This window comes from Pan paniscus, chromosome 12, assembly GCF_029289425.2.
Source record: "Pan paniscus chromosome 12, NHGRI_mPanPan1-v2.0_pri, whole genome shotgun sequence".
Classification (NCBI taxonomy): Eukaryota; Metazoa; Chordata; class Mammalia; order Primates; family Hominidae; genus Pan; species Pan paniscus.
The window spans coordinates 30,016,218-30,088,306 of record NC_073261.2 but is presented as its reverse complement, the minus strand read 5'-3'; the positions used below and the strand labels follow the sequence as shown (position 1 = coordinate 30,088,306).

At 44.6% G+C, this 72,089-nt stretch overlaps 1 protein-coding gene across 2 annotated transcripts; it reads left to right on the top strand.

The window, feature by feature from the left end:
• Window positions 1–13,396: 13,396 nt before the first annotated feature.
• On the top strand, window positions 13,397–44,902 carry CNGA3 (cyclic nucleotide gated channel subunit alpha 3). 2 transcript variants are annotated; one of them, XM_003806131.4, is made up of 6 exons: window positions 13,397–13,534; window positions 21,152–21,265; window positions 23,649–23,828; window positions 33,120–33,236; window positions 35,329–35,435; window positions 39,304–44,902. In XM_003806131.4, exons 1-6 carry the CDS (start codon window positions 13,434–13,436, stop codon window positions 40,713–40,715), a joined length of 2,031 nt encoding a protein of 676 aa, XP_003806179.1. In that variant the 5' UTR covers window positions 13,397–13,433; the 3' UTR covers window positions 40,716–44,902. The 2 variants fall into 2 exon arrangements, with proteins under 2 accessions (XP_003806179.1, XP_054963601.1); XM_055107626.1 differs by lacking the exons at window positions 13,397–13,534; window positions 21,152–21,265; window positions 23,649–23,828 and adding an exon at window positions 31,224–31,677.
• Window positions 44,903–72,089: the final 27,187 nt, after the last annotated feature.

Sequence of the window (72,089 nt, the reverse complement as noted above, 5' to 3'; positions counted from 1 at the left end):
TTAATGGATTTGCCTATTCTGGACATTTCATGTACATGAAATCATATATTATGTGACTCTTTTTGTCTGGCTTCTTCCACTTAGCATAATATTTTCAGGGTTCACCCACGTTGTAGCATGTATCACTGTTTTATTCTTTCCTATCGCCAAATAAGATTCCATCTGAATAACATTCCATTATGTGGACATACTACATTTTGTTTATCCATTTATCGGTGGATAGGCCCTAATAAATGATTGTCGTTTCCACTTAGGGCTACTGTAAATAATGCTGCTATGAACATTCATGTACAAGTTGTTGTGTGGACATGTTTTTATTTCTCTTAGGTATAAGCTTAGCAGTGGAATTCCTGGATCACATGGTAACTCATGTTTAACATTTTGAGGAACTGCCCAGCTGTTCTCCAAAGTGGCTACATCATTTACATTCCCACCAGCAATGAATGAGGCTTCCAGTTTTTCCACATCACATTGTGGAAAATGGTTAATTTTATGTATCATCTTGCCTGGGATACAGGGTGCCCAGATAAAACATTATTTCTGGGGGTGTATGTGCCGGGTGTTTGAAGAATAAAATGTTTTTTAGGTAAAAGGAGGCAGTTCTTGCCTTTAAGGCTTTTGGAGTCAGTAAAGGAACAAGAAAAGTACAAGAATAACTGGAATACAGTGAGCTGCGTTAAATGCCTGGCTACTCAGGCGTCCGGGCCAATGACAGTGGAGAGAGCCCAGAATGAGCACTAGAGTGCAAAAGTCACAGCTGAATACTTGAAGGTACACAGCAAAATGTGATTGTAAGTGGTACATGCAACACTGTAATGGTAAATGTTGAATAGTGCTAAGTAAATGTGATGGCTTCTCACCTGGGAAGCCTCCTTAATGGTCCCTAAGGCAGAATTAAGGATTTCCTCCCCATCCTGCATTGCACCCATCATGCCTCTACCTGTATTTCAACACCATTTGCACTACCTTACCCTCACTGTTTAACACGCCTGTTTTCCCCGTGCAAATGTTGTGCTCTCAATGGCAGAGATCTGTCTTCCTCATCTTCACAATTCTCAGGACCAGGTACAGTGCCTGGGACATCACTGGCAAGGAGTCAGTAAGGGGGCTGGTGGCAGGGGGACATGCTAGATTTAGTCATGTTGTAAAGAAAATGGAAATTGCCTGAAATGGCATGTTCTTAGCTCTCCAGTTAAGTCCTAGAAAATACACATTCATTTGGGAGATGCTCAAAAACCACTCCTAGACTCACGCCTGGGATCCACTTCAAGGTCACCTTCACAGTTGCAGAATGCATCTTCTTGCTAGTTTTGAAAATTAAAATTCCATTTGTACATTTCCAATCTCCTGCAGTGCCTGTGATAAACAGAACAAGCCATAATGTGGATTTCAGAGTGAGACAGGCCCAGGGGTCCATTTCCTTATCTGCAAGATGAGCATCACTATTCCCTCTTGGGGTTACTGGGGATTCACGCGTGATGGATATGGAAGTGCCTCGCACCCAGGGGGCCCTGGCTAGATGGCAGCTTTCATTGTCCACAGAGCCTCAGGATCACTGATTGTGGTTTCGTTATCTCATTGGTGAGTTCTACTCACAAAGAGTTTATCAAGGCAGGGCCAGATGTGAAAACACATGCAGTGGTTGGGTAATCTCTTAAGATGTCATGACTCAAAAACTGATAAATACAGGGAAATAATTGTTTATTCGGCCTTTCCTATAGGAATTGACCAATCAAATAATTAAGAGTAAAATTTTTTCTTTTAAAAATATTTCAGCTAATTGAGGAAGGAATGGTAGAATACCACCAACTTGCAACCTCTAATGAATTGATGGATCTAGCAAATGAACATCAACAGCTGCTAATGTCCCCCAGAGAAATATAAGATCTTATGTACCTTCTGATGGAAGAACAAAGAATCCCCTATGAAATTGTCATGCAAAAAAAAATTAATAAATTGACCAAGCTTCTGGGTACAGCTACCAGTAGTAGATAACATTTTAAAGTTGGAATTAGCAAAAATTCATACTGTAGTAAACTCCATTGGACAAATAATGAAATTTCTACACAAAGAGAAAAACTTTAGAGGTAAAAATACCAAGAAGATACATCAACCAATCAACAAGATTGGTTCCTTATTTGGTTCCTCCTGATTTTTTAATGTATTTTTTCAAAGACAACCATTTATGACACTTATGAGACAATAGGGAAAAAAGATCTTCTGAGTTATCTTAAACTTACATTTCCCTTTAGTGATGTACATTTTGCCCTGTCCTACTCCAACCATCGTTTTCCTGGATAAAGAACATAGAATTAAAAGGGAAACTTGGCTCACTCCTAAACCTTGAGGGACTTGGGTCAAGAGTACAAATGACCCACTTACTGTAGCCCAAATATCTAAAAGTTAAAGATTCTCTTAGCAGTGATACCCACTCCCCTCCAAAACAGAGCCTTGAACAGGGCATGCAGGCAGGCAGTTTATTTGGGGAGTGATTCCAAGGAACAGGAGTAGGGGTCTTGGAGAGGGCAAAAGGGAAGGAGGACAAGCCAACCCAGATGTCCATTATCAAACTGATCGCCACTCTGGGCAACCAGGGGTTCTCCAAGGAGCCAGGTAGAAAGTGTCTCAGAGCCACCTTCCTGAGGGATGGAAGAGTATATTCCCTCAGGCTCCTGCTTCTATTGGTCCAGGGTTGCCCCAAGGATGTCACCCCTTCAGCTTTTGCACATGTATCAGAATGGTGATGTGGTCTCAGCAAGTGTTTCCTGGGGGAAGTAAGGAAGCCCCCAAGGCAGAAGGCCCTAGAATCTGCAGTGTCGCTGAGGCAAAGTACATGGGTTACCCAGCATGCAGCTGGTTGCCATAGCAATGGCTGGACTGAAAGGTGGGCAGGAAGGACGCGAGGTAGAGGACCAGAAATGACCATTACATGGACCAAGATAGCACACTGTTAAATCAAATGTGCCCACCCTCCTAACCTGGCAAATACACTGCATCACCACCTGGAGGCCAGGTTCAAACCGAGAGTACTCAGGCCCCTTGGAGTTGAGCCTGAGAGCAGGAAGTCATGAGGAGAGCTGATCTCTGGTTCCCTGCCCGCAACCTGCCCCCTTCTGTCCCCAGCCCTAGGTCCACACCACATCAAAGGGGCCTTGCACAGGAGGTCCTGCACACCTGTCTGTGGACGCCCTGGCCACATCTCCAGGCTCTGTCTCCCCCACCCCCCACAAACAGCTGCTCCTTGGCCATCCTTGGGCCTAGGGGAGTGCAAGCTGGTGCACTCAGGGATATGGACCAGGGAAGAGTCCCAGGCAGGCTCTAGAACCAGTTGAAAGCCTCTTGGACAGAGAATCTGGGGGTTTGGGGCACTCAGACCATAGCTGGAGCAGGGGCAGGGTTCCCGGTGGGCATGGCCCCTTGATTCTATGGGCTTCTCGACCCTTTGGGAGGGATGTGGTTGGAGGAGGGCCAGCATGGGGTCCTTTAAAGCAGAGACCCCTCCTGCCCAGGCCTAAAGGCAATACCAGTTCCCTCAATGACTTTGCACTCTCAGGTTTTGGAGTCAGACAGATTTTTAGTCAATCCTGGCTCCGGCCTTCAGCAGCAACCTTAAGGAAATGACTCACCTGTCCAGTTTCTTCATTTGTAAGAGAAGGAGGGGGGCTGCTGTGAGGATTAAGTAAGGAAGTGTTGCACAGCACTCACCTGTGGCTGGCACCTAGTGGCCCTCAACAGGAGGCAGAGGTATGGGAGGACAGAGGTACTGCCTCCATGCAATGGCAGTGGGACCAGAGTTTGTGCCCAGGATAGAGAATGCAGCTGAGGGGGCTGAAGGAAGGGGCACAGGCTGGAGACAATGCACTTTATTTGGTGTAATTTGCCTGGAAATGTACAAAGAAGAGTAATTCGATAGTTTTTCCACAGAGTCCCAAACTTCTTTTAGACTTGCTCTGCACCCCACTTGACTGTCAGCTCCTGGAGGACAGAGCTGCATATAGCTCTCTAATAGGTCCCCAGCTTCTAGCATATTGCCTGGCACATAGTAAGTGCTCAATTAAAAAGTGTTGAATGGACAATTTTGAATTGGATTTATTGCTTTTTTATCTAAAAACATATAAACATTCCATTTTAAAGTATTGAAAATAATAAGGCCGGGGGGAGGTGGGAGACAAGGATTTGGCCAAAGTCTGCATATACTAAGTCAAATAGGGTTGAGTCCTAATGTGGCTTCTGGACCTCACACGTTCTTTGGAAAGTTACATAACCTGTTATAAGCCTCCATTTCCTCATCTATGCAATGAAGACACTAATAGCATCCACCTCAGAGACTCTCATGTTAGAATAAATAATGATGTAAAAAGCTTAGCACATTGACTGGAATATAATCAGATTTCAATATACTATAACTACTACTATTTGGATAACACACATGAATATGTGTGTTATTTTTATTTTTATTTTATTTTATTTTATTATTTTATTTTATTTTATTTTTAGTTCTGGGGTACATGTGCAGGACGTGCAGGTTTGTTACATAGGTAAATGTGTGCCACGGTGGTTTGCTGCATCTATCAACCCATCTCTAGGTATTAAGGCCAGCATGCATTAGCTATTTATCCAGTTGCTCTCCCTCCCTGCCACCCCTGGAGAGGCCCCAGTGTGTGTTGTTATTCCCCTCCCTGTGTCCACCTGTTCTCATTGTTCAACTCCCACTTATAAGTGAGAACATGCAGTGTTTGGTTTTCTGCTTCCGAGTTAGTTTGCTGAGGATAATGGCTTCCAGCTCCATCCATGTCCCTGCAAAGGACATGATCTCATTCCTTTTTATGGCTGTGTAGTATTCCATGGTGTACATGTACCACATTTTCTTTATCTAGTCTATCATTGATGGGCATTTGGGTTGATTCCATGTCTTTGCTATTGTGAATAGTGCCACAATGAACATATGCATGCCTGTATCTTTATAATAGAATAATTTATATTCTTTTGGGTATATAACCAGTAATGGGATTACTGGGTCAAACATTATTTCTGGTTCTGGGTCTTTGAGGAATTGCCATGCTGTCTTCCACGTGGTTGAACTAACTTACACTCCCACCAACAGTGTAAAAGCGTTCCTGTTTCTCCACAGCCCTACAAGCAACTGTCCTTTTCTTGACTTTTTTTTTTTTTTTTTTTTTTTTTTTTGAGACAGAGTCTTGCTCTGTCACCCAGGCTGGAGTGCAGTGGTGCGATCTCGGCTCTCTGCAAGCTCCGCCTCCCGAGCTCACACCATTCTCCTGCCTCAGCCTCCGGAGTAGCTGGGACAACAGGCGCTCGCCACCACCCCCAGAGAATTTTTTGTATTTTTAGTAGAGACGGGGTTTCACCGTGTTAGCCAGGATGGTCTCGATTTCCTGGCCTCGTGATCCACCTGCCTCGGCCTCCCAAAGTGCTGGGATTACAGGCGTGAGCCACCGCGCCCGGCCTTCTTGACTTTTTAATAATCACCATTCTGACTGGCATGAGATGGTATGTCATCGTGGTTTTGATTTGCATTTCCCTAATGATCAGTGACGTTAAGCTTTTTTTCATATGTTTATTAGCCACATAAATGTCTTCTTTTGAGAAGTGTCTTTTCATGTCCTTTGCCCACTGTTTTTTTTTTTTTTTTTTTTTTTTTTTTTGAGGCAGAGTTTTGCTCTTGTTGCCCAGGCTGGAGTGCAATGGCACTATCTCGGCTCACTGCAACCTCCGCCTCCCGGGTTCAAGTGATTCTCCTACCTCAGCCTCCCGACTAGCTAAGATTACAGGCGCCTGCCACCACGCCCAGCTAATTATTTGTATTTTTAGTAGAGACGGGGTTTCACCATGTTGGCCAGGCTGGTCTCGAACTCCTGACCTCAGGTGATCCACCTTCCTTGGCCTCCCAAAGTGCTGGGATTACAGATGTGAACCACTACACCCGGCCTGCCCACTTTTTAATGGGTTTTTTTTTTTTCTTGCAAATTCGTTTAATTTCCTTATAGATGCTGGATGTTAGACCTTTGTCAGATGGGTAGATTGCAAAAATTTTCTCCCATTCTGTAGGTTGTCTGTTCACTCTGATGATAGTTTCTTTTGCTGTGCAGAAGCACCTTAAATTAATTAGATCCTATTTGTCAATTTTTGCTTTTGTTGCAATTGCTTTTGATGTTTTTGTCATGAAGCCTTTGCCCGTGCCTGTCTTGAATGGTATTGCCTATATTTTCTTCTAGGGTTTTTACAGTTTGGGGTTTTACATTTAAGTCTCTAATCCATCTTGAGTTAATTTTTGTAAAAGGTGTAAGGAAGGGGTCCAGTTTCAATTTTCTGCATATGGCTAACCAGTTCTCCCAGCACCATTTATTAAATAGGGAATCCTTTCCCCATTACTTGCTTTGGTCAGATTTGTTAAAGATCAGATGGTTGTAGATGTGTGGTCTTATTTCTGAGTTCTCTAGTCTGTTCTATTGGTCTATATCCCTATTTTTGTATCAGTACCATGCTGTTTTGGTTACTGTAGTCTTACAGCATAGTTTGAAGTTAGGTACCATGATGCCTCCAGCTTTGTTCTTTTTGTTTAGGATTGTCTTGGCTATACAAGCTCTTTTTGGTTTCCATATGAATTTTAAAGTAGTTTTTTCTAAATCTGTGAAGAATGTCAATGGTAGTTTAATGGGAATAGCATTGAATCTATAAATTACTTCGGGAAGTATGGCCATTTTCATGATAATGATTTTTTTCCATCCATGAGCATAGAATGCTTTTCCATTTGTGTCCTCTCTGATTTCTTTGAGCAGTGGTTTGTAGTTCTCCTTGATAAGGTCCTTCACTTGCCTTACTAGCTATATTCCTAAGTATCTGACTCTCTTTGTAGAAATTTTGAGCAGAAATTCATTCATGATTTAGCTCTTTGCTTGTCTGTTGGTGTATAGGAATGCTTGTGACTTTTGTATCCTGACACTTTGCTGAGGTTGCTTATCAGCTTAAGAAGCTTTTGGGCCAAGATGATGGGGTTTTCTAGATATAGGATCTAGAAGGCATCCTTATCTTGTGTCAGTTTTCAAGGGGAATGCTTCCAGATTTTGCCCATTCAGTATGATATTGGATATGGGTTTGTCATAAATGGCTTTTATTATTTTGTTATTTGTTATTATTTTATTATTTTGAGGTATGTTCCATCAATACCTAGTACATTCCTATGTACATTCCTAGTACAATACCTATGTACATTCTGTTGTTTTGGGGTGGAGAGTTCTGTAGATATCTATCAGGTCCACTTGATCCAGAGCTGACTTCAAGTCCTGAATATCCTTGTTAATTTTCTGTCTCGATGATCTGTCTAATATTGACGGTGGGGTGTTAAAGTCTCCCACTGTTATTGTGTGGGAGTCTACGTCTCTTTGTAGGTCTCTAAGAACTTGTTTTATGAATCTAGGTGCTCCTTTATTGGGTACATATATATTTAAAATAGTTAGCTCTTTATGTTGAATTGATACTTTTACCATTATGTAATGCCCTTCTTTGTGTTTTTTGATCTTTGTTGCTTTAAAGTCTGTTTTGTCAGGCTGGGCGTGGTGGCTTATGCCTGTAATCCCAGCACTTTGGAAGGCCAAGGTGGGCAGATCACTTGAGATCAGAAGTTCAAGACTAGCCTGGCCAACATGGTGAAACCTCATCTCTACTAAAAATACAAAAATTAGCCAGGCATGGTGGCATGGGCATGTTATCCCAGCTACTAGGGAGACTGAGGTAGGAGAATCACTTGAACCCAGGAGGTAGAGGTTGCAGTGACCCAAGATTGCACCACTGCACTCCAGCCTGGGCAACAGAGCAAGACTCCATCTCAAAAATAAATAAATAAATAAATAAAGTCTGTTTTGTCAGATACTAGGATTGCAACCCCTGCTTTTTTCTCCTTTCCATTTGCTTCGTAAATTTTCCTCCATCGCTTTATGTTGAGCCCATTTGTGTCTTTGCACCTGAGATGGGTTTCTTGAATACAGCACACTGATGGGTCTTGACTCTTTATCGAGCTTGCCATTCTGTGTCTTTTAATCCGGACATTTAGCCCATTTACATTTAAGGTTAATATAGCTGTGTATGAATTTGACCCTGTCATCATGATGTCAGGTGGTTGTTTTGCAGGCTTGTTGAGGTTGTTGCTTCATAATATCGTTGGTCTTTGTATTTCAGTCTGTTTTTGTAGTGGCTGATAACAGTTTTTCCTTTCCATAGTTAGTGTTTCCTTCAGGAGCTCCTGCAAGGCCTGGTGCTGATGAATCCCCTCAGCATTTACTTGTCTGAAAAGGATTTTATTTCTCCTTTGCTTATGAAGTTTAGTTTGGCCAGATAGGAAATTCTGGGTTGCAAATTCTTTTCTTTAAGAGTATTGAATATTGGCCTCCAATCTCTTCTGGCTTGTAGGGTTTCTGGGGAGAGGTCCACTGTTAGTCTGATGGGCTTTCCTTTGTAGGTGACCTGGCCTTTCTCTCTGGCTGCCCTTAACATTTTTTTTTTTCAGTTGGGGTCCTGCTCTGTCACCCAGGCTGGAGTGCAGTGGTGCAATCTCAGCTCACTGCAACCTCCGCCTCCCGGGTTCAAGCGATTCTCCTGCCTCAGCCTACTGAGGTCCGGTGGCTCGCTCCTATAATCCCAACACTTTGGGAAGCCGAGGCAGGCAAATCACTTGAAGCTAGGAGTTTGAGACCAGCCTGGCCAACATGGTGAAACCCTGTCTCTACTAAAAATACAAAAATTAGCTGGGCATGGTGGCATAAGCCTGTAATCCCTGCCCTTAACATTTTTTCCTTCATTTCAACCTTGGAGAATCTGATGATTATGTGTCTTGAGGTTGATCTTCTCATGGAGTACCTTATTGGAGTTCTCTGGATTTCCTGAATTTGAATGTTGGCTTGTCTTGCTAGGTTGGGGAGGTTCTCCTGGTTGATATCCTGAAGTGTGTTTTCCAACTTGGTTCCATTCTACCCATCTCTTTCAGGTACCCCAATCAGTCATAGGTTCAGTCTTTTTACATAATCCTGTAGTTCTCAGAGGTTTTGTTCATTCTTTTTCATTTTTTTTCCTCTAATCTTGTCTGCCTGTCTTATTTCAGCAAGATAGTCTTCAAGCTCTGAAATTCTTTCCTCTGCTTGGTCTATTTGGCCATTGATACTTGTGAAGTTCTCGTGTTGTGTTTTTCAGAATCATCAGGTCATTTATGTGGCTCTCTAAACTGGTTACTCTGGTTAACAGCTCCTGTAATGTTTTATCATGGTTCTTAGCTTCTTTGCATTGGGTTAGAACGTGCTCCTTTAGCTCAGCAAAGTTTGTTATTACCCACTTTCTGAAGCCTACTTCTGTCAGTTAATCCATCTCGGCCTCAGCCCGGTTCTGTGCCCTTGGTGGAGATGTGTTGTGATCATTTGGAGGAAAAGAGGCACTCTGGTTTTTTGAGTTTTCAGCATTTTTGGCAGATTCTTTCTCATCTTCATGGGTTTATCTTGTTTTGGTCTTTGAGGCTGCTGACATTTGGATGGGATTTTTGTGGAAACTTTTTAGTTGATGCTGTTGCTGTTGTTGCTTTGTTTATTTTTCTTTTAATAGTCAGACCCTTCTTTTGTAGGGCTGCTGCAGTTTGCTGGGGATCCTCTCCAGACCCTATTCACCTGGATCCCTCCTGCCCCTGGAGGTGTTACCAGTGGAGGCTGCAGAACAGCAAAGATGGCTGTCTGCTCCTTCATCTGGGAGATCCGTCTCAAAGGGGCACTGACCTGATGCCAGCAAGAACGTGCCTGTTTAAGGTTTCTGCTGACCCCTGTTGAGGGGTCTCACCCAGTCAGGAAGCACAGGATCAGGGACCCACTTAACAAAGCACTCTGGCTGACTCTTAGCAGAGGGCATGCGCTGCACTTGCGGGGGATCCCACTCATCCAGACTGCCCGATTCCTTAAAGCCAGCCAGGGGAGAGACCAAGTCCACTATTCAGTGGATACCACAGCAGCCCCTCCCCGCAAGGGGCTCCATCCCAGGGACATCCAGCCCCTGGCCGGAGTTGCTGAAATTCCAGCGGGGAGGCCCTGCCTGGTGAGGAGGGATGGGTCTGGGTTTAGCCTGAAGAGGCAGTCTGGCCACGATCTGCCACAGCCGCTGTGGTGCACTGTGGGGAATTCCTCCTGGGCCCAAATTGCCCAGTCTCCACGACTCCAGCAGGGGAAAATGGCAGACTGGAACTCCAGTGATGGCGGCCACCCCTTTCCCCAGGAGCTCGGTAGTCTTAGGCAGTCTCCAGTGTAGAGGCCGCCAAGAATCTGCACAGCTCTGTGCTTGAGACCCAAGGCCCTGGTGGTGTGGGCTCACGAGGGAATCGCCTGATCTGTGGATAGCACAGATCCATGGAAAAAGCGTGGTTTCCTGGGTAGGGTAGCACAATCACTCACCGCCTCTTTTGGCTGAGAGTGAGAGGTCCCCTTGCCCTATGCCGCTCCCAGGTGGGCAGGCGCTCCACCCTGCTTTTCCTCACTCTCCTTGGGACTGCCTAGTCAGTCCCACTGAGAGAACCTGGACACCTCAGTTGCTGGTGCAGGATTCACTCACCATTTTCATTCTCCTTGGTGAGAACCTCTGACATCAGCTGTTTCTTTTCTTTTTTTTTTTTTTTATTGAGACAGAGTCTCGCTGTGTCCCCCAGGCTGGAGGGCAGGAGTGCCGTGGCGCGATCTCGGCTCACCGCAAGCTCCGCCTCCCGGGTTCAGGCCATTCTCCTGCCTCAGCCTCCCGAGTAGCTGGGACTACAGGCACCCACCACCACGCCCGGCTAATTTTTTGTGTTTTTAGTAGAGACAGGGTTTCACCATGTTAGCCAGGATGGTCTCAATCTCCTGACCTTGTGATCAGGACCGTAATCCGCCTCCCAAAGTGCGGATTACGGGCGTGAGTTACCCCGCCCGGCTGACCTCAGCTGTTTCTAGTCAGCCATCTTGGTCCCTCCCCGGATTTATTACTTTTAATGAGTACAATTTCTTATGTTGGTCCTAAAGTTTTGCAGGCATCTCAAACTGGAATCATTCTCTTTCTCTAACGTGCTTCCCCCCTAGTTCCCTGTCTCAATGGGCAGGCAGCACCCCCATCACCCCAGCTGTTGGGGCACTGTGTTCAGCACCTCTTCCTCCCCACCCCTTATACTTAAATTGCCATGTCCTGGCAACTCTACCCACTTGCTATCACTACCACAAAGCTAGTTCAGGCAGTTGTTCTCTCTCCCCTAAGAAACTGTGGCAACTTTTTAGCTGCTCACCTCACAGGAAACTCATGTTCCCTGAATACATCCTCCCTGGTCTAGCCAGAGTGGCCTGTGCACACCTGACCACATTCCTACTGGGCTTTAGGGTAAGGCCCAAGCTCCTGGGCACAACCTGCAAAGCCTGTTGTAGCACCTGCCCCACTGCACTGTCAGATCCTTGAGAACAGGCTTCGTTTTATTTCTCTTTATAGCTCCTATGATCAGCCAGAAACTCACTCATTGTTACATAAGTGAATAAAGTGTTTAAAAATCAAAACAATGTTTGATCTATTGAGAAAACCAGAATATTTAAACTCATAGACTTAAACTATCAAACATCAGAGACAAGTCAGGACCCTGCTGAGCCCATGGCTGCCCTTTTGTAACTGGCAGAGGGTTGGCCAAATGTGCATGGCCACACCAATGGCTCCTGTCTCTGACCTTCCTTTGAATTTGGAATTAACTGAGTCCTGGAGTGAGTCCCTGGGCTATTTCTAGAAATTGCCATCTTTCTCCGGAGTGGTCTCCACTGACATCTGACACACTTAAACCATGTGGCTGCTCAAGAGAGCCTGTGCTAATCTATTTTAGAGAAACCATCCTTAGAAATGCATCTTCCAGTGAAAGACTTATCCAAAAATCATGGAACTGGCCAATCACACCAGCCCTGCTCTCACATAGGCTTTCTTTTCAATCACAGGGGCACCTTCCAATGTTTGCCAAAGAGAAAATGTTCATAGCCTGATTTCTGGCACAAGTGTAACTGCCCAAGGGGTTCACATTCCCCACTGCCTAGACAGAGCCAACTTATCAAGACAGGGGAATTGCAACAGAGAAAAAGTAATTCACACAGAGCTGGCTGTGCAGGAGACCAGAGTTTTATTATTACTCAAATCACTCTTCCCAAAACTCAGGGATCAGGGTTTTTAAGGATAATTTGGTGGGTAGGGGGCCAGTGAATCGGAAGTGCTGATTGGCTGGCTTAGGGATGAAATCACAGGGAGTTGACTCTGTTCTCTTATGCTGAGTCAGTTACTGGGTGGAGGCCACAGAACTGGTTGGTAGGTCAAGGTGTGGCCATCCGGTTGTTAGAAATGTGAAAACCTGAAAAGACATCTCAAAAGGCCGATCTTAGGCTCACAATAGTGATGTTGCCTTTAACAGTAACTGGGGAAGTTGCGAATCTTACGACCTCTGGAATAATGGCTGATAATATTTAGAATTCCAGCCCCTCTCATTCTAACTTGGTGGCTGTTGGGCTTTCAGTTGTTTTACAAAAACAGTTTCGCTTTGGGAAAGGGCTTTAATTTAAATTATAAATTAAATTCCTTCCCAAGGCTAGTTCGGCCTACGCCCAGGAATGAATAAGGACAATTTAGAGGTTAGAAGCAAGATGGAATTGGTTAGGTCTTATGTCGTTCACTGACATAATTTCCTTAGTTACAATTTTTCAAGACGATTTCACAAGGATTGTGCCACATTGACAGGTGGATCTATCTTTCATTGGACAAGCTACTTAACATCTCTGACGCTCAGTTTATTCATCTTTAAATGGGAATAAAAATAATAAGTACCTCACAAAGTTATTGTAAGGATTAATGAGATGAATCGTGTATTGGGTTTAGCATTATATTGTAAAGGTTTTCTGAATGTCACATATGGTCCTTTTTTTACATGTTGTCTTAAAGCAAGATTTGAGGGAGCAGTGGAAACAGGTGCCAAATTATAAGATAAAAATAAGGAAACAAGAAAACCAGGGTCAAGAGGGACATTGCATCATCTCAAAGAATCATGAGGGCTTCACCTTCCTTATATCACATACCAACTTGGCCCTTCATTTATTTATTCATTCACTCATTCAGCACTTAACTCTGAGCATCTCTTCAGCATGGTAGCATAAACAAATGAGTTAAAGACTTTGTGCCTTATGCTAGAAAGAAGAGCCTGGAGATGTCCAACTAAAACTCACTGCAGCAGGAACTACAAGAGACAGCAGAGGGTGTGCCTGCCAGGGCTTGCAGGGGGGCCGCGTGCGGTAGCCCTTGCCCTTGATGAGCTGGGTTTGCAGTTACTTTCCCATCCTGATGACGTGTCTGCTTTGTGTTCACATTTTAGCAATCATCTGGGGGGCTAAATGTGACAAACCGAGAAGATGGCCAAGATCAACACCCAATACTCCCACCCCTCCAGGACCCACCTCAAGGTAAAGACCTCAGACCGAGATCTCAATCGCGCTGAAAATGGCCTCAGCAGGTAAGATGGGCTAAGATGGGCTTTTCATTTTATGCCTGGCTCTGGTCATTTCCACAGCTGATCTAGACTATGGGGGAAGAATGCCTTCAAGTTGGCCGACCACAGGTCGGAGGGCAGGGGAGGTATTCACAGCACTGCCAACTTCATTTTTCATCTCACTTAATCCTCACAACCCCCAGAAAGTAGTCTGTATTCTTGTTTTAGAGATGTGGAAAAGCAGGCTTAAATAGTCACTTAATTGCTATAAGGTAAGAAAATGAAGACTCAAATGCAGCAGACTAAATTTTACTGTAAGAACTTCCTCAAACTGACACACTCTCCCATGTATTCATCAAAAATGTGTTGGACTCTTGCTGTGCACCAGCCACTGAACTGGGTTTGCAGTCTGAGCTGGGCACCAAAGATGTAGCATGAATCAGATGCCCTGCCCTCGCTTCCAGGGGAAGATCTGGAGGCAGGCCATGCCCAGGGCCTGTATAGGGAGTGGGCAGTGCCGCTTGTCAGCCAAGCCATCAACCCCATCAATGACATCCTGACACAGGTAGGAAATGGAAATCTGGAGCCTTAAGCTCTACTTCTAACCCTCTTCCTAACTTACTAGTAGACCTGGGAAAACGCATTTAACCACTCCATGCCTCAATTTCTTCACCTGCACAATGAAACAGCATTTTTTCCAAGCTCCTGGTATAATAGTGAGGACACCCGAAGGGACCTATTTACTGTACATAGACCTAAACCCTTATGTTTCTTTGTTTTTAGTTTTTTCCTTTTTGATTTTCGAGACAGAGTCCCACCCTGTCACCCAGACTGGAGTGCAGTAGTGCAATTAGTGCAATCTCGGCTCACTGGGTTCAAGTGATTCTCCTGCCTCAGCCTCCCTAGTAGCTGGAATTACAGGCACCCACCACCACACCCTGCTAACTTTTGTATTTTTAGTAGAGACAGGGTTTTGCCATGTTGGCCAGGTTGGTCTCGAACTCCTGACCTCAGGTGATCCACCTGCCTCGGCCTCCCAAAGTGCTGGGATTACAGGTGTGAGCCACTGCACCCGGCCATGTTTCTTAAATTCTCAATGAGATGATTGAGTTGAAGCATGAGCAACTTTCTTTCCAGTATTTCTGTTATTTTTGCCCTATATATATAGAATTGAAAACTTCTCCCCACTATGCAGCTTAAATGCACACTGTCTGATGGCCCCAAAATGCAGTAACATCCCTCAGTCCCCACCTCCCTGCACTAGGCCCTCGTGCCTCATTTCTTCTCATTCATTTGTGTTCATCACTTCCTCTCCCAAATGCACATTTGGTTTTTTCTCTGTCTATGCTCTTGGTCCCAGCTCCTCAGCAAACCCTGCTAATAAGTGATGGTCAATAATTTTCAAAGAGATTGAGTCCCCGTTATGGCAAACCCACACAGCCCTTGAACCCCACCTTCTGAGATTTCGGCAAAGGAAGGAAGATCCCAGAGCATCCCAACAGATATTTATTTCCTCCAACCATTTTAACTCGGTGCTGGGGCCCCAGGAAGTGTGATATGGCTTCAGAAGCATCAGAAAGTTCCATCCTACTCAAATACCTTTCTCCTAACTAGCCCTTTGTCAATGCCTGTGTCGCACCACTGGAGACTTAGTCCTCTAAGTTAAGGCATTGCTCCTTATTTAAAAGAACAAAGAACACTATTAGGACCTTGAAACGTCTGTATGTTTTAATAGTTTATTTCCCATGTGTGAGCTAATAAAGCCCCTTGAAGGGGGTTTCAAAGAGAGGGTCAGGCATCAGGGAGAAGGAGCCCAAGAATGAGGCACAGCATAACATCACGATCCTGGGATCCTGGGCCCAAGACCTTGGGAGAAGGACCAGAGGCTGTCAGGATCAGGAAGATTTTGAAGCAGAATGGAACTTTTCCTCTTTGCACCCAACTTGCCTGGAGTTGGGCATGACCCAAGCATGTCATGGAGCTTCCAGATTCCCTAAAGGCAGAGAAGGCAGTAGTGGGATCTCAGTCCGGCTCCTCCCAGTGAGATACCCACTGGAGTAGGCACCCAGAAGAAGGCAGTCCTGGTCTGCAGGCTGCTGCGGCTCCTGCCCACAATGTCTGCCTGACTTGACAGCACTGTGGTCCTGCTGACTCACCCTGGTTCTGCTTTGGCCAGTGACCTCCAAGCCCAGCTTGACCTGTATCCTGTTGAAGCTTGCAAGGCCTCTTAGAAGATGACCATTTGCAAAATGAATTGCTAGCTTGTTAAGCCATGCTAATAGCAGCCACTGGCCTCTGGCTTCTGGCAGACTCCCTGCAGGCTCACTCTGGAATGCACGCTGTCAAGGGTCACAGCACCTCTAGGGATCAGCCATATGGTCAGGGGCTCTGAACTGACGTCTTTAGACAATGCTATTTGTCGTCTGCATGGGTGAGAAAAGGTCTTCCCTTCTCCTTCCTTTGCACTTTCTGTGACCAGAATGATGGTTTAACAGCACAAGCTTGGGGTCAGACTGCCTGGGATTGAACACTGGCTCTGCAACTGACCTGCTATGAAAAGTTGCTCAGTGGCTCCAAGCCTCAGTTTTCTCATCTGCAAAATGAATCAGTACTAGTATTGCCCTCCTAGGGTTGTGGTGAGGTTACTGCAGATGTGAATGCAGAGGTCCTGGCACAGTCCCTGCTGTGTGGTTAAGCGCCCAATTGACACCCACTCCTGGTCTTGGAAATGATTACTTCTTCCTGTGGGCCTTCTCTGGTCTCTTCTCCTTGACCTCAGATAGCCCCATTTCCTGCCTGTGTCCAAGTCCTGCTGTCTCAGCCTGACCACCAGCCGAGGCTTACTAAACTCCACTCAGGCCTCGGCCCCACCCTTCACATGGTAAATTGACAGATTAATACAGTATCCCATGGAAACACCACAGAGATTTCAAAATGAGAGACAGAAAGAGTGCTTCCTTTATGAAAGAGCTATGCTTTATCTTACAGAGGCAAGACTGGCTTTAACAGCCAGAAATTTTCAGAATGTTCCTTGGAGTCACCAAGGAATGAGAGTGTGTACTCAGGATGGGGTACAGCAGCCTCAGGGATGGAGGCTGGGCCCAGCCCCTCCCCTGCTTCCCAGCCCAGCCCAGCATCTGTCTATCCACCGATGAGGTCTCTATGTGAGACTGATTTGAACAAAGGACTCAGGCACATACCACGTAAAAATTTTTAAGTTTCAAATCACTATTTTGGAGCCAGGAGAAATAGTGTTTGGACAAGTCACACCTCTTTGTCTTGAAATTCCAGTCCTTTTAGAAAGCTTTATGAGACAAATGATTGAGAATTGGGGTACACGAACGTTAATCGCTCTTTATCTTCAGTGATATCAAGAAGCTTGCACTGGAAACCTGCGTGTGGGTGTGGCCCCTCGCTGAGTGCCCCCAAGAGGAAGGCATAGCCAAGTCTCTGTCCCCTGAGACTTCCCTGCCCCAAGGTCTTTTCACCAAATTGGAGGCCCAGTTTTTAAGTTATTGGAATTATTTTTATAGTGGAAAGTCATAGGGAAGAATGAAAACACTTCATTTGAATGAAAACATTTTACACCCTGAAAATACCAAAAATAAGTCTGAGTTTTTCATTTCTTCTTAGATCTTTTTAGTTGGCTCAATTATTTAAGAGCTGTCTGGCATATCTGTGAGGATAAGGCAATAGAAACAGGCTATTCTCTGCTGCAGAGAATTGCAGCTAGGACTGAGGGCACCTTAAATCCCAGATCCATCTCCTGGCGTAGCAATTTTGAATGAGCTTTGGGGCACAGGGGTTTGTGTCTGACAGAAGAGTGGTCTTCTTGCGTTACTCCCTGAGCAGAGCCCAAAGCAATTACCACCAAAGAAAACCATTTTCATCCCACTTCTCCAGGACCAAAGGCTTAAAAATGCATTGGCTTCAGTCCCCCACCACATGTGGCCAATAGCAGTGGGTTCCAATCATTCAAGTTCCTCAGGGCTTAAGAAGAGGAAATTAAAGTGTCATATTCCCTAGCCTTGTGCTGAAAGGTCACCTCTGTTTACTCTCATGTCCCCAAAACTATCTTGCTGGAAAACATCAGATGCTTCACCAAGTGCAAAGTTAATTTCCAGTTCCAGTTCTCATGGGAGCCCCTGTCCTCGCCCAGTCACAAGAAACCTTCACCTTACCAACGTTAATTCCTCTGTGCAAATAAACGTAGAACTTGAGCATTACAAGGTGAAAATTATGTTGTCTTTCAAAGCAGTCTCTCCACTCTACTAGTTGTTCTTGTTCTTGCCAACTACCAACATCATGGAGGCCTCTTCCTTGGAAGACATCGTCCCCACATGGGATCTTAGAATAGCAGCCCACACGTGGGAGGGAAGCTCCAGGGTTGTCCTGGCCTGGTCTGTTCATTTTACAGAGACTGAGGTCCTGTAAAGCCATTGCCCCAGGCCCTTCCACCAGCCACAGGCAGAACAGAGCCTGGCCCCACGACCCTCATTTTCCATTCCTGCATTAGTCGCCAAAAACATCTCCTTTTTTTCGGTACCTGTGTGTCCTTGGGGACTCCAAATGTCACCTCAGATATCAATTCCTCTCCTCTCTTCCCACCTCCCCTCCATCTGCCTGGTAAAATCAGTTTCTGGGAGAAGTAATTAATGAGGTTTACTATGTAAACACCCCCAGGCATTTAATATGGGTGAAGCTCTGGAGCTAAAAGAAAGACATTGATCTAACAGAATTTCAGGCATTGAGAAGGAAGTGGGGCAACGCATAGGGAAAAAATGGGCCCCCCCCCATCAGGCCCCTGGAACTTGCATCATGTAAGGATCTCCCTGTTCTTCACGGCCAGTTGTGCCTTTCTGGTAACTGAAATCCACATGAAATTGCCAACTTTTGCTTTATTTGCTTTGTGAAGATCAGGAAACTTAAGCCCAGAGAGGGTAAGTGACCAGCCCACAGAATACTCAGCCTGCAGGTGCTGGAGCAGGGACTCAAACCAGGACCTGCCACCTTTCCACTCTGCCTCCTCCCCCTGAGTGGGCATCATAGATCCCGTCCATACGCAACAGCTCTCGCTGCTGCTGGTTGCAGGCCTGCTTTGCAATCCTGGGTGGGTTTTGCCTTCCTCACCCACCCACCAGCTCTGATGTTATCTAATTCATTTGCCCCTAATGCAAATAAATCTGGTCTCAGGATGTGCCCTCATGCAATTAGCAGGAACCAGACTACGCTAAAACGCTGGGCCGACTGCTTGGTGCCTAGAGCTCCCTGAGGAGCTGCTGGTGGTGGCAGAACACCTCCATCCTTGGGATTGCCTCCAGATCTTCCAGGCACACAGGCTGTGACAGGGCCCCCGCCCAGCTGTCAGCTGCCATCACCACCACCCCCATGCCAGCTGCTCGAATCCAAGGACCTCTGCCACCTCCTCCTGCAACCAACCTAGGTGCATTGGAACATGCATCCCGCCTTTATAGTATACAGAATATGAAGCGGGCAAGGGAATTGTAGCTTCTGGACTGCAGCAGGGTCTCTGACAGGCTCTTTTACGTGTACACAAATGAGATGAGAGTGGGTTTCTTATGAGTATAAGGGGAGAATTCAATCAGATGGTTTGAAAATAAAGAGCCATGCCTATGGTACAGCCATATGGATTACAGCAATGTCTCTAGTGGCATGCCACAGGGCTCAGTCCTCAGCCATCCTATTAATTTCCTTTTCATCTGTGCCATATATGAAAATACAGGGCAGCTTCATGGAGTGGATGACAGCAAGTTTTGAAATGGGATGGAATAACATTGGAATCTCGGCTGTACCACCTGGCTGTGGGATCTCGGTGAAGTTGCTTAACCTTTCTGAACTCCCATTTCCTCTCTTACAGGGTTGTTGTGTGGATGAAATGATAAAATGTATGTGGCTGGCATATAGAAAAGAGCCACTGAATGGCATGTGGTTTGTGTATTTTGTTTGTGAGTAGGATGGTGTTGGGAGGAAAGGTGAGTGTGTTCTCTGCATACCAACGCTTCCAAAACATCGAGTTACTCAGATCAATGGGAAGGTCCAATACTTAATTCCAAAAAAAATCAATTGCGCATACACAAGCCGGGGTCCTCTGGCTGGCAGCAGCCTGTGTTACAGGACTGCTTTGGGTTTTCGCTGACGGTAGCTGGTGACCATCAAAAACCACCAAAAACACACAAAGCAATAAAGTCTTCCCAGAGTCTGCCCAGTCAAGCAAGACCCCAGGAACTTGCTCACAGGAGAAGGACCATGACAAGGAAGAGACTTGACCCCAAGGAGGAATTGCTGGGTGAGCTGGGGGTTCTGGCCTGGAAACGCAGAAGTCACACAGGTCCTGGTCATGGAAGGTAGAAGACGAAGCTACCTGACTCCCTGTGGTTCCAGCAGAAAACAGCCTCAATGTGGGGAGGCTGAGGGAGGGAAGAATCTGTGGGCAGGTGGCACAGTCAAGAGACAGCCCAGACAGACCGGGGCATGGGAGTGAGCTCCCTGTTGCTGGAAAAGGCAGGGAGGAATCTGTAGAAGAGGAGAAGCAAGCAGCCTGGCCACCATGATGCAAGGACTCTGACTTCTAATCAATCACCAGGGAGAGACTGAAGCTTTTCCCTGGTATTAATTCTTGCCTCCTTGTTAAGAAGGCTAATTAGGTTGGAACAGGTCATGTGATAGAATTAATTTGTCTTGCCTGGGCTCCTCAAGACTCATAGACTGAAGTGCAAATCCCTAGAGGCTAATGCCTGGCTGGCTTTTAATCAGGCTGATCAAACTTCAGCCCCAGGAGGTTTAAAAGAAAGGAAAATATTCCCAGACACATTCCTAGTCTTATTCCAGGCAATTCAACCAGACTCTGCTGGTGTGACTGGTGGTTGTATGGAGTTACGGGCACCTGTCCTTTCTGGGGTCACACTTTCCACAATGGGTGTGCACAAAGGGAGTCACCACACCTTACCTCTGCCTTGCAGGAGAGAGAGCCTAGAGTTTGGCAAAAGGGACGAGGGGAAGTGGAGTCTCATTTGAAAGCACTGTACAAATTATTTGAACTGCATGTGGAGAGCTAGGCCAGTTCTGTGCAATATTCCAGGGCCTCCGTGTTAACCAGTGGGTTCCCAGGAAGCCTGCCAGACAAGCCCACAAACAGCTGCCCAGGCAGTGTGGCTGCAGCACACGCAGTGGGAAGGGAGGCTCAGGAAGACCCCTAAGGAGCGGGTATTCAATCTAGCCTCAGAAGATGAAATTCAGTAGGCGAGAAGTGTTGGAACCAAAATCCTCGTTCTGGAGTCATTTTATGGAAGCAGCTGCTTTGGCTTGAAATGGCAAGCCCCGGGACCTCTCCCCACCCAGTGCTTTGATGAGGGCCAGGCCAGCATGTACTGCCACCTTCCCGTCCCTTCACCTAGCCCTGGACAGTAGCTACCTTCCTTGCTGTAAAGGAAAGGCCACGTTTATACCAAAATCCAGAATCTATCTGCAGGAGGCAAAGGGAAGTGGGGAGCCCCTGGGATGAGGATCTGTGAGGGTGGCTTTCCCTGCTAAGCAGAACATCTGACCGTCTCACTCCTGGCTGTGTCCAGGAGGTAGATGGGCTTGAAATCAATTCTGCTTGCTGCATATCTGATTTCCTAGAGCCCACTCGTCAAGTGAGGAGACATCGTCAGTGCTGCAGCCGGGGATCGCCATGGAGACCAGAGGACTGGCTGACTCTGGGCAGGGCTCCTTCACCGGCCAGGGGATCGCCAGGTAACTGACCAGCCTCAGTCCCTACCTTGGCCTGGGAGACACTGTGGCAGAAAGAAGGTAGTGACTTCTCAGGAAAAAGTGCTAGATGGGGGTGGAGTTGAAGATTTGGAAAAGAAAGGGTCAGGAGCAGAGCAGCCTGAAAACTATCAGTGAGTAATTTCCTCTTGGGTCAGATGTTCTGAGCTCAGAAAAGTCTAAGGAAAACTGCCTTTATCTGAAATTGCTTAATAAAAGCTGACATTGAGGTACTTGCTCAGGTTTGGAAGAATTCAGAAAAAAAGCCAACCGGAGAAGGTGGTAAGAGCAGCCAGCCGTGGGAGACCTTTGATTGGGTGGACACAGTGGTGTGCTGAGGATGGTGGTGATGAGGTCTGAAATAGCTCTGGCAGGGTCTCCCAGGTGCTTGTCTGGACCCCAGGGCAGGTGTCCTTGCAAAATCATTTGTTTGCAAGATTAGTGAGACTCCAAGCTCTGCTTCCCCCGATGACATCCGTACTCCAGCTTCAACAGCTGCCCCATCCTGAGGAAGTCATTTCACCTTTTCAAATCTCATCTAGAAATGCATCTAACAGTGCCTACCCCACAGGTGGCTTGAAAGCTGCTTCAGAGCCAAGCACCGACTCACGGCAGGTGCTCAACAAACACCAGGCTCATTATTTCCTTCCACCACGTGGTTTTTTTTCCAGTGCCAGAGTCTTACATAGTCATATGTTCTAAACTTTTTACTTAAGATTATCGCAAAAGAAATTCACATATCTATTTATTCTTCATGCTTTTCATTATGAAGGATGCTACTCCACCATTGTTTATTTAACTAGTCCATTGTAGCTGGGCATGTAAGTGATGTTCAGTGTTTGCATTTTACTAATAAAGAGCTGTCTTAAGGTTCTTTGATGATAAAGGAAGAAAGAGAACACCTTTAAATCAGCTCTGTAGGGCTGATACAGGGTGTGTTGTAAGCTTGCAACACAAGCTATCTCAGGGAAACAGAGCCAGTGGGGCTCGCAGGAGGGGACCTGGGGAGGTAGTCACCTTCCCCCTCCCATTTTCTCATGGAGTTTCATGGTCTTTGTGCTTCTTTCTGCATGTCCCCTCCATTCTGGCTCTCTCTGTTCCAATATCAGCTGGCACAAGGCTGAAAAGAGCCTTTGCCATGTGACCATGAGTTGAAACACCCAACCCTGTCTTCGAGTGGCTCTCAGTTCAGAGGCCTGAGTGGCTCTCTGTGCGTCAGTTGTCTGTCCTAGTCCCATTGTCTGAGGCTGGAGGAGGGAGTATGACCTTGGTTCCACCCTCTTGGCAGAGGAAGTGTGTGGTTACAGGAATTGTCTGCGGCAGAGAGACTGGGCTTGGCAGATACCTCCAAATATGTCTGCGGCAGCAGCTGTAAGCATCTGCCTACAGAGATATTTTCTTAGTCAATGTATTCCCTTAGGCTAAGGTCATAAGTGTGTGATTAGGGTCAAGGTATGTGACAATTCATAGCTTAGTTCCAGGTTGTTCAGTACTGACTCTGGCTCGGGACACCCCGTCCAGGGGAGGGCACTGCAGATGCCAAATCAGGGAAACCAGAAGCCGAGAAACAGAATGGAGTCTCTGGGCCTGTTCCCCACTGTTCCCCTCTGGCAGAGACACCAGCAACAGCAGGCAGGGTGGAGGGAAGGCCCCTCTCAGGCCCGTGTGTCTCAGATGAGCTCTAGGGACTGCCAGTGTGGTCGCAGGTGTTGGAGCTCACGGCAAGCTCCAGGCAGGGCCGGGCTCCGGGAGAGGGCCCAGGGCAAGTTGCAAAGGAACCTCCCAGGCCTGGGGAGAAAACTCTAGTTTGTACAAGAACACACCAATAAGATAAAAGCTGGGAAAAGACTCCAGGTTGTGCCTGGACGCCTGTTCCCTTAAGTCTTGCTGTATCAGATCTCAAGAACTTCTAAATAAATAAATAAATAAATAAATAAATAACCTTGCTCTCAATGTTGTCATCCTTTGAAACCCACATTGCTTTACTCTTCCTGCACTTGGCAGTCATAACAAAGAGCTCTCCATTGGGCAAAAGGAGTGAGCTAATCCCCCGTTTGAAGGATCATGCCTTAGGCAGAGTCCAAGTGCTTCAAGGACAAATGGTAATAAAGAGAGTGTCCCTTTCCGGGGAAGCCTGCCCCTGACTGCAGGGTGGAGGGAGAGGGGAAAAACGGTCCCCATGGGGCAGAGATGCAAACTTAGACCACAGGGCCCCCAGCACCCACGCCCTGCTGGTCATCATTGCTTCTGCCCCATCCCTTGAGACAGACAGAGAGGGAGGGAGAAAGAGAGAGAGGGAAAGACTGGGGGTTGGGGGTGTGGGGGGCTTTTCCTCTCCCTCTGGCTCAGTGCTTGTGTCGCCTTCCAGGCTGTCGCACCTCATCTTCTTGCTGCGCAGGTGGGCTGCCAGGCATGTGCACCACCAGGACCAGGGACTGGACTCTTTTCCTGATCGTTTCCGTGGAGCCAAGCTTAAGGAGGTGTCCAGCCAAGAAAGCAATGCCCAGGCAAATGTGGGCAGCCAGGAGCCAGCAGACAGAGGGAGAAGGTAAGGAATGGAAAAGAAGAAGGGGCCTCCGGTGCCTGCTGGGGCCAGGCAGGAAGCCTGTGCTTTGCTCCATCCTGTTTGGATGCAGCACAGGTGGCCTGGAACGTCATCCCCATGAGCTGTTCCTTGAAGAAAGTGTTTGCCCTTGGGGGAGCACTACATGCTCTAACAGCCTCTGCGGAGTCCAAGAGGCCTTGCAGGAGGGAGAAAACCCTTGAACCAGAGCCCCCAGCCTCATTTGACCACTCACCTTATCCTACACAGGGGTCCTGTTAGGGTCCCCTGGAAATCATGTTCTCAGAAACTCATCGGGGGATGCTGGCCTTACCTATCTCTCTTCACCAAGGACCCCCGTCCTAGACTCCACTATGACCCATCTTGCTCAAAAGCAGGGTCTTTTATAGCAGGAGCCTTGGGGGGGTGTCTAAATGGTATCCACAAGTTTATGTGTAGGCACGCGTGCATTTTTCTGGGAAGAGAGTCTACAGGTTGGTCAGAATTTTCAAGGGGAGCCATCCATGTCCCAGATCAGGTTGAGAAATACCAGGTGGGGAAGGGGACAATGGTGAGAGTAGAGCGAGGTGGGGAGAGTGCTTGCTTTCTGGAGGGAAAATCTGCCGAACTGGGGCCTCTCTGCATCTTCTTGCGTCGCCCCCACCCTAACTGGGAGATAAACCTGCAATCAGACTGGTACTCCCTTACACACAGACACAGGGCTGCTGCCTCCCCTCCTGACTTGTTCGTGAGAAGTCTCCCCAGCAGGTGGTCTGCAGAGAGACCCCTGGGCCAGCACAGGTTGAATCAATTGTCACTGAGCAGTAGAGGGTCTCTTTAGGACACTCAGGTCTGTCTGGAAGGGAGGAGAGGTAAGACTTTGAGGGGAAGCTGACCTCCCCTCAGCCTCCCAAACAGGTGGATTCTCACCCAGAACCTATTTTCTGGGGGGTGGGAAAAGGGGATCAAATAAGCATGATGACTGCAGAACAGACAGTCCCTATATAATTTGCTAGAGAAAAAGCTATCTGTATGTCAATGAGGAGAAGATGGGTTCAGGTTTGGAGCTTCTCAAATGGTCATATGAGGGTTTCTGGCGTGTGAAGGTGATGAAGTCTCAGGGGAAACCCAGTGGCTCTTTCGGGAACATCCATTTTCATTCCATATTTGTATGGGGAGTGGCAGTGGGTATTTGTATGTCATAGATGATGCAGGGGATGGCGAACGGCACGGGCATTTTTAAGATGGAATATGAGAGTTCAAGGCCATGTCTTGCCAGTGACTGCTTTAGGAGACCCGGGGAAAGGTGTGAGAATCCCTGACTGAGATGGGAAGGCCAGAGTTTTCACACGAGCTTGGACCGCAAACACTTGGGTTTCCTGGGCTGGGGGAAGGAGGCTGGGGAAGGCCTGGGCGCTGGCCCAGACAAGTGCAGGGAGGTCCCAGGTTCCCAGGACTGGGCATCCAGTATCCTCGAGGGACACCATGAGACAGAAAGATAAGGAGGCAGGCAGATAAGAAAGAGGACAAAGTGGAGAAAGAGGAAGAGGGAGGGGGGAAAAAGAAGTTTCTCAGCAAGCCAGCCAGACTGGTCTAATTCCTTTTGGGCAAGCAAAGACTTCCTTATTTAAATTGATCAAGTTACCTTCCTACATCCTTAGAGATGAATGTTAGACTCTCTGTCCATTTCCCGATGGGACCAGACGAATGGAGGGTTGAGCTAGGACCATATCCAGGGCAGGCCCCGACCACCTCACAGACATCTGATAGATCACTCGCGGGCAGGGTCAGCATGGGAAGATGGATGCGATGGTGCGGATAGTGTTGGTCAATCAGCAAGTCTTCCTGGGGGTGAGGATTTTGAATTTTTCTGGAGGCAAAGTCTCCACTGCAAAGCCAAGTATATACACAGACAGGTCCTAGTTCTCCTGTGTGGGCTTGGCTTTGTGTGGTTACGGGCACAGAGGCGTGGTGAACACAGCCACTGCATCCCCCACGGAGCTGAACCTTCCCTCCTTCACAATCCCACTGCGGTTCCAGTTCCTGGGAGATTTTCAGATGAGCAGAACCAATCTAGAAACAAGCGGTTATGGCCATATCTTAGACGGAGAGAGGGAGATTTGGGCAGGACGAGCTGAAGTCATCATAATGGCATTTATTTGGCTGGACATCAAGCATCGTGGAAGAGGTGCCCCGGGAGTCAGGTGGCGGTGTCACCTGCCTCAGGCTCCAGTTCCCGTGGTCTCCTATGAGGGGTCTGCAGTGCCCTGAGAGGCCACCTGGCTTTTTTAACCCAGCCATGTTGAAAATGTGTTCTGGCGGTCAGAGATAATACCTTTTCCTATAGAACATCATGAAGTACTGCAAAATTCAACTTTAAATAAATATCCAGTTTGTGCAAAACCAGCCCTTACCTTCAACCAGATTCTCACATAGATCAGGGGTGTCAGGCCCTGGAGTTGTAAAATTTGGGGAGGTAGGAGAGGACAAGAGGAGGATAAACTGAAAACAGCGACAATCCCGCCTATGCTCAATTACTTGCCCTGCTAATTGGAAGAGGCCTTTGCAGCTGAGGGAGCAAGTCGCTGTTGCTGCTGCTGGCTGCGTCCATCCTGGGGCAGAAGGTGCAAGACCTCCTCCACCACAGAGGCATGGAAGCACTGAGGGCAGAGGCCACGCAGGGTCCATTTCTGTGCCCCTCTTAGTGCCTGGCACGTGGCCCCATCCAGGGTGGAATGGAAGGAAATTGAGTGGAATTTGAGGCAGGGAAGCTGGAAGGAGTCAAACGGCTGAATCTTCATTTCTTCAGAAGCCTCAGTTTAGCCATGTTCACTCTCAATTCCCCCAAGGCTTTTACCCGAGGTAGCTAATCACAAAGCATTTTGGCCTTGACAATACCACCCCGTATTCTTCAAGCTGTGAGTGCAAAGGCTGGAAGCAGTGAGATAGGGATGGGGGGTGGGGCATGGTAATCCCCTGGTGAAATGGCCCCAAGGAATGGAAACAGAGTTCAGACCCTTGATGTTCTCTCTACCTTCCCGCAGCGCCTGGCCCCTGGCCAAATGCAACACTAACACCAGCAACAACACCGAGGAGGAGTAAGTACCCACACACCCAGCAGAGCCCTCCCCAAGCCCGGTGCCCTCCACCCCATAGAAGCCCCAGCTTGGCCTCTCTCCTTAGTGCTCCTGCTCCCCACTACCAGAACACCAGTAGAATATTTTAGAATCCTGTTCCCTTTGTTGGAATTCCATCCCTGTGGACAGAAGTGGGGGAGGGATGAGATTTGTGTGACTTCTTGGGGAAGTCGTCTGATCTCTTCGGCTCTCATTTTTCTCATCCATAAAGCAAAGGAATTGGATCAGATAAATGCTTTAAGCTTTAGCACTCTATACCACGATATATCTGAGGGTGCAGAACCGGAGTTCCTTGACAGAGCAGTGGAGATTCTCCTTAACGATGAAAAGGCATTTTCTTATTCTACAACCTCAGGCTCTTGAGTGCCAGTGAAATGCCCTTGTTTTTGCTGTTGTTGTTGTTGTTGTTGTTGTTGTTGTTTGTTTGTTTGTTTTTGAGATGGAGTCTCGCTCTGTCGCCCAGGCTGGAGTGTGGTGGCGCCATCTCCGCTCGTTGCAAGCTCCACCTCCTGGGTTCATGCCATTCTCCTGCCTCAGCCTCCCGAGTAGCTGGGACTACAGGCGCCCGCCACCACACCCGGCTAGTTTTTTTGTATTTTTAGTAGAGAGGGGGTTTCACCGTGTTAGCCAGGATGGTCTCGACCTCCTGACCTCGTGATCCACCCGCCTCGGCCTCCAAAGTGCTGGGATTACAGGCATGAGCCACTGCGCCTCGCCTGAAGTTCCCGTGTTTTAAGGCCAATTTGGGCCAATTTTGGGGGCGTAATCAGAGCAGTGGAAAAAGGCAATTTAAACATGTCCAGAGAATAGCCTCTTCAAAGGGTGACCTGCTATAATTCCTTTTTCCATCACCAGATACTAAGGTGGCAGATTAGGGACAGCGTGGCACTATTCAGGAGGGGAAGTCTTAGTTGGAGATTAGGGAAAAAATACCAATATCAGTGAGAAATGCCGATTTCTTGACTTCCAACAGACAGAGAAATGTGCCAAGGGTTTTTCTTGTTATTTCTCTCTTTGTTCCTCAGATAGAACTTTTTTCTATTTTCTCCATGAAGGAAGCATGTCTTTTGTTTGCATAAATTTGGATATCAAATCCAGAGACCCAAATGCCAGCCATAAAGAAAAATGAGATGATTTTATCTACAAAGCAATAGCTATAGTGATATGTGTTTGACTTAAAGCCAAACCTGACACTAAACACCCTTGCAGCTGCAGTATCAAGTCTTTCAGGCAGGGAACGGCTCCAGATACTGAAACCATGGACAGAGGTCCTGGGGGTTTCTAGGCATCTTTGTCCTGGGACTGGGGTGTGGGCAAGGATGTGGGTGGATAGCGTGGGCTGCACCCGGTTCTTCAATCTTTCAATAAATGGGCTCACTTCACTGGTCCACTTTGAAGCCAAGGACCAAGGGACAAAACTGGGAACTATCCCAAAATGAGGACACACACAAAATAATTATTTATGAACACCTTCCCCGACTCTTCACTCCATTTCTGTCATTTTCATATGGTCTCATTTGTCCTGAATAATTTTTCCCTCCCCCATCAAACTGTTCCCAGCCAAAACCAGCAGCATTTTGCAGTTCTGTGTAGGGTTCTTTTGGGGCAGTGCTGGGTGGATTTGGGGACGCAGCCGATGGTGCTGGGTCTTTCCTAGGCTCTCAGCAGTTTGGTACCCAGAGGACAGGCCAAGGCCCCTAATCCAGGGCCACAAATCTTGCACAAGGCAAGCTGAGTCCGGCGTAAACTGCAGGGCAAAGCTCACCCAAAAAGCTTGAGGGCAGCGCCATCTGCTGGTGACTTGACGTTAAGACTCCAGTGCCTGAAAAGAAACCAGGGTTCACATCACCCTGGAGGACAGAGGAGGGGTAACTTTCCTTGCTCTTTTCATTTAATGATTTTAATAACCTTTTATTCTGATTCACTTTATTGAAATACTCTTGCTGAAAACTTGGAAAACAAGAAAAGCACACAGGGGCATACACACACAAAAACTGCACTTCATGCTAACCATGGAATTCCACTATCAGAGATAGCCCCACTTAACATGTTGACAAATATACTTCCAACTTCTTCCTAGGCATATATATTGAATACATAGATTGATACAATATATTTTATATATACATATACTTGTTAAGAGCATCTGTTTCCCAACTCAGTTGCCTCAGAGCTTTGTGACCTTGGACAAGTGTATTAGTCCATTCTCACATTGCTAGAAAGAAATGCCTGAGACTCGGTAATTTATCAGAACAGTGGTTTAATTGGCTTGAGGTACTGCAAGCTATACAGGAAGCATAGCAGCTTCTGCTTCTGGGGAGGCCTCAGGAAGCTTTCAATCATGGTGGAAGGCAAAGGGGGAGCAAGGAGTCTCAAACGGCAGGAGCAGGAGGAAGGTGGGATAGGTGCTGTAAACAACCAGATCTCAAGAAAACTCACTCACTGTCTCAAGCAAAGCACCAAGGAGTTGGTGCTAAACCATGAGAAATCCACCACCATGACAGGGACACAGATTCAAACCACATAAGCAGGTTACCTAACTTCTCTGTGTATCTGTTTCCTGGCTTATAAAATAAGGATTGTAATAGGGTCTTATTACACGGTGGGAGTGAAGACTAAATGTGTTACTCTGTGAAAAGTGCTCAATAAATATTGACTTGTGTGGTAGGCAGAACAATCTCCCTCAAAAGATGTCTACCATCCTAATCCTTAGAACCTGTAAACAGGTTACCTCATATGGCAAAGGGGACTTCGTAAATGTGATTACATTCAAGGTCCTTGAGATAGGTAATGATTTGACTTGGCTGTGTCCCCACCCAAATCTCATCTTGAATTGTAGCTCCTCTAATTCCCATGTGTCGGGACAGATCTGGTAGGAGGTAATTGAATCATGGGGGTGGGTCTTTCCCATGCTGTGAATAAGTCTCACGAGATCTGATGGTTTTGTAAAGGAGAGTTCCCCTGCACAGACTCTTTGCCTGCCGCCATGTAAGATATGAATTTGCTCCTCATCTGCCTTCCACCATGATTGCGAGGCCTCCCGAGCCATGTGGAACTGTGAGTCCATTAAACCTCTTTCCTTTATAAATTACCCACTCTCGGGTATGTCTTTATTAGCAGCATGAGAACAGACTAATACAGGTAGGTTATCCTGGATTATCAGGGTGGGCCCACTGTAATCACATGAGTCCTTAAAAGCAGAAGAGTGGGTCAGAGAAAGTAAATGGAAGAAGAAGAGAGTCACAGTGTGAGGGGGACTCGACCCATCACTGCTGGCTTTGAAGATGGAGGAAGGGGACCTGAGCTAAGGAAGCCACAGCCTCGAAAGGTGCAGCCAGCAGGGAAACAGGATCTCAGCCCCACAATCACAAGAAGCTGGATTCTGCTTAAGATCCAAACGAGCAGGAATCAGAGCCCCCCCTCGAGACTCTGGGGGATGGCAGCCCTGTCAACACCTTGATTTTAGTCTGGTGAGATCCACAGTAGACTTCTGACCTACAGATCTGCAAGATAATACATTTATGTTGTGTAAGTTTGCAGTAATTTGTTCCAGCAGAAATAGAAAACTGATCCAGCTATTATGGTAAACTCTTTTGTAGTCTGCTTCTTAACTTAGCAAAATATTAGGAACCGTTTTCCCACGTCACTAGCTCTTCTGAAACAGCGTTTTAAGTGGCCATATAGAATTCACCGTTGAGGATGAGCCTGCATGGTCATGTGATTCGGTGGCTCTCCCTTTTTGATTGTCATGAATAATGGCAGTGATTATTTTTCCACACGCATCACACACAGCCTTATTTCCATAGGAAGTGTTAGGTAATTGTGAATGGATCTTTTTCAATGAGTGTTTAATTAGCAGAATTTATCTCTCAACCCATGCCTTCCTTCAGCGTGTGGAAGAGAGAAATCAGAGGGGCCTGAAGGGGACTCCAGGGGTTATCCCTTCCGCAACCTTTGTTTCTTCAACTATTCAATGGGGCATTACTGCCTGCCTTGAAGAAATGTTACATGTATTCATTAGATAACTTTATAAGAGTTCCTAGCTCTTAAAAGACACCCAATAAAGAAGAGGCAGCAGTGTGAAGTCATATGTTGAAGTAAAACCTGCAGTCACAGGACCATCCTGCGGACACTGCCTGAACCGCCTCGCAGCCCAGCAAAGTCTGAAGGCGTGTCTGAACTCGGCCACATTTGCGAACCTGCGACGACACGTATTTGCCACTACATGCGTCACAGACCCGCCTCTTCGAATTTTGGTTCCCTTCTGCTCACTGGCTTTCTCATTAAGGCCCAGGTTTTCACTTGATCCAGAGACAGGTTTCAAGGACAGCGGACAGGCCACACCCTTCCATTCAGAACAGAGAGCCTGGCGTGGGATTTCCAAAACTCCGAGTAACCTTCCCAAATTCAATGTGTGGATTTGGGTCTATGTCGTACTACCTCAAAACGTCTCCAGTCTCTGGCTGTTTGTGACTTCCCAGGAGCTCATGAAAATAGATCAGAAATTGTAGAACATTAGACTGAGCCATTAATTTCTCAATGTATACTCAATGGGGTGGTTTACCTCATGCTTCAGGAATAATAATAACAAATCAATAACCCCATTTCATCCCAATGCGCTGGAAGCACCCCTTGCCACGCCCTCTCTCCAGGACGTCTCCACGACGCCGCACGCCACGCCCTCTCTCCGGCACGCCGCAGCCTGCCCCTTCCACTTGGTAATGTCCTTGATATATGAAGTCTGCTAAATGTGCCCCGGCATCATCCAGCAGCAAGGCAGAAAAGAAGGAAGAGAAAAAAAGAAGAGAGAAAAGCTACCTAAAACACGAGGAGGAAGTACTGAAGGGAGCTGCCTCTAAAGACGGGGCGCCGTGGTCCCAGCAGGCCCGACCCCTCCCTGCAGGGCTCCAGGGCTGGGTATCTTGGAGCAACGCTATCAGGGGGCCTTAGCTTCGGCCCTGGAGGGGAGAGGGTGCTTGGAGCTGAGGAAAAGTCGGTCCCAGCAGGCTGCAGACCATGCCTCCTGAGACCATGTGAAGCCCCCATCTTGCAGAAAGAATCCTCTCCAAGCTCTGGGAACTCAAGGGGGGCTTACAAGTAAAGAGAGTTGCTTGTCTGCAGCCTCCGGTGGGCAGCCGGGGGCTGCCCCTGTGAGCCTGCTCATGTGCCCCCCACCTGAAGCGTTTCGTTTGCCCTCACAAGTGGGCCGGCCACACGTAGGCTGAGGGCTTCTCTGGGGCACTGGAAGATACAGTGTTCACAAACTTTCACCCAAATTCAGTGGTGATGAGAGCTGTAGGGAACGTCCCAAAGCCCCGTCAGTGAGTGACCTTGCACTTGCAGCATCCAGGTGAAGGCAGGAAGTCACTGGGGTCTCCGATGGAGCACAGGAGCACTCTGCAGGCCTGGGCCAGCGTGGGTCACATGGGATGGCAGAGGGGACACATGGACCCAACGAAAAGGCAGTCTCCAGTACAGCCTGTAAACTTGAATCTGCAGGAAATTCTAAGAATAAAAGTTAAGCACTCTAAACTATGTATTTCATTCCGTGCGGGCCCACGTGACAGGTTATTCCCAGGCTTTTGATGGAGAGGTGTGATGCAAGCCCTTGGAAATGAGCCTTTACAACGTCCGCACAAACACAGTGAGGGAGGTGGAGAGGGTTCTCGAGGGAATACTGTGGGGCTCCCCAACTCTGTCCAGAGAGGGGCTGCCTCAGAACTATCCAGGCAATGCTTAAATGCACATTTCCAGGCCCAGCCCTGGAAGAGGTGAGTGGGCCCTGGGAATCAGCATTTTCTGGAAGCTCCCCAGACTTTAGCAGACCTCTGTGACATTGCCATGCTGCGTTTTCATTCTCAGCATCCTGATGGGTGTGGATGTTGCCGTGGGCACATGGGGATGTCATCACCATTACCTTATAGTCGACCGTGACCTCCTGGGACTGAGCTGGGGGAGAAGGACCTCTGGAGTCTACCCTACCTCCTGGCCTGCCTTCCCCTACAAGGACTCCCCATGTGACTCCCTTGAGACTAAGAGGACCCTGTTGTGGACAGCCACATCTTGGGCTTCAGCCTGAAATTGCCCTAGGGTCTCTAAAACCCTCCAAAGCTACAGTCTTGGAGCACAGTGCGCTGTTTGTGTATGTGTGGGTTTCCAGGAAGAAGACGAAAAAGAAGGATGCGATCGTGGTGGACCCGTCCAGCAACCTGTACTACCGCTGGCTGACCGCCATCGCCCTGCCTGTCTTCTATAACTGGTGTCTGCTTATTTGCAGGTAAGCGACAGGGGTGGAAGGTGCAGCGGAAAGGGGGAAACCAGGGCACCAGGCCCAGGAGCCAGAGCTCCACCTCTCCCTCGGGAGGCCTAAGGCCTGGACCCCTCACGGCCACCACTTAGTTATTGTGCCTCGGTTTCTCCTTTTAAAAATAGAAGGTTCCCCAAGAGGACCATCAGGATGCTCTGAAGCATGGGTGGGGAATTGAGCTTCAGGTGGACAGCCAGGGTTTCGGCACTGTGGGGCCCCCCTCAAGTGAGTTGTACGAGGAGGATGCAGGGGCGGTTGCTTCTCTTTGGAGGGATAAGTGGGTGGTTCTGAACATGCAGCAGGGTAGGGAGGCAGGGGCAAGCTGCTACTATTTTTTTTTTTTTTTTGAAACAGAGTCTCACTCTGTCACCCAGGCTGGAGTTCAGTGGCGCGATCTCAGCTAACTGCAACCTCCACCTCCCGGGTTAAAGCGATTCTCCTGCCTCAGCCTCCCGAGTAGCTGTGACTACATACATGAGCCACCACGCCTGGCTTTTATATATATATATGTATTTTTTTTTTTTTAGTAGAGACGGGGTTTCACCATATTGGCTAGGCTGGTCTTGAACTCCTCACCTCAAGTGATCTGCCCACCTTGGCCTCCCAAAGTGCTGGGATTCCAGGTGTGAGCCACTGCTCCCGGCCTCTACTACTCTTCTAATAAGCAGAAGAGGGATTGAGGGCCTCTCCTAGGAAACCTGCTGTTTGTGAATGCAGGGACGAGACACTGCTCCTCTTAGGGGAAGCCAGGGGCCTGGGCTTTTCTGAGCAGGCCTCCAGGGTGGGGCTACCAGAGGGAACGTTCCTGAGCACGCTGTCCACCAAGGATGCAGGACAAGCTGCTGCTTGGGGGTGCTGGCGGGGACTTTGGGGCATTTCTGAGGAAGCCTGCAGGCTGCAAGCTGCAGGGCAAGGAGGAGGGATGACCTGCTGCTCTCTCTAGGTAAGCATGGGGTTTGGGAGCCCTTCCCAGCAGGCCTGCTCCAGGACACCGATGCAGGGTACACTGTTGGTCTTCTGAGGGTACACGGGAGGGCTTAGGGGACTTCCCAAGCAAGTGTGCAGGACAGGTGTGCAGAGGCAGGTCTCTTCTGAGATGTGTGGGACTGGGATGCATGCGAGAGGAGACGGTGCCTTTGGGGCTCTCCGGAGCCAGTACGCAAAATGAGGATGCAGAGGCAAGTCCTGCCTGTCCTTCTGAGAGTAGGCAGTAGGCTTCGGGGCACTCCTGAGCAAGCCTGCAAGACAGAGAGCCACTGCTCTGAGAGGCTAGTTGATGAGTTTTGGGGCATTCCAGATTATGCCGCACGTCAGGGATGCCATCCACATGGAAGCAGAGGCTTTCGATTATTCGAACATAGGCTGATCTCCTGCTCTTCGGAGGGCTTGCGGGGCAGGTGAAAACTGGAAGAACTTGGAGCCTGTCCCAGCGAGCAGACAGGATGGGGTGCTTGGGCAAGCTGCTGCTCTCTGGTGCACGCGGGCTCTGGGGAGGCAGGGCTGGGCACTGTTCTCCTCCAGGTGGGCAGGAGGCTTTGGGGCGCTGAGCAAGCAGCAGGTGGGCGGCAGGGGCAGGCTGCTGTGCCCGTGAGGATAGGAGGACAGCTAGGGGTGCTGCCTGTGTGGGAAACAGCAGAAAGATGGAGAAGGTAGAAAATATTTACTGTCTGTTCCATTGTTAATCTCTCGGAAATTCTCCTATTTTTGTTGAACTTTGACCCCAGAAAGGGCAGGTCTTTAGCCCCTTTACCTGACTCTGCCAGTGTGGCCTGGAAAACGGTACCTCCTGGGATCTTGTAGCTTCTGCTGAGAGGCAATGGGGCCGCTCTTTGGGGTCAATCCCAGCTCTTCTCAGGAGTTCTGTGACTGTGGGACAGAAAAGCTTCTCAGAGACACCTCATCAGAAGTGGGGGTGATTACACTGAGGTAGTGACACCGCAGGCAGGGCCATTCCCATATTACATGATCCAGCATCTTCCACACAGAGCCCGTGCCCACATGTGGGTGGTCCACGCTCCAGAAACACACGCACAGCCATCCATCTCCCACATGGCTTCTTTAGGGCCTGTTTCGATGAGCTGCAGTCCGAGTACCTGATGCTGTGGCTGGTCCTGGACTACTCGGCAGATGTCCTGTATGTCTTGGATGTGCTTGTACGAGCTCGGACAGGTGAGTGTGCCCTGGGCCTGGGGAGGGGACCGTGGCGCCCACGGGAGTGTTCCGGGAGACCCAGCATGGTGGATGGGACATTACCTACCCTTGACCGTGAGAGGCCAGGCAGGTCTGGGGACCTCCGACAGTGAGGGTAGGTGGTGTGGCCTCAAGCCCCTCTACATGGAACCCTTGGACAGGACGCTGAGCAGGGGCCAGGACACCTAAGCTCTGGGCTCTGCTCTTCCAACAAGCTGTGTGAGCTTGAGCAAGTCAGGCTGTCTCTCTGGGCCTTGTTCTTGTCACCTCTGAGATAAGCAGGGCAGGCCAGGTGCAGTGTCTCACATCTGTAATCCTAGGACTTTGGGAGGCCAAGGTGGGCAGATTACTGGAGGTCAGGAGTTCGAGACCAGCCTGGCCAACATGGTGAAACCCCATCTCTACTAAAAATACAAAAATTAGCTGGGCCCGCTGGCATGTGCCTGTGATCCCAGCTACTTGAGAGGCTGAGGCAGGAGAATCGCTTGAACCCCGGGAGGTGGAGGTTGCAGTGAGTGGAGATCATGCCACTTCACTCCAACCTGGGCGACATAGCAACATTCTGTCTCAAAAAAAAAAAAAAAAAAAAAGAAAGAAAAGAAAAAAAAGAAAAGAAATAACCAGGCCGGACTGCAATCTCGAAGGACCCCTCCAGCTCTCACTACTCGACACTGGGGTGAGCAGGAAGGAGAGCTCAGTCAATCTTGGAATTTCTCTTCTCGGACAGTCAGAGGATACAGGACATGTTACTCCGTGGCTTTCAGAGGACTTTTAACATGTGGAGAATGAAAATCTGAAATAGGGCCCAGGTGAATGAGGACTTCCTTCGAATCATCTGTGGTTGGGGATGGGAAAGGATACTCACCCCTTCACATTTCTTAGGTGCTGAACTGTGTTCCCTTGGGACATCTTTTTCTAATCTGCACAAAGACATTGCTTAAGCTGGTAGAGGCCCTGTTTCCAAGATTTTTGAACTGAAAACTGTGCCAGGCCAGGCATGGGTGCAGGCACCTGTAATCCCAGCACTTTGGGAGGCCAGGACAGAAGGGTCATTTGAGGCAGGAGTTCCAGACTAGCCAGGGCAACATAGCAAGACCTTGTCTCTACAAAAAGAAAAAATTAGCTGGGCATGTTGGTGTGTGCCTCAGGAGGCTGAGGTGAGAGGATTGCTTGAGCCCAGGAGGTCAAGACTGTAAGGAGTCATGGCCTCGGTTTACAGAGCAAGACCTTGTCTCAAAAAAAAAATGATAAAATAATGCTATGCCATAGCTGTTGATGTAAACACCAGCAGATCACAGTAGCCGACCTCCGTGTGGCTCCACATACAATACATTTCAAGTGCGTCTTGCTTCTTCATTAGAACCACTGCATGAGACAAGAAGCTCAGGCGTGATTACCTCCATCTTGCTGATTTAGAAACCAACATCAGAGACACCAAGTGACTTGTCCAAAGTCCACAGTCACTGCCCAGCCACGCCAGACTGGTCCTCTGTTTGCTTCCACACTGGTGCCTAGCATCATAACTTAGAAGACCTCAGATACACAGGCTGAGGCTTGCGTGGGTGGTCTAGCCAGCCCTGGCCATCTGCCCCGCTGCTGCAGTCATGTTAAACTCCACAGACACACGAGCTCTGTAAGTGGCCCATTGGGCTGATGGTCCCTGGTCTCAGTCCAGCTTCAGTGGGATGAGACACCCCGACTCAGACATTAACCCTACACCTTCTTGTGCTTGGGTAGTACCCTAAGCAACCAAGATTCAGCAGGAAGCTGGGAGAGAGGGAGGCACAGGAATCACACTCCAAGGAAAACATCATTAGAATTGAGAGAAGACATCTTAAAGAAGTGGGGAGGAGGCTGGAGGCACAGGAGGCTACATAATGATCAAGGCCCTCAGTAACGCATGTATAACAAATAATGCTAAGAAGAACTGGGGGCTGTGAAGTGGGGTGTTCTTTGTTGTGACAGCACACTAGATTTTCAGTTTGAGCAGAGTGAGACGTCCTACCCCAGTCTAGCCTCGGTGGCCTGGACCCACAGCCCTAGCATCACCTGGAACTTGCTAGACTTGCCCCCAACTTCCGGGAGCCAACTCTGGGTTGCAGGCTGGCACTCTGTGTTTCGCATAGCCCTCAGGGAAATTCTGATGCTCACCGCAATTTTAAAAGGACTAATTCTATTATTCTCTCTACTTTCGTGCATGTTTGAAGATGTAAAAAACAAAAAAGAATGCAGGTCATGGCCTCCTTAATTGATTTCACCCATCATAATGCCCCTGGCTCTAGGTGTCCAGCCCATCTCCAGACCAGTCAGATTCTTTGGGGGTGGGTCCCGAACTTCATATATTTTAAAAGCCCTTTGGGTAACAGTCACGTGCAACCAAGGAAAGCTGTGTTCCTGGAAGGTGTTTTCAAAAGGCAGGTTGTGCCCCATTGCTGACTGGTGAAATCAATTTGGGAGGCCATGGCCTGTGTTTTTTACATTTTTATTATTAATATTTTCAAATGTATGCAAAAGCAGAGAGAATAGCGTTATGAATCCCCATGTACCCTCACCCAGCTCCAGCTGTTACCAGCATTCTGCCCATCTTGTTTCATCTGTTCCTTTTCTTGTTTCATCCGCCCTTTTCTTGTTTCATTTTCCTGTTTTTGTTTTTGCTTTTTTGTTTCATCCATCCTTTTCTTGGCTGGCATAAGCAAACCCCAGGCAGTAAGCACTTTAGCATTTTGAATAGAAAATAGAATGTCTCGGGAAGTCAAACTCACTCTGCCAAAGGGAAGAGTTAGGCTTGGGAACTGAGTCATGCAAAAGCTGCCTTCCTTTTCTTCCCAGATAGCTGTAATTTCACATGCTTACTTTATCTTACGTAAAATGTAGTTTGCATAATTTACTTTTCCTCCACTCCCTTCTTTTCACATGTAGATTCACTGAGCGCTAATCAAAGCCTAGCAAGAATATAACCACTGGCCTCATTGCCTACCCACCCTTTCTTTTCTTTCTTCTCTCCTCTCCTGCCTGCTGCCTGCTCTGTCCCCTTTAAGTATTGACATCCTCAAAACCCTCTTTGGAAAAAGCACAGGCCACAGATCCTACTGTGACTTGTGTTTCTTCCTCCTAGGTGTACCTTCAACCTTGGTGAAAATAAACCTCTAAATCAATTGAGATCTGCCTCCATCACTTTTTTTTTTTTAAAGACTCAGAGTCTCACTCTGTTGCCCAGGCTGGAGTGTAGTGGTGCGATCTTGGCTCATTGCACCCTCCACCTCCTGGGTTCAAGTGGTTCTCGTGCCTCAGCTTCCCGAGTAGCTGGGATTACAGGGGTGCACCACCACATCTGGCTAATTTTTGTATTTTTACTAGAGACAGGGTTTCACCATGTTGCCCAGGCTGGTCTCAAAACCTTGACCTCAGGTGATCCGCCCGCCTTGGCCTCTCAAAGTACTGGGATTATAGGCATGAGCCACGGCACCCGGCCCTATGTCACTTTTTGATTTACAACATGTATCTCTAATTTTAAAGGATCCTTTTTTAAAATATGTATATAATTTCCATTTATCTTTTAAAATTTAATAATCATTCTTTGTTATCATGTAATACCCAATTTATATTTAAATTTACTCAATCAACCTATGTTTTAAAAAAAATCAATAGAATAGACTAGAACCTCATAGAACAGAAAATATCAGAGTGCATTTCCTGTAGTAATGGTAAGTGTTGTTTTTGAAATCATTTCTATTATATATGTATCACTGCATACTGTGTAGCCGTGAGGTAAAATATGTTTCTTTGTACTATGGTCAAAAAAAGTCAGCCTCTGTGATGCCCAAGTGACCTCCATCTTCTTCTTTAGGTTTTCTCGAGCAAGGCTTAATGGTCAGTGATACCAACAGGCTGTGGCAGCATTACAAGACGACCACGCAGTTCAAGCTGGATGTGTTGTCCCTGGTCCCCACCGACCTGGCTTACTTAAAGGTGGGCACAAACTACCCAGAAGTGAGGTTCAACCGCCTACTGAAGTTTTCCCGGCTCTTTGAATTCTTTGACCGCACAGAGACAAGGACCAACTACCCCAATATGTTCAGGATTGGGAACTTGGTCTTGTACATTCTCATCATCATCCACTGGAATGCCTGCATCTACTTTGCCATTTCCAAGTTCATTGGTTTTGGGACAGACTCCTGGGTCTACCCAAACATCTCAATCCCAGAGCATGGGCGCCTCTCCAGGAAGTACATTTACAGTCTCTACTGGTCCACCTTGACCCTTACCACCATCGGTGAGACCCCACCCCCCGTGAAAGATGAGGAGTATCTCTTTGTGGTCATAGACTTCTTGGTGGGTGTTCTGATTTTTGCCACCATTGTGGGCAATGTGGGCTCCATGATCTCGAATATGAATGCCTCGCGGGCAGAGTTCCAGGCCAAGATTGACTCCATCAAGCAGTACATGCAGTTCCGCAAGGTCACCAAGGACTTGGAGACGCGGGTTATCCGGTGGTTTGACTACCTGTGGGCCAACAAGAAGACGGTGGATGAGAAGGAGGTGCTCAAGAGCCTCCCAGACAAGCTGAAGGCTGAGATCGCCATCAACGTGCACCTGGACACGCTGAAGAAGGTTCGCATCTTCCAGGACTGTGAGGCGGGGCTGCTGGTGGAGCTGGTGCTGAAGCTGCGACCCACTGTGTTCAGCCCTGGGGATTATATCTGCAAGAAGGGAGATATTGGGAAGGAGATGTACATCATCAATGAGGGCAAGCTGGCCGTGGTGGCTGATGATGGGGTCACCCAGTTCGTGGTCCTCAGCGACGGCAGCTACTTCGGGGAGATCAGCATTCTGAACATCAAGGGGAGCAAGTCGGGGAACCGCAGGACGGCCAACATCCGCAGCATCGGCTACTCAGACCTGTTCTGCCTCTCAAAGGACGATCTCATGGAGGCCCTCACCGAGTACCCCGAAGCCAAGAAGGCCCTGGAGGAGAAAGGACGGCAGATCCTGATGAAAGACAACCTGATCGATGAGGAGCTGGCCAGGGCGGGGGCGGACCCCAAGGACCTTGAGGAGAAAGTGGAGCAGCTTGGGTCCTCCCTGGACACCCTGCAGACCAGGTTTGCACGCCTCCTGGCTGAGTACAACGCCACCCAGATGAAGATGAAGCAGCGTCTCAGCCAACTGGAGAGCCAGGTGAAGGGTGGTGGGGACAAGCCCCTGGCTGATGGGGAAGTTCCCGGGGATGCTACAAAAACAGAGGACAAACAACAGTGAAAATGCAGCATCTGTCTCCTGCTTCACAGGGTCGACTGTCAGGGTGACCGTATGTGGCCGCAGCTGTGTGGCATGGAACTTGGTCAGGGTTTAATTCCAGCTCTACTCACCCTTTGAAAGCTGTGTGACTGCCTGAGAGAACCTGTTTCTTCACCTAGAAAATGGGACTTTTTGTCTCAGTCCCAGTGAAGTGCCAGGTTTGATTGTGAAGTCCGCATGAAACACTGCACCAGGCAGGGCTTTGCAAAGTACAAGGTATCCCCAGTCCAAGTATATGAAAACGTGCACACAGGACTCTCATTACTTTTTTATGGAATCTGCAAGGCGTTTTTAGGCTTTTTAATCTAATTTTCTTATAAATGAAAGATTATTTAGTCACCTTTCTCCTCTCCAACTTCACTCCACCACCACCTGATAATGGGTATATAACAGGAAGCTGAAGGTACAACATAGTGACTAAAATTCAGACTTACACAAGACAGTTTGAGGCATATTTCTTAATCTGGTATCACCTCGTGTGTTCTTTGGGGCCCTAGAAACCCTGGCTTTTGGGAGTGCTATGGCAAGTAGAAGTTCTGTCGGATGGAAAGAGGCTGCCCCATTTGAGGTCACTTAAAATCTGTGAAGCAAATCCAGACTCCTTGCCGTTCAGCCACTGTGAAACCAGAATCTGCTTCACAGAAAAAAGCATCTCAGTTAGGAGAAGAGACATCCCCTCCTTCTCACTTGCCAAAGAGATTCAAAGACAGCCCCTATCCTCCATTCTTGAGTCAGGGCCCTAGGTGACCTATTCTAACTCAAGGAGGAGAGCTATGTACAGGGAGAGCATTTTAGATTGAAGGCTAGAATGGTGTACTAAACCAAAAAAGCTGACAACTAAGAGTTTTAGAAGATGAGACCATTAGGAACGTATCTTTGCAAACTGCCCATTCACCCATGAAGAGGGAGCCTCAAGATCCCTTGGAATTGCATCCCGAGGCAAAGCTTTTGGCTCACCGAAAGCTCACAGATTGCAGAAATTAGCTTTTTTAAAAAACAAACCCCAGTAAATATAATTTCATTAACATTTTATAACAGATTTATATTTTTGAGTTCCGTGATTGCAAATTATGACCTCAAATTCCATCCTTCACTTATGTAACATGTTGCAAATTACCCAAAGATGAGTCTTTCTTCTTTCTTTCCTTTTTCCTTTCTTCTTCCTTTCCTTTTTTCTTTCTTCTTCCTTCTTTCTTCCTTCTTCTCTCTCCTCTTTTCCTCCTCAAAATGTATATATTTTAAAAGCCTTAACTATTAGTTATGCCTGCATTCATATTTGCACAGGAAAAATAAAGACCTGGATTTAAAAATAGGAATGACTCTTGCTTCAGCTCTTGCCATAAAGGAAGTTTCAGTCCCAGAGTATGTTTCTAGGGCAATGGCTTCCCTAGAAAGAATAGGTGCTGATGTGGGGGATGGCACACATTCCAAGAAAGTGACAAAGCCAAGTGCTGTTAAGGGCACAAACCAACAAGAACTCTCATTCATTGCTGGTGGGCATGCAATATTGTAATATGCAATATGGAAGACAATTTGGTAGTTTTTATAAAGTTAGGCGTATGCTTTAGCATATGATCCAGCAATCACACCCTAGGTATTTACCTAAAAGAATTTGAAACTTATATGCACATAAAAACATGTATATAAATGTTGGTAGCAGCTTTATTCATTATTAACAAAAATCTGGAAGCAGTAATAATATCATTCAATAAGTGAATGGATAGATAAACAGTCAGGCGAGGTGGTGTGTGCCTATAATCCCAGCTACTAAGGAGGCTGAGAAGGGAAAATCATTTGAGTCCAAGAGTTTGAGGACAGCCTAGGCAACATAGCAAGACCCTGTCTCTAAAAAAAAAAAAAACGAAAGAAATAAAGAAAAAAGTAAAACAGTGGTATATTTATACAATCACCTATAATCAAATACTACTCAGGAATGAAAATGAATGAGCAATTGATCAAGGGAAAAAGATTCCATTTGTATGACATTCTGGAAAAGGCAAACAATAATGGTGGAAAACAGCTCAGCGGTTGCCAGGGGTTGTCAGGAGGTGTAGAGGCTGATTGCAAAGGAGATCACGGGGGAATTTTTAGTGTGATGGAACTGTTTTTCATGGTGTTGGGGTGGTGGGTATATGACTGTGCATTGTCCACTCTCACAGAACTGTATACCACAAAGAATAAACTGTAATGTATGAAATTTTAAAATATCAACCTGAATGTGGGCAATACAAGGATGGAAAGCAGATTGTGACAAATGAATCTAGCTATATTAGAAATATATGACATAACTTTACTGAAGGACATAGAGTAAAACAATGACCTAAGTAATGTTAAAAATGGTGCTTTGAGTAGAAACTAAGGCTAAAGATGAAAAGATGTGACATGAATACTGTACTCTAGTTGTAAATTTGTTTCACATGGGGATATGCGTTACTAATTCAGAATTACATTATACTATGGATGAATGCATGAATGAGGGAATAAATAAATAAATGCTTTAAAAAATGGAAGCCAGATTTATCATAGTCAGAAAAAGAAGTTACAAATAAGACCACACAAGATCAGAATGAACCCTGTGGTACTGGATTGAAATCAGACATTAGAATGAACTCACGTTTATTTATATATCCAGGTAGACAGATGCAGAAATGATTGTAGGTGTGTGTGTGTGTGTGTGTGTATATGTATATATATGTTGGTATACATAGATATATTTCTAACTCTGTGTACCAAGAAGGCTTGGCAGTGATACCTATTACAAAGAGCACACCAAGCACCCAGATCTTGGTTTCCAAATATCTTTCTCCAATAAAAGGAACCAGGGCTGATTCTAGGGCTGAGACGGGGAAAATATACCATGAGCATGGAGTGTCTTGTAGTGCCAGAAAGTACTCAAAAAGCACAATGTTGGGGGGCAAGTGGCAATAGGGCTTTCTACATACACACACACACACACACACAATGATGGAAGTAAATTAGAGGGACACAGCAACCAACCTGAAAGAGCTCCCAATGGCCAAAACTGAAGCCATTTGAAAAACAAAATTTTAAAATTTAGTATTAGACTATATCCCAAAGTATAAAAGTCCATGAGTCTATGCCATAAATGAATGATTGAATAAATAAATTAATGAGGGAGAAAGGACACATATTTTTTACAGAAGGATTCCAGATCATATATGTAGATTATTCGATACTTTCCACCCCAGGATGTAAAGCCTTATTGATGGATCTTGCACTCAGAACTGGAGCCAAGGATCCAGCAGCCTCCACACTGCCATGGGGGAACATAATGTCAATATCAACTGGTCATGTGAATGGGATTACAGTAAGGAGGTTGAGGTGGGAAAGTTATCCTGGATTTTCCAAGGGGACCTGATATAATCACAAGGATTCTGATAAGTGGGAGGCAGGAAGATCAGAGAGAGGAAGGCAATGTAACAATTAAAGAATATGTATTATTATTATGGTAGAAACTTCATTAAGATTTTTGAGATTCTGGAAAAATGGTGGTGGTGGCAGTGTAGTTTGTTGGGCTCTCTAAGTCCTCACATAAAACACAGCAAATAAGATAGCAAATCTAAAGATCCACAGACAACATCTGACATCCCTGAGGATATGAAAACACCCAAATCACCAACAGGTGCTCACTAAAAAGCATGGAGAGCCTGTCTGAGAACAGCTGGAATTAAGGGAGATTCTGCAGGGATCAATTTGTGGGTGACAGCAAATTGACAATGATGCTGCAAGATTGATGTGCAGGGACACTCTCGGTGCTGCACACTCTGGATGTTCACAGAATAAAGCTTCTTTCTTTATTTGAGAAACATCTATTCAGATCCTTTGCCCATTTTTACATTGGGTTATTTGTTTGCTTGCTATTGAGTTGTTTGAGTTCCTTATATATTTTAGATATTAACCCTTATCAATGTATGGTTTGCAAATATTTTCTCTCATTCTGTAGGTTGTCTCTTCACTCCTGATTGTTTCCTTGGCTGTGCAGAAGCTTTTTAGTTTAATGTAATCCTATTTGTCTATTTTTGCTTTTGTGGTCTGTGTTTTTGGGTTCACATCTTTAAAAATAATTTCCCAGATCAATGTCATGGAGGATTTACCCTGTGTTTTCTTCTAGTATGAAAGAAGCTTCCTTCTAAGACAAAACCCCTCACTGAGAGACAATTTGGAGTAAAATCCAAATTGATCACAGGACAGAAACAGTAGTGACAAAGGAAAGAAAACGTTTAGATAAAAGAGGGTAGAGAAACAGAGGAGGTAGCACTACTTCATATATATTTTTATCACTTTGAGAAAACAGCCGAAGAGAGAATTAGAGAACTATGAAGTTAGAAAAAAGTAAATCATGCTCCATCTCTTCTCTCTAAAGTATAAGCACATTCAACTCACTTAGAAGATGAGCAACAGAAAAGATGCACCCTCAAATTCCATGCAAAGTCTTTATTAAAAAGACAGTGAGGAAGAATCAGATGGAGTATAACATCTCTGCAGATAATGAAACCCACCAGAAAGACATGCCCACAGAACGGATGTAAACTGACTCATCATTTCAAAACCAGCCAAAAGAAATTAAGAGAATGATAGATGCTATTAAAAAAAAAACAGCATAAACCAGAATCAAGGATGAGGTGATTGAGGAAAAGGAAGATTTGACAAGAGCTGTAACAGAACTCAGAAAAGTACTAGAAATAAAAGAACAAAAAAAATTTCAAAAACTGAATTAAAAGGAACACAAGAGCAAATAAACATAGTAAGCAATGTTTTAAGAGAAATCAAAGATGGAAAGGAAAAATGTCTTAAAAATCAAAAAAGATATTCCGAATATGACATTTGGGAAAGGACAAAATTATGGTAAAAGTAAAAAAAAATTAGTGGTTGCCAGGGGTTGGGGGGGTAGAAGGATAAACAGGTGGAGCGTAGAGAGTTTCAGGGCACTGAAAATACTCTGTATGATACTGTAGTGGTAAATATATGTTGTTATACCTTTGTCAAAACCCACAGAATGTTCAACACCGAGAGTGAACACCAATGTAAACTATGGACTTCAAGAGAAAAATGTGTCAGTGTAGGTTCATCTGTCACAGCAAATGCACCTTTGATACCACTTTCAAAAATATGAAGTATGTTGCAGGTATATGGGAATTTTGCTGTTAACCTAAAACTGCTCCCAAAATGCTTTTTTTTAATCGAAAAGAAATGAAAAAGATAAAAAGAATTTGTGAGAAAAGTGATGGAGAATAAACAACAAAGATCTAGCATGTTAATAAGAATCCCAAACAAGTACCAAAGCACAGGAATAGAGCACAACACTAAAACTTATCATTTAAGAAAAGTTCCTGAAATAAAAATTAGCTTGAACTAGATATTGAAGACACATTCTGCATTCTGGGAAAATTGAGCCAGAAAACTGACACTGAGATATATAATAGTAAAACTTATAGACTCCAAAAGAAAAGAAAAAACGTTTTTGACATTCAAGCAAAAAGACAAAGTCACTTACAAGGGGGTAATATCAGATTGCCTTCAGACTTTTATAAAATAGCACTTCATGCTAGAAGACAATGAAATAACACATGCATGATATTCAAAGACAAAAAATATGAGCCACAGATTTTATGTCCAACCAAACTGGCCTTGAGGTAGAAAGGCTGCAGATAAACAGTTATAAACATGCAAAAACTCAGGAGTATTGTTTTCATGATCCCTTCCTGAGCAATCTACAAGAGGAGAACCCCAGAAGACCAGAAATCCTGGGAAAATATTGACATAAGGCCAAGTACTCTGCTCACTGAAAAAGCTCAGAACAATAACTCAGTAGCAATGAGTGCCCATAGCACCCAGGTTGTAGTCTCTAAATACAATTTTACATTTAAAGGAACCAAGATGAACCCAAAACATTTTGTTTTGCCAGAAAGCAAGGGAATTATCAAAGACACTGAGATTATGTCAGTAGAAAATAGAATCCAATTTGAATGCACTTCCACTGGCCAAAGATGGGAGAATTTGAGCACCACAAAGAAAAATAACTGCAATTGCATGTACTAAGTCAAATATATTTTTAATGTTCATCATTACAGCTTATTCCAAAAATTGTCAAAGGGAAAGAATCAAGCAGTTATGCTGACTTTCATATACAAAAACTAGATTTCAGAGTAACCTAAACAATTGAGGAAGGAAAGTTATTTTTCTTTTCTTCTGTGGAGTCAGGATCTCACTATGTTGCCCACGCTGGTCTTGAACTTCTGGGATCAAGCAATACTCCCACCTCTGCCTCCCAAAGTGCTGAGATTATAGGCATGAGGCACCATTCCCAGCTGGAAACTTCTGTCTTTATAGAATAATTCCAACTAAAAAATATCTCATAGAATATTGGATCTAGGCAATCATATAAAATGGATGTCAAAACAACTAGTTGCAAAGTTGATGAGGAGGGGGCAGAGCTAGATAGCCAAATAGAAGCCTCCAGTGATTGTTGCCCCACCACACACACACACAAGAATGCAAAATTGAACAACTACCCACACACAAAATCACCTTCATAAGAACCAAAAATCAAGTAAGCAATCACAGTACTGGTTTTAACATCATATTAAGGAAAGAGACACTGAAGAGGGTAGGAAAGACAGTCTTGAGTTGCCCACACCACTCCTCCCCTATCCCTCAGCAGCAGCTGCATGGCAAGAAGAGAGAATCTGTGTGCTTGCGGTGGGGAGAGTGCAGTGATTGTGGGACTTTGCATTGGAGCTCAGTGCTGCCCTGTCATAGCAGAAAGCAACGCAGGGCAGAACCCAGCTGACACCCATGAAGGGATTTAGACCAGCCCCAGCCAGGCAAATTGTCCATCCCAGCAGTCAGAACTTGAGTTCCAGCAAGCCCTGCCACTGTGGGCTAAAGTGCTCTGGGGTGCTAAGTAAACTTGGAAGGCAGTCTAGGCTGCATGGACTGCAATTCCTGGGCAAGTCCTGGTGCTGTGCTGGACTCGGAGCCAGTGGACTTGGAGTGCATGCAACCTAGTAAGGTATCAGCGGAGGCAGCCAAGAGAGTGCTCACATCATTCCCCCTCTAACCCCATGCAGTGCAGCCTGCAGCTCCAGGAGAGACTCTTTCTCTCTTCTTGAGGAGAGGACACAGGAGAGTAAAGAGGATTTTGTCTTGCAATGTGAATACCAGCTCAGCCATAGTAGAATAGAGCACTAGGCAGAGTCATGAGGCCCCCATTCCAAGCCCTAGTTCCCAGATGACATCCTAAACACCCCCTGGGCCAAAAGGGAACCTGCTGTCTTGAAGAGAAAGATTCAGTCCTGGCAGAATTAATCACCTGCTGACTAAGAGCCCCTGGGCCCTGAATAATAAGTAGTGGTAGCCAAGCAGTGCTCACCAAGGGCCTTGGGCAAGACTCAGAGCTGTGCTGGCTTCAAGTGTGACCCAGCACATTCCCAGCTATGACGGCTATGGGGAGAGACTCCTTCTGTTTGAGGAAAAGGGAGGGAAGAGTAAAGGGGACTTTGTCTTGCCGCTTGGGCACTAGCTCAGCCACAGGTGCGTGGAGCACCAAGTGAGCTCCTGAGTACCCAGTTGTAGGCCTTGGCTCCTGGACAGTATTTCTGGACCTCCCCTGGGCCAGAGGGAAGCCTACTGCCCTGAAGGGAGAGACTCAGGACCGACAGCATTCCCCACAGGCTGACTGAAGAGCCCTTGGGCCTTGAGTGAACATCATAGGCAGTAGCCAGGCAGTAATTGCCATGGGCCTAGGGCAGTGGTCGCCATGAGGACAGACTCCTCTACTTGAGGAAATGGGAGGGAAGAGAGGGAGGGAAGAAGGGGAAGGACTTTATCTTGTGGCTTGAGTGCCAGTTCAGCCACAGTAGAATAAAGCATCAGGTAGACTCCTAAGGTTTCTGACTCCAGGCCCTGGCTATCAGATGGCATCTCAGACCCACCTGGGGCTAGGAAGAACTCATAGCCCTGAAGGGAAAGACACAAACCTGCCTGTATTTGTCATCTGCTGATTGTAGAGCCCTTGGGCCTTGAGTGAATATAGGTGGTAGCCGGGCAGTGGTCACTGGAGGCCTTGGGCATGACCAAGTACTGTGCTGGCTTCAGGTCTAACCCAGCACAGTCCCAGTGATGGTGGCCACAGAGGTGCTTGTGTCACCTTTTCCCCAGCCCCAGGCAGCTCAGCACAGAGACAAAAAGAGAAAGAGAGAGACTCTGTTTGTATGAAGGAAAGTAAGCAAAGAGAACAAAAGTCTCTGCCTGGGAATCCAGGGAATTCTCCCAGAACTTACCTGAGACCACCAAGGTGATACATCTAAGAGTCTGCAAGAACCACAGCATTCCCGGGATTGGGGTGCCCCCTAAAGCAGATATGGCTGCAGTGACCAGAAAAAGACTTAGATCACAACACCCACGTTCCTTCAAATACCTGCAAAGCTTTCCCAGGAAGGACAGATACAAACAAACCCAGACTATGAAGACTACAATAAATACCTAACTTTTCAATACCCAGACATCAGCGAACATCCACAAGCATCCAGCCCATCCAGGAAAACATGACCTCACCAAACAAACTACATAAGGCACGAGTGACCAACTCCAGAGACACAGAAATATGTGAACTTTCAGACAGAGGATTCAAAATGGCTGTTTTGAGGCAGCTCAACAAAATCAAAGGCAACACAGAGAAGGAATTCCAAATCCTATCAGATACATTTAGCAGATAATGAGATAATTTAAAAGAATCAAGCAGAAATACTGGAGCTGAAAAATGCAAATGGCATACTGAAGAATGCTTCAGAGTCTCTTAGCAGAAAAAAGAATTAGTGAGCTTGAAGATAGGCTACTTGAAAATACACAGAAGAGACAAAAGAAAAAAGAATAAAAAACAATGGAGGATACCAACAAGATCTAGAAAGTAGCTTCAAAAGGGCAAATCTAAGAGTTACTGGTTTTAAGGAAGAGGTAGAGAGATCAGGGTAGAAAGTTTATTCAAAGGGATAATAACAGAGAACTTACAAAACTTAAAGAAAGAGACAATATTCAAGTACAAGAAGGTTATAGAACATGAAGCAGATTTAACCCAAATAACATTTCAAGACATTTAATATCAAACTCCCAAAGGTCAAGAATAAAGTAAGGATCCTAAAATCAGCAAGAGAAAAGAAACAAATAGCATACAGTGGAGCTCTAATACATCTGGCAGCAGACTTCTCAGCAGAAACGTTATAGGCCAGGAGAAAATGGCCTGACATATTTGAAGTGCTAAAGGAAAAAAAAAACAACTTTTATTCTAGGATAGTATATCCAGCAAAAATATCCTTCAAACATGAAGGAGAAATAAAGACTTTCCCAGACAAACAAAAGCGGAGGGATTTCATCAACCCCATATCTGTTCTACAAGAAAGGCTAAAGGGAGTTCTTCAGCCAGCCACGGTGGCTCACACCTGTAATCGCAGCACTTTGGGAGGCCAAGGTGGATGGATCACCTAAGGTCAGGAGTTCAAGACTAGCCTAGCCAACATGGTGAAGCCCTATCTCTACTAAAAATACAAAAAATTAGCCGGGCATGGTGACACATGCCTGTAATCCCTGCACTTTGCGAGGCCGAGGTGGGTGGATCACCTGAGGTCAGGAGTTTGAGACCAGCCTGGCCAACATAGTGAAACCCCATCTCTACTAAAAATACAAAAAATAAGTTGGGTGTGGTGGTGCACACCTTTAATACCAGCTACTCAGGAGGCTGAGGCAGGAGAATACCTTGAACCCAGGAGGCAGAGGTTGCAGTGAGCCAAGATCGTGCCACCACTCTCCAGCCTGGGTGACAGAGTGAGACCCTGCCTTAAAAAAAAAAAAAGGGTTGGTGGGGAGTTCTTCAATCTGAAAGAAAAGGACATTAATGAGCAAGAAGAAGGACCCTGAAGGTCCAAAACTCACTGGTAACAGTAAGTATACAGAAAAACACAGAATATTATAACACTGTAATTTTAATGTGTAAACTACCCATATCTTGAATAGAAAGATTAAAAGATGAACCTATCAAAAATAATAACTACAACAACTTTTCAAGACATAGCATAAAAAGATATAAATAAAAACAACAAAGAGTTTAAAAGCGAGAGGATGAAGTTAAAGTGCAGACTTTTCATTCGTCTTCCCTTTGCTCATTTGTTTGTTTATGCAATCGGTGTTAAGTTGTCACCAGTTTCAAATAATGGATTATATATATAATGCAAGCCTCATGGTAACCTCAAGTCAAAAAACATACAACAAATGCACACAAAATTAAAGGCAAGAAATTAAAACATACCATCAGAGAAAATTACCTTCACTAAAAGGAAAACAGGAAGGGAGAAATGAAGAGAAGACCACAAAAACAACCAGTAAAACAAGTAACAAAATGGCAAGAGTAAGTCTTACTTATCAATAATAACATTGAATGTGAATGAACTAAACTCTCCAATAAAAAGACATAGAGTCAGTCAGGTGCTGTGGCTCACGCCTGTAATCCCAGCACATTGGGAGGCCGAGGTGGGCAGATCACCTAAGGTCAGAAGTTCGAGACCAGCCTGCCCAACATGGTGAAACCCTGTCTCTACTAAAAATACAAAAATTAGCCAGGTGTGGTGGCGGGTGCCTGTAGTCCCAGCTACTCGGGAGGCTGAGGCAGGAGAATCACTTGAACCTGGGAGGTGGAGGTTGCAGTGAGCCAAGATTGCACCACTGCACTCCAGCCTGGCTGACAGAGCAACATTCCCTCTCAAAAAAAAAAAAAAAAAAAAAAAAAGGAGAAATGGTTACAAATTAAGACTTGAGTAAAAACAAACAAACATAACAGAAACCCACACTGTTTAACTCAAGTCACAGGAACAGCCACGATTGTTTGTTGGATTGTTTTAAGGAGAAAAGCAGATCAAAGCTAAAGTTGGTTTGAATCTGGAACAAATGGATGACTCCAGAGAAGTAAGTTCCCTCTTGTAGCTTATCCTGATAATGGCCACAGGGTGTCAACTGCAGAGTGAAGGTGGGAGGGGATCAGGGTGTTTTCAGATACTGTTTTCTCTCCCACCTTGGCAGTCACGGCTGCTTATGTTGAGGGGCGGGAGGATGCCACTTGCTATTTATTCTTGTTCTTTATCCGAAAGCTGAACTTTTCTCTGCTATAGTGTGACTCTTCACCTTAAATGACTAAAGCCAGTCTTGTGAAAAACAGACAGCATTAGTCAGCTGGCTGAATTTTATAAAAAATAAACTTCAAGCTTACGTATTGTGAAGAAGCATTTTGATCCATAGAGTTTCTAAAGTAATTTTAAGAAAATCCCCAAAACCAACAAGGTCACTACTCAGAGTGAGGTCACTTTACTAGCAGCATCAAGTTCACCTAGGATCTTGTTAGAAAAATGCAGAATCTTGGGCCCACCCTAGACTTACTGAGTCAGAATGTGCATTTTGACAAGACCCCAGGGGATTCGTGTTGTCCATTAGCATTTGAGAAGCACTGGTATGAAGAACTTGAAACTATCTGCAAGTATGTTATCTGAATCTTTCCAACTTACACCTAACTCAATTGCTTGCTGAATTAAATATGTATATTTATATATATCAAATACATATATATTTGAATAGTTAAAATACAACAGGATAGCAATGTTATTGTGAGCCACCACAGTGTAGAGATGGCATCTGAGGATGTTCCTAGCAGTTGTTGTGCTGGCTCACCCAACACTGTGGCTCAAACGTGTAGGTTCAGTGCTTGTACCATGACATGAACTTGACCTAACATGCCTGTGTGTGTGTGGGTACGTGGAGGATGATTGCACTAACATTACCTTACTCTGTAGCTTTAAGTATAACTTCTTTTTTTTAGACGGAGTTTCGCTCTTGTTGCCCAGGCTGGAGTGCAATAGCGCGATCTCGGCTCACGGCAATCTCCGTCTCCCAGGTTCAAGCGATTCTCCTGCCTCAGCCTCCTGAGTAGCTGGGATTACAGACATGCGCCACCACACCCAGCTAATTTTGTATTTTTAATAGAGATGGGGTTTTTCCATGTTGGTCAGGCTGGTCTCGAACTCCCAACCTCAGGTGATCCACCCACCTTGGCCTCCCAAAGTGCTGGGATTAGTCGTGAGCCACTGCGCCCGGCCTGAGCACAACTTCTTATCTGCAACACACAGTCAGAAGTTACTCTGTAAAAAATTTTTCCAGCCATTAGACATGTAAAATTGTAAGCAGTTATCATCAACACCTAGTCAGATGGAATGCATGTCAGAAATCAGAAATATGCTTGATAATGCAACAAGTACAATTTTAAGTACATCATAATATTTTCCTTTTTTGATGAGAATCACATGAAATTAGTCAGAATTCCAGTGTTTTGAAGTTCACAAATGTGCAGTGGGGCTACAAATAGTGACTACAGCTAGGCTAGTTCATAGAGGGAACAAAATTGATAGACGGGTCTCCAAATTTAACAGCAATTCTCAAAATGTATTTAATACATACATTTACCAATGATGAGTTGTGGAGCCAAAATAAACCTTTCTGAAGCAGCAGTAATTAAAAAAACACAATTTCGGATGAAAAATTCTAGAGGAAAGACACAATTTCTTTTCTACTCTCTCTATCAAAAATTATATGGATTGTTGCTATATGAAGAAGTGATCAGAGTTGACAGCCAAAAAATGTAGCAAACATTGTATTAACCACTTGACTAATAAAATAGTAATAAAATACTAATAAAGTATTGTTCTGGATTTTGGGATGTTTGTGGCATTTTAAATTTATAATACAGTGTGATTTTTCTTGGTCTAAATAAATACTTTTGTTTATGGTTTTGAATTTGTAATTCAGTATTCTTTTTTGAAATACTCTTCCCCTAGTGTGTAAAATTTATGATCCCCAAATTCTGGGTCCTGCTATAATCAGTAGTGTGTTCTTTCATGGTTTCTAGCAGTGAGTTTGTTGTAATAAAATTAGAAGATGAGCTTTTGTTGGTGCATTTAAATACTTAGGCTACGTGCCTAGAAATTAAAACTAAGTGATAGGTAGGCATCGATGTTAAGATAGCCACTTTGATGTGGTGGTTTCAAATGCTAGTGCTGTAGAGTCAAAGGCTATATTAATGTTACTATTCAATGAGTCTATTAATCTTGAATTTAGTGGTGAGAGACTGAATCAATTAATAAACAGTGAAACCCTGCCCTGGTTCACTAACAATAATGCTAAATCAGAGCAAAGAAGCTGGAGAATTTCCTTAATCAGCGATAGACAAGGAGAACCTTATGAGATTGGTCCTGAGCTCCAGAGAAGCCAAATATCTGGGTGGGATATAAATACTTGGGCTTATTAATGAGGTTATTCTGATCTGGGATTTTTTTTTTAATTTCTATTTAGATTCCAGCATACTGTGGCACTTCTTTCTCATCACCTCATCTCCTGAAATATGTTTTGTTTGTTTGTTTGTTTGTTTTCTGAGACAAGGTCTCACTCTGTCACCCAGGCTGGAGAGTGGAGAGCAGTGGCATGATCATGGCTCACTGCAGCCTCGACCTCCTGGACTCAAAGGATCCTCTCACCCCCACCTCAGTCTCCCAAATAGCTAGGACCACAGGCACATGCCACCATGCCCCGCTATTTTTTTTTTTATTTTTTGTAGAGACGGGGTTTCACCATGTTGCCCAGGCTAGTCTCGAACTCCTGGGCTCAAGCGATCTGCCCGCTGCAGCCTCTCAAAATGCTGGGATTACAGGCGTGAACCACTGCTCCCAGCCAAATATGTTCATCTTTATAGAAAAGTAGGCTTTGGGCTGGCACAGTGGCTCATACCTGTAATCCTAGCACTTCGCAAGGCCAAGATCACCAGAGGTTGGGACTTTGAGACCAGCCTGACCAACATGGAGAAAACCCGTCTCTACTAAAAATACAAAATTAGCAGGGTGTGGTGGCGCACACCTGTAATCCCAGCTACTTGGGAAGCTGAGGCAGGAGAATCGCTTGAACCTGGGAGGCGGATGTTGCAGTGAGCCGAGATAGTGCCATTGCACTCCAGCCTGGGCAACAAGAGCAAAACTCTGTCTCAAAAAAAAAAAAAGGAAAGAAGACTTTGGAGAGGTCCCAGGCCCTCACATTCTATCCTTGGATCATGTGAGGGTGAACACCTGCAATAATAAGGGTATTCAGAGAGAGGCCTGGCAAAGGTGGAGTTTGCCACGACCTGTACCCACCACCTTAGATGCTGTTCTTCTGAAAGAGTGAGCAGAAAGGAGCCTTCCAAAAAGCCTGTTCAGGGGTTCTCAAAGCCATGTTCCATGGAATACGTGTGTGAGTCACACAAATACTTTGCTTTGAAATTTAGGAAGAGCAGTCTTTTGCCAATTTTCAGAAAAAAGTAATGGCTTCAATTTTTTTCATTTTTCTTCCATAAAAGTTTCTGTAACTTTTGCTCCATGGTATTACTAGTCATTTACTGGCCAACAAAATGCGTTAAATGCATTAATAGCAAATCATATTAATTAAGATAATGCTAGCCACTGTGATGAATAACCTCCCAGCATTTGGTGGCTTGATGCAATGCAAGGTTCTCACTCAGCAACAGTGCAGTATGAGTGCTCCCAGATGGCAGGGCTCCAGGCACTATTTTTCAGCTTTGCCCTTCCCTCAGAGTGCAGAGCTCTGCAGGCAGCCTGCAGGCAGGGCAGGGGAGACGGAAAAGGTACATCTGCTTCATATTCACCTTGTAGAAGAGACACGTGTCACTTCTATTGGTGAAAGCTTGTCACATCTAGATGCAAGCGGGGGTGAGTGGAGAAGAGGGAGGGGAAATTGTGATCCTTGACTAGGTGGCCACTTCCCAGTGACAACTCTGCTCTCTGGAAAGGGAACAGTCTCAACATAGATATCTAGTTGTCCATGCAAACTAAAATCAGCTAAGAAAACCCTCAGAATTCACATAATTCCACAGCTTCCTTTCATGTGTTCATATTTGCTCTCAAATTTGATGCTATTTCATATACATATAATAGAGTCAGTCATATTTTCTGCCAGCTAAATATGCCAGGAAAACTGAGTCACCCCTTATATAAGTGCTGGGTAAGGAGGTGATCAAAAGTTGTCAAAACTGGGCCAGGCACCGTGGTTCACACCTATAATCCCAGCACTTTGGGAGGCTGAGGTGGGTGGATCACCTGAGGTCAGGAGTTCAAGACCAACCTGGACAACATGGTGAAACCCCATCTCTACTAAAAATACAAAATTAGCCGAGTGTGTTGGCCGGTGCCTGTAATCCCAGTTACTCAGAAGGCTGAGGCAGGAGAATTGCTGGAACCAGAGGGGCAGATATTGCTCAAATCACACCACTGCACTCCAGCCAGGGCGACAGAGTGAGACTCTGTCTCAAAAAGGAAAAAAAAAAAAGGAGTCAAATTACCATAGGAAATCTCTTGAATTGCCCTCTGCATACAGTCTGGTTAGGTCCTCCATAACTAGTATTCCCTTCAGTGGAGCAGATTAATCACTCTTTGGCTGGGACCCAGAGGAAGGAGTCAGCTTGTTTTTAATGACCATATTCAGGAATGCCACATATGGTTGCTCTAGTTGTGCACTGCCCAAAAGGGACCTTCTTAAGAGGTGTCCCACACAGTCTCGCCATCATGGATTTTTTTGATATTTACTATGGCAGATTTCCAGCAGATGGCAGTAGAGGGTCTATGCTAATGGTTCGTATACTATGACAATTCTCGAGGGCAGAAGGTCAAATTCTTATCTAGACAGGGCTGCTTTGCATTAATCCTTTTCCCATAACAACAGAGACATGAGTTCTTAATCAGAACTAATGTTTTGACTCCCACCAGACTTGCAGCATACTGGCAGCAATATTTATTGAATTCATTTCTGAGTTATTTAGCATATATTTAACTTAGCCAGTAACAGTTGCCAGTGGAGAACATAGCTTCTCAAAATTAAAGTTACTTTAAAACTTCTTAAGATTTACAAGGTTGCAGGAAAAACTGGCAAGTGCAACGATCATTTCTATTTAAAAAAAAAGAGAGATCACGGAACACATATGCATTAAAACTGTTGAAGAATTTCATTTCCACAAAAGCAAAATGTGCATCTATTTCATGACAGATTAATAAATCTTAGTGATTTTGAGTCACTGTTACCAAGAACTTGAAACTTCTATTTTATGTTGGATGTTTTACATAATTTTAAACAATGGCTTTATGTTTGTTATCACTGTTCATATTGAAAAATTAATACTATATCAACTTAAATAATACTGTGTGCCTGGGTCCTGGGGTGGTGGCTGTCAGTGTGGTGAGCTGCTCACTATCTGAGATGCTCTCAGGATCCCCGCTCATTTCAGCAGCAGAACACCAGGCAGAATCTCCACAACCATTCAGATTATTTCTCCCCTCCCATGCAGTTCCAGACTCAGAGAGTTGGATTTGGAGGATTTAAACGAGCAAGTGGTACTGTTGCGGGAAGTCAGCGACCCCGAATGGAGGGACCTGCTGAAGCCGTGACAGAAGAATATAAATTGTGAAGATTTCATGGACATTTGTTAGTTCTCCAAATTAATACTTTTATAATTTCTTATGCCTGTCTTTACTGCAATCTCTGAACATAAATTGTGAAGATTTCATGGACATTTATCATTTCCCCAATCAATACCCTTATAATTTCCTATGCCTGTCTTTACTTTAATCTCTTAATCCTGTTGTCTTCATAAGCTGAGGATGTATGTCACCTCAGGACCCTGTGATGATTGCATTAACTGCACAAATTGTTTGTAAAGCATGTGTGTTTGAACAATATGAAATCTGGGCACCTTGAAAAAAGAACAGGATAACAGCGATGTTCAGGGAACAAGGGAGATAACCATTAGGTCTGACTGCCTGGGAGCCAGGTAGGACAGAGCCATATTTCTCTTATTACTGAAAACGGGTAAGAGAAATATCGCTGAATTCTTTCCCCAGTAAGGAATATTAATAATTAACAGCCCTGGGAAAAGAATGCATTCCCAGGGGGGGCCTCTAAAATGGCCACTCTGGGGGTGTCTGCCTTATGTAGTTGCAGATAAGGGATGAAACACACCCTGGCCTCCTGCAGCACCCCCAGGCTTGCTAGGATTAGGAAATTCCAGCCTGGCGAATTCTAGTCAGACCAGTTCTCTGCTCTTGAACCTGTTAAGATGTTTATCAATGACAATGCGTGCACAGCAGGACATGGAACTTCATTAGTAATTCTAGTTTCACCGTGACCTTGTGATCTCATCCTGACCTTCTGCCTTGTGATCTTTTGTTGCCCTTGAAGCATATGATCTCTGTGACCCACACCCTATTTGTACACTCCCTCCCCTTTGAAAATTGCTAATAAAAACTTGCTGGTTTTACGGCTCAGGGGGCATCATGGGACCTGCTAACATGTGACGTCTCCCCCAGACACCCAGTTTAACATTTGTCTCTTTTGTACTCTTTCCCTTTATTTCTCAGACTGACTGACAGGGAAAATAGAAAAGAACCTACATTGAAATATCGGGGGCTGGTTCCCCTGATATGGTACCATGTTTCCAGACGTTTTGTCAGCCAAAGGCACTGTGTTCAAGGCTCTAGAGGGGGGTTAACGTTGCTGCCAACAGGCTGCCTTCAGGGCTATTGCATCTCCCTGTGCCTGGAGAAATTTGTTGCTCACAGCTCTGGAGGCTGGGAGGTCCAAGATCAAGGTGCCAGCAGATTCGGTGTCTGGTGAGGGCCTCTTCCTGGTTCAGAGATGGCATCTTCTCTTTGTGTCCTCATGTGGTAGAAGCAGTGAATGAACTCTCTAGGCCTTCTTCTACAAGAATATGAATCCCATTCATGGAGACTTTACCCTTCTGACTTAATCACCTTCCAAAGGTCCCACTTCCTAGTATCATCACCTTAGCGTTAGGATTTCAACATACAAATTTGGGGGGAACATCCATGTTCAGTTCATTGACACAGGCATTTCATGATGAATGGATTTCACAAGACTACAACAAAGCAAGACTTTAAGAAAAAATCCATGCCCATGGCATGGGTCTTTAAAAGTTGCCTGTCCCTAAGACAAGGCAGTTATACCAGAGACCAGGCTTTGTGTCTAGTAACTGCTACACAGTGGCAGCTGTAGTTGACAAGAATCTGATGACAGCATCCTTAAATGTGTGGCAACCCTGAAGCTCACTGGCTCCCAGACAATGATGGCTTTAGATTCTGAGGATAAGCTCTTTTTAAAAAGGAAGCATGGGCCGGACATGGTGGCTTATGACTGTAATCCCAGAACTTTGGGAGGCCAAGGTGGGGGATCACCCGAGGTCAGGAGTTCGAAACCAGCCTGGCCAACATGGTGAAACCCCGTCTCTACTAAAAATACAAAAATTAGCCAGGCATGGTGGTGTGTGCCTGTAATCCCAGCTACTCAGGAGGCTGAGGCAGGAGAGTCGCTTGAACTCAGGAGGCAGAAGTTGTGGTGAGCCAAGATTGTGCCACTGCACTCCAGCCTGGGCAACGAAAGTGAGACTCCATCTCAAAAAAAAAAAAAAAAATAGCATGTATTTCAGGCCAGACACGGTGACTCACACCTGTAACCCCAGCACTTTGGGAGGCTGAGGCAGGCAGATCACTTGAGGTCAGGAGTTCAAAACCAGCCTGGCCAACATGGTGAAACCCCATCTCTACTAAAAGTACAAAAATTAGCTGGGTGTAGTGGCACGCACCTGTAACCCCAGCTACTCAGGAAGCTGAGGTACGAGAATCACTTGAACTGGGGAAGCGGAGGTTGCAGTGGGTGGAGATCGCACCACTGCACTCCAGCCTGGTTAAGAGAATGAGATCCTGTCTTCAAAAAATAATAATAGTAATAATAAGCCAGGTACAGTAGCATGTGCCTGTTGTCCCAGCTATTCAGGAGGCTGGGGCAAGAGAATCGCTTGAGCCCAGGAGGTAGAGGTTGCAGTGAGCCCAGATCACCCATTTTACCCTAGCCTGGGGGATAAAAGTGAAACCCTGTCTCAAAAAAAAAAAAAAAAAAAAAAATTCAAAGCTCTTTTGACAGTTCCTTTGAAATAATCCTAGTTCTGTTTCACCAAGGCAATGACTGTAAGATGAGAATTTCAAGATTTTCTTAAATGTTGGAAATTTTTTTAACTTCAGATATACTTTCAAGTGTTAAAATGAAATTTTAATTCATATGTTAACAGAAATCTTATACTCCCAGTGAAATTGCCTAAGACTAGACAGTTATGAATGACACATTACAAGTCATTTGGATGGTATTTTGCCATGGGTTCTGGTATAGCCACTGAGCCATGTGGACCAGCTCTTCATGGTTGATGGCAGCAGTTGTAAATCTTAGACCCAGACAACAAAGTTTGCTTTGACAGAATGATTTAATTTTTCCATCCATTTTGGGTGTTTATGCAAATTTTTATTCATACATATGATTTGCCAATGTTGGATTTAAGCACAGTCCATATCTTTCCTAACTGAATCAGAGGAGAGAAATCTTGTGCGCGTGACTGTTGTGTACAAAGACAGGCTAATAATCAGGGAAGATAATTCCAAGAACACTTTTGCCAGTGCCTGGAGTGGTTTTCCAGCATAAGGGAAGGGTTGGGCTGAGCTGTGCACATCTTCCCACCCATTACCTCCCCCTGGGTAGGGGAACATGAGTCAAAGACAGATATAACTAGTTAGAGTGGGATGCAACAGCTCTTCTCCATGCAAACCTCAGCTTTCAGGGGGCTGTCAGTGAGGCATGGTTTGGTCTTTTCAGCACATTATTTTCAGTAATAAGTCAAAATGCCAAAGCAAGAATGCCACTGACACCATTTGTAGGATTTAAGATCCAATGGCTAATAATAAAGGAACTTCGGTGTGTTTTTCCTTCTTGGTGAGTGGGCTGGCTTTTGGTGATAGGGTAATGGTTACATCACCTTCTCTTCTTCCTCACCTCTAGGTGAGGTAGTGAGGGACTCACCCTCCTCTCACCACACCATGGCCTCCTTACCTACCAGCCACCGTTGCAGTTAGGCTGATCAGGTGAGCAGAAGTGGTGTCGGTGTCTGAGTGTGACTGTCCCATGATTTTCTCCTCATTTGCAGTGGCTGTGCAAGCCTTGAATTAAGGAACCTGGATCAGAAGGAGAGGGGTGCATGATGAGAAATTAGTTAATGGGTACAATGCACATTATTCAGGTGATAGATAACCTAAAAGCCCTGACCTGACCACCATGCAATCTATGCATGTAACAAAACTGCACATGTGCCCCATAAATTTGTACAAAAACAAAAAACAAGAGCCTGGATCTCTGAGCCATTACTGCCACCCACAAGACTGTGATATAATTAAGAAATAAACCTTCACTGTGTAAAGCCAATGACATTTGATATTTGCTGGTAACCTTTTATAATATTTGCCTGTATTAGTCCGTTTTCACACTGCTGATAAAGATATACCCGAGACTGCGCAATTTACAGAAGAAAGAGGTTTATTGGACTTACAGTTCCACGTGGCTGGGGAGGCCTCACAATCACAGTGGCAGGTGAAAGGCACGTCTCATATGGCAGCAGACAAAAGAAGAGAGCTTGTGCTGGAAAACTCCCATTTTTAAAACCATCAGATCTCGTGAGGCTCATTCACTATCATGAGAACAGCGCAGGAAAGAACTGCCCTCATAATTCAATCACCTCCCACTGGGTTCCTCCCACAACGTGTGGGAATTATGGGAGTTACAATTCAAGATGACATTTGGGTGGGGATACAGCCAAACCATATTACTGTCCTTGCTTTTTTCTCTCTGCAGATATCCTAAAACTTTTTTTCTAAGCCAAGGAACACTAGAAAGCTTTTGGAGGTGATGAATATGTTTATTACCTTGATCGTGGTGATGGTATCACAGGTGCATGCATATGTCTGAATTCATCAAATTGTGCACATTAAATATTTGCAGTTTTTTATATATCAATTTCACCTTAATAAAGTTGTAAAAAAGATCTGAATATGGAAGGAAACATTTTCCTTCCTGTGCCAGTGAGTAGAGGTTATATTTTTATATATTGTCATTTCCAAATCTGCCTCCTGAGCTGCAATGCTCCTGAGGGTGCTGTCCTCATCCTCAGGCTCTGATGGTGTACTCTGCCCATCACCACACATAACACCTTGGGTCCAGAGACCTAGCAGTTATTACTACCTGTGGGATGGCCAGGGGTGTCCTCGGGTAGGGGAGAGATGTGGGGAGGATGAATGGGGGGGGATAAAATTATACCCACATTCAGATGGGGAATTGAGGCTTAGCAAGATGAAGTCATGTATGTGTCCAGAGCATACAGCTTTGAAGCCAGGTAAGGATTCCATGCTAAATTATGCTAAAAGGAGTAGGGTCAGCTTGACAAGTTCAAGCTGAATGTGTCCAACTGCTTTCCTTGCAAATTTACTGTGATTCTGTGGAAAACATTGTTTTTTCAAATTATGGGCTGCAATTCATTATTGAGTGATGAAATCAATCCAATGATAAGTTTTAGGAGAATACAATAGAAAACAACAGATCACATTGGCACCATTCTTTAAAGTATTGCCCCTGAAAGTTGTGTTTGTTATTCACATACATACGTGTTTGATTGAGGTGTGCACCACATCTCTGGCAACAGATAGCAGTCAACAGAGTCTGAAATCACTGTGAGGAGAATTAGCCTTTAAATATTTGTGAAGTTAAGAGAATTTTTTAAATGTTATCTTTGTGGGTAACTTGTGATGTCCAATGAGCCAGCCCTTAAAAATTTCCCTCTGTTCCTTGGTCCTAAGACCATGAGGTGAAAGAGGCTGCTTTATTTACTCTATCTTGGAAGGCATTAATGCCAGCCTGCTCTGGCAACCAGATCTGCTCCAGCCCTCCAACACACAGGCCTGAGGATTCCTCTAGTATACCTGGATCTTTCCTAAGGAATTGGCAATATTAGAAACAGGAGTCATCCTTACCAAACATCCCATCCCAAAGACCTCCCATATCCTGATCCTCAATGTACCAAGAAATGCTTCCATCTTTCCAACGGCCAACCACACCTTCCCTCTTCCCTCCACACCCAGGGAATCCTGTATCCACTGTCTCATTTCATCCCTCCCTAATCTTAGCCTGCTTCACATGGGACAGTCCATTTTAGCTGGAGAAGAGAATATAATATGACACCTTTTTAAGGGTAGTAAGTAAAGCAGAGTGATTGAGAAAGAAAAGAAAATTCACAGTGTGCAAGGAACTGGACATTTGCATGATATCTACAGCACTGTTTCTTAGACCTTAATGTGCATGCAGATCATTTGGGGATCATGTTAAATGCAGATTCTGACTCAGTAGGCCTGGGCCTGACATTCCATATATCTAGGTTCCCTGGTGATGCTGATGTTGCTGGTTCACAGGGCACACTTTAAGTAGCAAGCGTCTGTTTGCACAGTGGCTGGCACAGAGTGGGCACTCAAACATATTTACTTAATTGAATTAAATTGTAGAGGAATTTGGGCTTTATGCCAGGACTCATCAGCAAGAAGAAGTGTGCTAAGGTAAAGCAATCAGCTAAATCACCAGCTCATAATCCCAGAATCACAAAAATTCACCCAGGGAGTCATTTAAAAATTCCAGTGCTTAGGACCCCATCTTCAGAGATGCTGATTTAATTAGCCTGGGGTGAAGACTGGACAACCAACATGTTAAAAATATTTCTAAGTGATCCCAATATGCAGCCAGGTTAGGGAAACACTGAATTCAGTGAAACTGTGTCATTGCCTTCTATGTGCCAGGCATTGAACTCTGAGCAAGGCACTGAAAGTACAGAGCTGACTGAGACCAGGTTTCTGCCCTCAGCAAACTAATAGGGGAAATAGGTCCACACGTGACTCCAAAGCAAAAAAGCGCTATAGTATACTTATGAAAACTCTTTTGGGAATACAGATGAGGGAGGAGCTGATTCAGCCTGAAGGAAGTGGGAGGAAAAAAGGCCAGTGACCAAGAGTGAAGACATTTGGATTTTAAAGGATGGCTGGGGGTTGCCAGGCAGATATGTTCTGTTCTTCCAAATCTCTGTTCTTCCCCATTATTGGCCAGGTAAATAATGCTTGGCCAGGACTTGGGCTCCCAAATTCTGTACTAGCTGCCTCCTGCTGCCACAGGTTTATGACAAAGACCTGTCCACAGGGAATAAGGTCAATCCAATGAATATCCTTTTTTACCAGCTGGGGATATTTGTAAGGCCATGTACACGCTGTTAGTGTGCTGTCTGAGTCAGAGTGCAGTCAGGAAAACAGCCCACATCAGATATTCGATACAGTGAAATTAATGGGGAACTAATTATTTGATAGAGTTGCTGAAAATCCAAACAAAGAATCATAAAGCAACACAGATATTAGCAAATGCAGCATGCCCAAAAGCTCAAGGGATGCAAGGAGGTGATGGGATTAATAAAACCCAGGAGTCAGAGGTGTCTGACAGGAGCTGGAATCACAACAGAGACTGCAGAGAGGGAGCTGGACTGACCAAGGAGATGGAGCCATTTCCAATAACACGAAAATGACACCCAAGGTGGAGGCCAGAGGGAGACGGCTGCCTTTCCCTTCCTTCTGCTCCACAGTCTCCCATTAATGCATCCCATTGGCTAAATCCAGCCAGAAGACAGTTGACAAAGAAGCCTAGGTGATATAGTTTTCAGGAGTTGGCCTCTGAAGGGTAGGGAGTGAATCTGGGTGTTTGTAAGCTTAACTCATGTATTCTAGATATCTGGCTGAAGGCTTACACCAAAAGTGGACTGAGTAATTTCCTTGTCCCTCTCCCCTACACCTAAAACTTTATCTTGGCCCAGGGTAGAACTTATCATCTGGTGTACTGGAGACACTTGGGTCAGAATCCCCAAGCAGGACACCTCAAGCTGCGAGTGGATTTTTTCATTTACCCTAGGATGCTAGACAAATATATATGATCTGTGTGCCACGGAGTAAACACATTTCAGAAGCAATACTATAAGAACAGGCAAAGAAAGAGGGATTAGAGGAAGCTCACATCTAGGAAGCTTCTCCTTGAGCAGAGTGAGCGTCAACCTCCCAAACTGAGGAGTTCCAAGATGAGGCAGTTCCAGACTCAACCAATAGTACTAGCAAAAAGAAAAGCAATCAAAGAAGACAGCCAATATTGAAGGAGAGAAATGTGATTAAAATCCATTTTCTTCACATAATCCTGATGAAGGATGACTTAAAATAAAACCAAAAGTTTCCAAGCATCAGGTTTTGATATAAATAACAGGGCTCTGTAGAATGTTCTGTATCATAAACAATTGTTTCTTTCAGTTCCTATTGTCAGGCCTCTGAGCCCAAGCTAAGCCATTATATCCCCTGTGACCTGCACGTACACATCCAGATCACCGGTTCCTGCCTTAACTGATGACATTCCACCACAAAAGAAGTGAAAATGGCCTGTTCCTGCCTTACCTGATGACATTGTCTTGTGAAATTCCTTCTCCTGGCTCATCCTGGCTCAAAATCTCCCCCACTGAGTACCTTGTGACCCCCACTCTGCCTGCCAGAGAACAACCCCCCTTTGACTGTAATTTTCCTTTACCTACCCAAATCCTATAAAACGGCCCCACCCCTATCTCCCTTCGCTGTCTCTCTTTTGGGACTCAGCCCGCCTGCACCCAGGTGAAATAAACAGCCATGTTGCTCACACAAAGCCTGTATGGTGGTCTCTTCACACGGACGCGCATGAAACCTATACCCACAGAAACAAAGTGTGACACACACATGGGGAAGAAAACAGGCAATGGAAACTGCCTAGGAGAGGGCCCAGATTGAATTGAACAGACAAAGACTTTAAGTCTATCATTATAAATGTGTTCAAAGAACTAAAGCAAACCAGGCTTAAAGAAGTAAAAAAAGGATTATGACAATGTTTCATCAAACAGACAATATCAATAAAGAGACTTTATTTTAAAAAAATTAAAATTATGGCATTAAAAATTACAGTAATTGACATGAAAAAAATCACTAAAAGGGCTCAACTATAGATGTGAATTGGCAGAAGAAAAGAACAGCATAATTGAAGACAGGTCAATAGAGAGTATGAAATCCAAAACAGAGAATAAAGAATGAAGAAAAAGAAACAAAATCTTTAAGAAATGTGGAACACCATTAAGCATATCAACATACACTTAATTGGAGTAACAGAAGGAGAGGAGAGAAAGGAGCAGAAAAATTCTACCCATCCAAGATCAACCAACTCTAAGTAGAATAAATGCAAAGAGATCCCCATGTACAAATGCATCATAGTAAAAATGCTGAAAATGAAAGACAAAAGGAAAATTTTGAAAGTGGCAAGAGAAAATGACTTGTCACATACAAAGAAACCCTAATAAGAATGACATCTGATTTCTTATAATAAATTATGGAGGACAGGAGGCTGTGGGATAGCATATTCAAAGTGCCCCCCCACCAAACAGCCAAGACTCATATCCAGAAAAACTATCTTTCAAAAATAAAGGTGAAATAGCCAGATGCAGTGGCTCACATCTGTAATCCCAGCACTTTGGGAGGCTGAGGTAGGTGGATCATCTAAGGTCAGGAGTTCTAGACCAGCCTGGCCAACACAGTGAAACCCCATCTCTACAAAAAATACAAAAAATTAGCCAGACATGGTGGTGCACGCCTATAATCTCAGCTACTCAGGAAGCTGAGGCAGGAGAATCGCTTGGGCCCAGGAGACAGAGGTTGCAGTGAGCCAAGATTGCACCACTGCATTCCAGCCTGGGTGACAGAGTGAGACTCCATCTCAAAAAAAAAAAAATTAAAAATTAAAAACAAAGGTGAAATAAAAACATTCCCAGATAAATAAAAAGTCAGATAATTCATTGCTGGCAGAACATTTTCCTACAAGAAATACTAAAGCAGTTTTTTCATTCTAGAAGCATAAAAACACTAGACAGCATTTAATAATAGAAATAAATTGGAAAATTCACCAATACATAAAAATTTAAAAACATGCTCTGAAAAAACCAATACGTCACTGAAAAAAACCACAAAGGAAATTATTAATAGAAAATATTACATATGAATAAAAATGAACACACACCATAGAAAAACATGAGACTCAGTTAATGCAGCAGTTAGAGAGAAACTTATACATGCCTACTTTACTTTAAGAGAAGAAAAGAAATATTTCAAATCAACAACCTAACACTCCACCTTAAGACAGTGAAAAAAAAGAGCAAAAACCCAAAACAAGCAGAAGGAAGGAAATAAGGACTATAGCAGAAATTAATGAAATACATAATAGAAAGATAACAATTATCAATGAAACAAAAAGTTGCTTCTTTGAAATGATCAATAAAATTGACAAATGTTTGGCTAGACTGATTAAGAAAAGAGGACTAAGACTCATATTACTAAAATCAGGAATAAAATAGGGTATATTACTACCCACCTTAGAGAAATAAAAAGGAATATAAGGAAATACTATGAATAGATGTATACCAACAAATTAGATGACCTAAATGAAATGGACATGTTTCTAGAATGATACCGGCTACCAAAACTGACACAAGAATAAGCAGAAAACCTGAATACCTCTATAATAAGTAAAAACATTGAAACAGTAATTTAAACACTATCTACAAAGAAAAACCCAGGCATAGATGACTTTACTAGTGAATTATACCAACATTTAAAGATGAATTAATACCATTTCCCAACAAATTCTTCCAAAAATGGAAGAGGAGGGAACACATCTCAATACATTCTATGAGGCTTGTGTTATCCTGATACCGAAACTGAACAAGTACGTACGAGAAAATAAATCTGCATACTAATATCTCTTGTGCATATAAATGTAAAATTCTTCAACATAATACTAGCAAATTAAATCTAGCAATATATATGTTTTGGGTTTTCTGGAATTTTGGGGTTTGTTTTTTCAGACATGGTCTCACTCTGTTGTGCAGGCTGGGGTGCAGTGGCACAATCATAGCTCACTGTAGCTTCAAACTCTTGAGTCCAATTGATGCTTCCATCTCAGCCTCCTGAGTAGCTAGGGCTACAGGTGTGTGCCACCACACTCAGCTAATTTTTTTTGTAAAAATTTGTGTAGAGACGGAGGTCTTGCTTTGTTGCCCAGGCTGAGCTCACACTCCTGGCCTTAAGTGATCCTCCTACCACAGCCTCCTAAAGTGCTGGGATTGCAGGCATTAGCCACTATGCCCAGCCCACATCCAGTAATATATAAAAAGGATTATAACCATAACCAAGTGGGATTTATCCTAAGAACATAATGTTGATTTTATATCAGAAAATAAATTAATATGATACATCTTATCAATAGAATTAAGGAAATAAACCGCATTATTATCTCAAAATAATTTTACAAAATTAAACTCTTGATGATAAAAACACTCAAAAACTAGGAATAGAAGGGAACTTCCTTAACCTCATAAAAGGCATCTATGAAAAACCTACAGCTAACATTACACTTAATGGTGAAAAGTTGAAGGCTTTTGTGCTAAGATTGGACATAAGAAAAGGATGACCACTCCCACCACTTTATTCAACATTGTATTGGAGGTTCTAGCAAGCACAATTAGGAAAAACTAAATAAATAAAAGGTATCCAGATTTCAAAGAAAGAAAGAAGTCTCTAGCTGCAGATGCCATGATCTCATATACAGACAACTCTAAATATCCAGTAAAAAGCTTTGAGAACTACCAAATGGGTTTAGCAATGTTGTAGGATACAAGACCAATATACAAAAATCTACTGTGTGTTCATACAGTAGGAATGAACAAACAAAAAAGAAAATTAAGAAAACAATTTTGGCCCAGTGCAGTGGCTTGCACCTGTAATCCCAGCACTTTAGGAGGCTGAGGCAAGTGGATCACCTGAGGTCAGGAGTTTGAGATCAGCCTGGCCAACATGATGAAACCCCATCTCTACTAAAAATACAAAAATTAGCCCGGCATGGTGGTGCACACCTGTAATCACAGCTACTTGGGAGGCTTAGGCAGGAGAATTGCTTGAACTTGGGAGGCAGAGGTTGCAATGAGCGGAGATGTGCCACTGCACTCTAGCCTGGGTGATGGAGTGAGACTCTGTCTCAAACAAAAACAAAAACAAAAACAAAAAACAAAGAAAACAATTTCATTTGCAATGCCTCAAAATGAGTAAAATGGGGCAGGACGCAGTGGCTCATGCCTATAACCCCAACACTTTGGGAGGCCGAGGCTGGCAGATCGCTAGAGGTCATGAGGTCAAGACCAGCCTGGCCAACATCGTGAAACCTCGTCTCTACTGAAAAAAACAAAAACAAAAACAAACAAAAATTAGCCAGATGTGGTGGTGGGTGCCTGCAATCCCAGCTACTCAGGAGGCTGACGCAGGAGAATTGCTTGAACCCGGGAGGCAGAGGTTGCAGTGAACAGAGATCACACCACTGCACCCCAGCCTGAGCAACAGAGGGAGACTCCGTTTCAAAAAAAAATAATAATAATACAATGGGAATAAAGTTAACAAAAAAATGCAAAAGCTGTACTCTGAAAATTATAAAACATTGTTGAAAGAAATTTTAAAAGACATAAGTAAATGGAAAGACATCTATGTTTATGGATTAGAAGACCTAGTATTTTTAAGATGACAATATTCCCTGGACTTATTTAGACTTAACACATTTCCTAACAAAATTCTACCTGGCTTCTTTGCAGAAATTATTAAGCTGATGCTAAATTTCATTTGGAAATTCTAGGGACCCAGAAGAACCAAAGCAATCTTGAAAAATAACAAAGTGAGAGGATTCACACTTCCTGATTTCAAATTTTACTACAAAGCTAGTAATCAAGATAGTGTGATACTAGAATAAGAAAAAATGTACAGATCATTGGAATACAATTGGGAATTTAGAAATAAGTCCTCATATTTACAGTCAGTTGATTTTTGGCAAGAGTGTCACTGGAAATCAATGGAAGAAAGAATAGTCTGTTAAACAAACAATGCTGGAACAGCTGGCTATCTAGAAGACAAGCATGAAGTTGTACCCTTACCTCACACCATATTCAAAAATTAGCTCAAAATAGATCATATATCTCATGTAACTATAAAATTCTTAGAAGAAAACATTGGCATATATCTTTTTGACCTTCGAATAGGCAGTGGCTTTTTAGATATGACACAAAAAGCACAACCAACAAAATAAAAAATAGACAATTTAGACACTATTAAATTAAAAACTTTTGTATTTCAAAAGATGCGTCAAAAAATTACAAAGCACCCCAGAGAATGGGAGAAAAATTTGTAAATCATATATCTGAGAAGGGATTTGTATCCAGAATATCTAAAGAACACGTATAACTCAATAATACAAATAATACAATTTAAAAACAGGCAAAAAATCTGAATAGCTATTTCTCAAAAAAAGAGATATACAAATACCCCAAATTCATATAAGATGCTCAATTATTATTTTCCGCATTGAATTGTCTTGGCATCCCCATCAAAAATCAACTGACTATAAATGTGAGGGCTTATTTCTGGACCCTCAATTCTATTCCACTGATCGTCATTTCTATTCTTACATCAGTGACATACTGTCTTGACTACTGTAGATTTGAAACTGGGAAGCGTAAGTCCTCTAACTTTATTCTTTTTCAAGATTGTTTTGGTTATTCTGGGTCTCTTGCATTTCCATATAAATTTTAGATCAGCTTGCCAATTTCTACAAAGAAACCAGCTGGGATTTTAATAAGGATTGCTTTGAATTTTAGATCAAGTTGGGGGAAATATTGCCATCTTAAAATATATAGTCTTCTGGCTGGGCACGGTGGCTCACACCTGTAATCAAGCACTTTGGGAGGTTGAGGTGGGCAGATCACTTGAGGTCAGGAGTTTGAGGTCAGCCTGGCCAACATGGTGAAACCCTGTCTGTACCAAAAATACAAAAATTAAGTGTGGTGGTGCATGCCTGTAGTTCCAGCTACTCAGGAGGCTGAAGCAGGAGAATTGCTTGAACCTGGAAGGTGGAGGTTGCAGTGAGCCAGGATCATGCTGCTGCATTCCAGCCTGGGCAACAGAGCAAGACACCATCTCAAATAAATAAACAAAATAAAATAAAATAAAATATATAGTCTTCCGATTCTTTGACACAAATGTGTTTCTATTCACTTGGGTTTTCTTTAATTTCTTTCAACAGTGTACAAGTTTTTGGATTTTCAGTGTACAAATTTTGGATTTATTTCTTTTCTTAATATATTCCTAAGTATTTTATTGTTTTTGATGCTATTCTAAATGGAGTTTTCTTAATTTCATGTTCAGATTGTTGCCTGCTAATTTATAGAAATATTTCTATAAACTAGAAATGACGATCTTGAATCCTGCATCCTTACTGAACTGGTTTGTTAGTTCCAGTGTTTTCTTTTTGGTGAATTCCTTAAGATTTTCTATATACAAGATTATGGATATAGAAATGCACCTGTGTACAAGTAGCTTGTATACATGAATCTATACACAAGATTGTGTCATCTATTAATAAATATATTTTAATATCTTCCTTTTAAGTTTAGATGCCTGTATTTTATTTTCTTTGCCTACTTGCCCTAGCTAGAACTGCCAGCACAATGCTGCATGGAGTGGCAAAAGTGGGTATCCTTATATTGTTACTGGTCTTAGTGTAAAACAATCAGACTTTCATCAGTTAAGTATAATATTAGCTGTAGGATTTGTCAGTGTTTTCTTGTAAAATATTCTTTGTTAGTTTCTTTGTCTATTCTTGGTTTCTTGAATATTGGATGTTGAATTTTGTCAAATGATTTTTCTGCGTCTAGTGATATAATTGTTTTTATCTTTTATTTTATTAATATGGCATTTTACATTAATTGATTGTCATTAATTGATTAATTAATTTTCCAATGTTAAACTAACCTGTATTCCAGGGATAGTTCCACTTGGTCATGGTGTATAATCATTTTCATGTGTTACTAGATTCAATTTGCTAGTAGTTTTGGAGGATTTTCACATCTACATTAATAAGAAATGTTACTCTGTGGTTTTCTTTTTATTGTCATGTCTATCGTTTTGGTATCAGGCTTATACAGGCCTCATAAGTAAGTTTGGAAATGTTCTCTCCTCTTTTAATTTCTGTAAGAGTTTGTAAGGATTCTTATATATTTGTTAAAATTCACTAGTGAAGATGTCTGTAGCTGAGTTTTTGTTTATGGGACGTTCTGAAGTTACTAATTCAATTATTTTTGTCTTGTTATAAGTCTACTCATATTTTCTGTTTCTTCATGAGCTGATTTTG

Excerpts from the sequence above, each read along its gene's own strand:
- CNGA3 (XM_003806131.4), top strand. The coding sequence starts at position 13,434 with ATGGCCAAGATCAACACCCAATACTCCCACCCCTCCAGGACCCACCTC. Across the intron at positions 13,535-21,151 it reads GCTGAAAATGGCCTCAGCAG|AGCCCACTCGTCAAGTGAGG; the intron begins GTAAGATGGGCT and ends CTGATTTCCTAG. Across the intron at positions 23,829-33,119 it reads CCAGCAGACAGAGGGAGAAG|GAAGAAGACGAAAAAGAAGG; the intron begins GTAAGGAATGGA and ends GTGGGTTTCCAG.